Below are 72,089 nucleotides of genomic sequence, written 5' to 3'. Positions count from 1 at the left end.
GTCAAGGAAGTGAGTTTGTGTTTATACAGGACCTCCCGCCCCCACCTACCGTCAACCAATCAAGTCAACGCGGAGCAATACGGAGCCCTCCGCATTATAAACAAATGTGGGAGACACACAGCGATGTGGTACGGAGCAACTGCATCACACTCGCCATACAGAGCCTCCAACCAAATTTACGGATGAAGCATAAATTGGCTTTTAGTCAACTGCACCGCCGTCCACTCTGGCAGGGAACGCGGTTTTATTATTCATATGCTTATGAGCCCTTATGAGCCCATACCGTGCAGGCAGAGAGAATAATATGAGGGAGCTGGGCTGTGAGAAGAGCTGAAGAGACAGACATAGCAGCTATAACAGACAGCCCTTTCCAAAACCAAGGTAGCCTGTTATGTTATGGCACCTTCTCACTGCTGCACTAACTGATTTCGCTCATAAAATGTCGATGTGAAGACCAAAATGAGATGTCACGAAAATGACCCGAAGCCTTGGAAATCTGGTGAAAAACAATTACTGGCATAAATCACTTCAAAATGTATTATACGATTTACCTGTTTGTTACTGCGGAAGGTGTACATGTGGTAGAGGACAGGGATGAACTTCCTGTCATAGGCAGGGCTGAGGATATCACTGTTCACCTTCATGTGCTTGACCATGAGGTCCACCAGGTAGGTACCCAGCTCCACCACCACCGTGTGGGGCCATTGGGTATTGTCCCCCAGCAGGGAGGGACCAGAGCTATGCTCCGCCTCCACCTTCCACCATCGCTCCCTAGGCAATACGTCAAATTCCTGCACCGTACAGTAAGGAAGTCAAACAGTAAGTCAATGATTTAATACGTCTTGTAATTGCAGGCAGACAAAAAAACAAAACAAAGACCAGATGTGGGTGGAAGAGTGACACATAGAAATAGAATGAATAGAATGAGCTTGGAACCTCTACCGCTGGCAATATGACTGGTAAACTCATGGGTACACTCGCAATTGCTGCCTGCCTTGTGATGCAACATTTCTATGGTAATGTAGAATGTTCATTCAAATGATATTAACTGATGTGGCTCATGCAATGGAATGTATTTTTTGTAATGTCAGTTGAGTTGAATCAACAAATCACAACACATATTGATGGGTACACTTCCTGCTTTGCACCTATGGGTACTCTCGCAATCTCCACCAGTCCACCCATTACGCCATCACTGACTCGGGGACGCCTGTTCTATCCATTCTATTTCTGTGAAGTGTCATACCTTAGAGTCTTTGGCTAGTAGCTCAGCATATTCATTATAGATATGGCTGAGCTTGTCCACCATCTGGTTGTGGCTCTTCATGCTGATGCAGAACTTGTTGTGGACCCTGTTTCCCAGCTCCTTGGCCAGGATGTGGAGAGACTCCCCACTGGGCGGCAAGTTAGACAGACTCTGACAATGACAAATATCAACATTATTAGGATCATCTGTATTTTATAGCATTACATATCACGCTACAAAGATGCTAAATAAACCTGACCTTAGAACTCTAGATACATCAGAGGTCTAAAGAAGTGAAGGTCCAACATACTGTTGGGATGCAGTGGGCTTTACCTGAAGGGTCCAAACACAGAACATTGCGGAACACCAAATTAAACTTTAGAACGTTCATATCATTTGTCAACCAGCTCAGACAATTTGATACCACTCAGAAAAATAAGAATTGAACCAACAGCGACACAGTATATGCATTGAGTGTACAAAACATTAGGAACACCTCCCTAATATTGAGTTGAACAAAAGGTGTCGAAAGCGTTCCACAGGGATGCTGGCCCATGTTGACTCCAATGCTTCCCACAGTTGTGACAAGTTAGCTGGATGTCCTTTGAGTGGTGGACCATTCTTGATACACACGGGAAACTGTTGAGCGTAAAAAACCCAGCAGCATTGCAGTTCTTGAAACAAACCGGTGCACCTGGCACCTACTACCATACCCTGTTCAAAGGCTCTTAAATATTTTGTCTTGCCCATTCACCCTCTAAATGGCACACACACACACAATCCATGTCTCAAGGCTTAAAAATCCTTCTTTAACCTGTCTCTTCACCTTCATCTACACTTATTGAAGCGGATTTAACAAGTGACATCAATAAGGGATCACAGCTTTAACCTGGTCAGTCTATGTCATGTTTTGTACACTCAGTGTATATGAACCAAGGTCAGAGATAGTTGAGAGGATTAAGTGGGTTATATAATAATAATAATAATAGCTTTATACCTGGATCATGATGTCTACATAGTCCTTTTGGTCCATCAGACAGAGGTAGGGGTAGAGGCTGAGTCTGACGGCCTTCGGGGTGATGCTGGCCAGGATCATATTGCTCTCCCTCAGGGCCCCAACCAGGGCTTTGTGCCACACCATCCGCTGCTCCGCCAGCAGAGCCCTCTGAAACATTCACATACACCACCATCAGCACAGTAGAACTGCATGGTACTGTGGTTCTGGTGGATGAAAACATGATTAACTATGTTCCATAAGCAAGTTCTGCCTTAGATCCACTTTGGATATGAGTTCAAAGTTGACGTCAAGTTAAAACAAACACCTTATAACTTTCATTTGGACTCGACTAGCTAGCCAATAACCATCTGTGGTATTCAGCATGTGTTCCGATTCAGATATTGCGATCGAACAGAACAGGTCTCCAGCCAGGTTGTGAAACTGGGTCAACCCTCCATCTAGGGGACTGTCATATTGCCTGTCCATGCCAGGAGGAGAGAGCCCAGCTGACAGAGCAGATAGATGGCCTCTAGATGACTCCGCCCCCTCCTCAGGAGAGCCCCATCAAAATACATTATCATTCTGCTGTAGATTATCATTCCGCTGTAAATATCGCAGAACCACCAGGGACCCTCGTCCCCGTGCTCCCAGTCTGCTAATTTCAGGGCCATTAAAAACAAAATAAAGCATAGTATATTTCAGTGTGTCACTATCCCATACAACTATAGTAGTATATTTCAGTGTGTCACTATCCCATACAACTATAGTAATATATTTCAGTGTGTCACTATCCCATACAACTATAGTAGTATATTTCAGTGTGTCACTATCCCATACAACTATAGTAGTATATTTCAGTGTGTCACTATCCCATACAACTATAGTGAACAGTGGCACTCCATCCTTGTGTCAGTGTGTCACTATCCCATACAACTATAGTAGTATATTTCAGTGTGTCACTATCCCATACAACTATAGTAGTATATTTCAGTGTGTCACTATCCCATACAACTATAGTAGTATATTTCAGTGTGTCACTATCCCATACAACTATAGTAGTATATTTCAGTGTGTCACTATCCCATACAACTATAGTAGTATATTTCAGTGTGTCACTATCCCATACAACTATAGTAGTATATTTCAGTGTGTCACTATCCCATACAACTATAGTAGTATATTTCAGTGTGTCACTATCCCATACAACTATAGTAGTATATTTCAGTGTGTCACTATCCCATACAACTATAGTAGTATATTTCAGTGTGTCACTATCCCATACAACTATAGTAGTATATTTCAGTGTGTCACTATCCCATACAACTATAGTAGTATATTTCAGTGTGTCACTATCCCATACAACTATAGTAGTATATTTCAGTGTGTCACTATCCCATACAACTATAGTAGTATATTTCAGTGTGTCACTATCCCATACAACTATAGTAGTATATTTCAGTGTGTCACTATCCCATACAACTATAGTAGTATATTTCAGTGTTTGGCCAGACTATACATCTAGGTGGGTGGGGCAGTTTGTTTACCATCTTGGCCATGTGTGGGGTAACAGGCTTCATGGCCTCCACAGAGTGAATGGTGATGGTGCTGGCCTGCTCCATGCTCAGCTGACGGCTGAACCTCTCCCGCAGCTCCTCCAGGCTGAAGGCCAACTTGGGGTACTTAGCATCCGCCCTCTGAAACACACACAGGTCAGGGTTCAGAGAGACCATACACAGACAGGGTTTTCCAGGGAGAGACTATTACATCACAGGAGAGAGACACTGGAAGGGAGCATACATTAGACCTAATGTCTATTATCAGAATCAATATTAGATACATTGAGAATACACACATAGCTATTTTGGAATGCGTGTGTGCACATTCGAGCATGTTTGTCCAGGCTCTCTCTCTGTGTGTGTGTGTGTGTGTGTGTGTGTGTGTGTGTGTACAGTCCTAGCCAAAAAGAAGGTGCGTGTCTGTATTCTGAAAAATATGAGTGTGTTGTGATGGGGAGGGTTCGATCAGGTCAGGGTACATCGCTGAGTGTGTGTTGACAGCGCAGTCAGCTGCCAACACACAAAGCATTACGCAGCCTTAATTACTAGACCAGGGATTATCAACTAGATTCAGCCGAGGGTAGATTTTTTCTTTAGCGGTTGGTCAAGGGGCAGGAACACAATTACAAATAATTTGTAGACTGCAAATTGACCGCAAGAAGCCCAAACATATATAATATTTGACTAAACCATAATCTCAAACTTTTCTTACATTTGTATACGATCACATACACTCTGTGGCCAATTTATTAGGTACACAACCCTGTTCACAAAAATGGTTCGCTCCTACAGACCGTGAGTCACGTTCCCATGGCTTGCTATAAAAAGGAGGCAGACAGGCATCGAGGCATTCGGTAACTGTTTGATTGAACGTTAGAATGGGAAAAACAAGTGACCTGAGCGACTTTGAGCGTGGTATGATCGTCCTGGGATTTTCACGCACGACAGTGTCTAGGGTTCACGGAGAATTGTGCAACCAAAAAAACAAAACATCCAGTCAGTGGCAGTCCTGTAGGTGAAAACAGCTCGTTGATGAGAGGTCGAAGGACAAGAATCGTGCACGATAACAGGCGGGCTACAAACAGGCAAATAACGGCGCAGTACAACAGTGGTGTGCAGAACGGCATCTCGCGTTGCATATAATCGATGCGGTGCCTGTTAATTTATCATTGAATCACAGCCTACTTCACCAAACGGTTATTTAACAAGCGCATTCGCGAAAAAAGCACTGTCGTTGCACCAATGTGTACCTAACCATAAACATCAACGCCTTTCTTAAAATCAATACACAGAAGTATATTTTTTTAAACCTGCATATTTAGTTAAAAGAAATCCAGGTTAGCAGGCAATATTAAACTAGGGAAATTGTGTCTCTTCTCTTGCGTTAATTGCACGCAGAGTCAGGTTATATGCAACAGTTTGGGCCGCCTGGCTCCTTGCAAACTAATTTGCCAGAATTTTACGTAATTATGACATAACATTGAAAGTTGTGCAATGTAACAGGAATATTTAGACTTATGGATGCCACCTGTTAGATAAAATACGGAACGGTTCCGTATTTCACTGAAAGAATAAACGTTTTGTTTTCGAAATTATACTTTCCGGATTTGACCATATTAATGACCTAAGGCTCATATTTCTGTGTGTTATTAGGTTATAATTAAGTCTATGATTTGATATTTGATAGAGCAGTCTGGCTGAGCGGTGGTAGGCAGCAGCAGGCTTGTAAGTATTCATTCAAACAGCACTTTCGTGCGTTTGCCAGCAGCTCTTCAAGCATTGAGCTGTTTATGACTTCAAGCCTATGAACTCCCGAGATTAGGCTGGTGTAACGGATGTGAAATGGCTAGCTAGTTAGCGGGGTGCGCGCTGATAGCGTTTCAAATCGGTGACGTCACTCGCTCTGAGACCTTGAAGTAGTTGTTCCCCTTGCTCTGCAAGGGCCACGGCTTTTGTGGAGCGATGGGTAACAATGCTTCAAGGGTGGCTGTTGTGGATGTGTTCCTGGTTCGAGCGAGGAGAGGGACGGAAGCTATACTGTTACACTGGCAATACTAAAGTGCCTATAAGAACATCCAATAGTCAACGGTATATGAAATACAAATGGCATAGAGAGAAATAGTCCTATAATAACTACAACCTAAAACTTCTTACCTGGGAATATTGAAGACTCATGTTAAAAGGAACCACCAGCTTTCATATGTTCTCATGTTCTGAGCAAGGAACTTAAACGTTAGCTTTTTGACATGGCACATATTGCACTTTTACTTTCTTCTCCAACACTTTGTTTTTGCATTATTTAAACCAAATTGAACATGTTTCATTATTTATTTGAGGCTAAATTGATTTTATTGATGTATTATATTAACTTGAAATAAAAGTGTTCATTCAGTATTGTTGTAATTGTCATTATTACAAATACAAATTGCTCAGAAAACTTGGGGTGACAAATAAAATCACCCGCGGGCCAAATTTGGCCAGTTGGGGAACCCTGCACTAAATGCTTAGTCTGCTGCCAACACACAGAACATCACCCAGGCTTAATCACTAGACATTCAGCTCCACAAGACTATAACGTAAACAGATGGCTCATTATGCTCGGCGTAATAAGGTGTAGTCACATCTGCGTGCTCCATCAATTACTGTGGGCTGGTACCTTGACTGCTCGGCATTTCATTTCCGAGATGAAACTGAAAATCAAATGATATGAATATTCATACTCCTTTGTAAACGCATATGTTTACATCTATAATTGGATGGTAACACATTTAAGGTCAGTGTAGTTCTGTCTGTGTGTGTGTGTGTGTGTCTCTCTGTGTTTGGTGCTTGGAGTGATGGCACGAAATGGACTAAGCCAGGCCCACGCCACCATTCCCCCTTTGCCTGCAGTCACCTGACAGCAATAAAGAGGACACGAGGGCCCAAACTAACACAAACCAAACACAGAGCCTCAATTGACAGCCAGTAGCTATGCAAATTAACATCCATCCCATCACCCTCCCGTGTCCAATTAAAAAAAGAAATATGCTTATACTGCAGCTTTACATGCTGCTGCTTTAAGCTTAACCTGCACCAAAGGTCTGGCTGGCACCCAATTAAAAAGCTCATAGAAAGTGGCGGCACATACATCTCATTATATAAACACACAGCTGGCTAAGTGGTCCAGTGAGAAGGGTACTGAGTAGGCCTACATACTGAGAGGGCCTGTGTACTTTTACATGTTGTCATTTATTATTGAAAGAGGGCGTCCGTGACCTGTGCAAGGACATCTGGGTATTATCAGTTAACACTTCATAGAGGGGTTGATGTACGGTGTCTCTTTATTAACCCGGGAGACACAGGAAGAGACACAGTAAATATGTCCGCAAAGGAGAGGCCGCTTGAACGGCAGCGAAAACAAAGCTAAAGGTTACGCGGGAGATAAGTCACTTGGTCACTGGCTCTAAGGCACTAAAGCATGGCACAATACTAGTCTTATTTAAAGAGCAAGCTTTGCTGCTGAGGAACTACAGTATATACACTGATGTATTTGGACGCATACATTTACATTTTAGTCATTTAGCGGACACTCTTCTGTTATAACATTCTGTTTCAGTGTGTCTATGGCAGTTCATGCTGGGCCATGAGAGAGGACTGAATAATAATTATGTTCATGTGTATTGTTGTTTGCGTGTGTAGAAGTGTGTCAGACGCTTGTTTCTGCCCAGGGGCAGAGATTGTCCAGAGACGGCGCAGAGCCAGCATGGACCGGAATGAGACAACTACCAAGCCTCCCTCCCTTTCCTTCTCGCTCGCTCTTCTAGCTAGGACCCCTGGCAAAGGCAGACCTGTCAGCCAAACCGTAGATCAAGTGCAGTAGGGCAACCAAGATTAATGAGTTGGCTCATAATGATAGAAATGAAATATCCCTCTCACAGGAGAACACAGAATCTCCAAACACTAGATCCAACTGCATTTCTGCACATCTAATTTACAAATAGTACCTAGTATATATATTATTCTAATGTGCAGTTTCGACTTCCCATGAGATGGTGTTATGAAAACTTGGCACCGAGTTAAAAAACAACTCTCCCTCTCTCCCCCCTCCCCATGGTGCAAGCGCAGCTAAAAATACATAATGTATGGCAAAAAGGCTGTAAGTGAATCATGTGAGAAAGCATAGCAGCACCACTTAACCCTAACAGAAATCCCACTATGCCCTCAGACGAACCATCAAACAGGCAAAGCGTCAATACAGGATTAAGATTGAATCCTACACCAGTTCTTACTCTCGTCGGATGTGGCAGGGCTTGAAAACTATTACGGACTACAAAGGGAAACCCAGGCGCGAGCTGCCCAGTGACGCAAGCCTACCAGACGAGCTAAATGCCTTTTAAGCAACAATGAAGCACGCATGAGAGCACCAGCTGTTCAGGACAACAGTGTGATAATGCTTTCGGTAGCCAATGTGAGCAAGACCTTAAAACAGATCAACATTCACAAAGCTGCGGGGCCAGATTACCAGGACGTGTACTCAAAGCAGGGGGGGCAGATTACCAGAACATGTACTCAAAGCATGCACTGACCAACTGGCAAGTGTCTTCACTGACATTTTCAACCTCTCCCTGACCGAGTCTGTAATACCTACATGTTTCAAGCAGACCACCATAGTCCCTATGCACAATGATTACCACCCCGTAGTTCTCACGTCAGTAGCCATGAAGTGCTTTGAAAGGCTGGTCATGGCTCACAACAGCATCATCCCGGATACCCTAGACCCACTCCAATTCACATACCGCCCCAACAGATCCACAGATGACACAATCTCAATCACACTCCACACTGCCCTTTCCCACCTGGACAAAAGGAATGCCTATGTGAGAATGCTGTTCATTGACTACAGCTCTGCGTTCAACACCATAGTGCCCACAAAGCTCAACACTAAGCTAAGGACTCTGGGACTAAATACCTCCCTCTGCAACTGGATCCTGGACTTCCTGATGGGCCGCCCCCAGGTGGTAAGGGTAGGCAACAACATCCAGGACCTATATACTAGGAGGTGTCAGAGGAAAGCCCCAAAAAATTGTTAAGAAGACTCCAGTCACCCAAGTCATAGACTGTTCACTCTGCTACCGCACGCCAAGCTGTAGCGCCGCACCAAGTCTAGGACCAAAAGGCTCCTTAAGAGCTTCTACCCACTAGCCATAAGACTGCTGAACAATTAATCAAATAGCCACCCCCCCCCCCATTTGTTTTTAACACTTCTGCTACTTGCTGTTTATTATCTATGCATAGTCACTTTACCCCTACCTACACGTACAAATTACCTCACCTAACCTGTAACCCAGAACATTGACTCAGTACCGGTACCCCCTGTACATAGCCTCGTTTATTTGGTAAATATTTTAACCAACAATGCAGTTTGAGAAAGTGTTAAGGGCTTGTAAGTAAGCATTTCACAGTAAGGTCTACACGTTGTATTCGGCGCATGTGACAAATAAAGTTTGATTTGGTTTGAATTGCTCCTGTAAGTCGCTGTGTAAATGCATTTTATTTATTTAACCCTTATTATCAGGTAAGTTGACTGAGAACACATTCTCATTTACAGCAACAACCTGGGGAATAGTTACAGGGGAGAGGGGATGAATGAGCCAATTGGAAGCTGGGGATGATTAGGTGGCCATGATGGTATGAGGACCAGATTGGGATTTTAGCCAGGACACCAGGGTTAACACCCCTACTCTTATGATAAGTGCCATGGGATCTTTAGTGACCACAGAGATTCAGGACACCCGTTTATCGTCCCATTCGAAAGACAGCAACTTACGCAGGGTAATGTTCCCAGTCCTGCCATGGGGCACTGGGATATTATTTTTTTAGACCAGAGGAAAGAGTGCTTCCTACTGGCCCTCCAACACCACTTCCAGCAGCATCTGATCTCCCATCCAGGGACCAATGCTGCTTAGCTTCAGAGGCAAGCGAGCAGTGGGATGCAGGGTGGTATGCTGCTGAATACTGCACCATGATTACATAGAGATTGTTATAGGACAAACACATGACACAGTCCAACCACTGCTTTCAGAGAGCCCTCCAGGCCTGGGGTGAATTTATTACACTGATTGTTGCGAAACGTTTAGTCTGTTGCAAAACCGTTTACTCCAAAAGGAAACGTTTTGCAACAAAAACTAGTTTATGTTGCTCAAATTCAGGTAGGTCCCTCCACATTTCGTTCAATTTGCTCTGTTTGGTTCATAAACGATAAACGGTTTCTGTTGCAAGACGTATACACCCCGAGACTGAGAAAAAGGACGTTGTGTCACACAGCATGGCTGCATGACAGCGAGGGACAGAGAGACACATTTCTGTCTCCAACAATGGAAAGAGTGTTCTATTTCATTCTAGTCCAGTCACTATAGATTTAATAATTATTATATTTTACTCTATTCATAATAAATAATAATTTATTACATGTTTATAGCACTTTTCATAATAGATATCTCAAAACGCTTCATAAGCAAAAAAACTAACAAAAATGACAGGTCCGGTCAAGCAATAAAAGCCAAGTCTCTGAATTCTGCATCCTCTGCAGATGGGTTGATGTGTCTACTCATATGTTGACATGTGTCCTACCTCTGTGTAGAAGTCTTTGACCAGCGGTGAGGAGTAAGTGTGCAGGACAGCGTTGATGCTGGGTTGAAAGTCTGGTTCCACGGTGTGGATGGCCCTCAGCACCATGTCTCTCTCATCCTGCCTGAACACACAGAGTCTGAACAGCTCTTCCACACACAGGCCATCCTCTTTTATCTGACGCAGGACCCTGAGGACAGACAGGAAACACAATGTCAGAGACAAGATAGCAAACCTCAGTCAGTACGCCCTACAAAGTTGTATTTTGCATATTTCTTTCAAATAGCCATTACAGATGACACAAGTGCCTTGGGGACAGATAAAGGCAAGTGTTGATAATCTTTAGGTAATATTATCTTATTTGCTTGAAGTAAAAAGTTAGGCATGTACTTTCATCAGCATAAACAACATAGAAGTCAACTTTTTGACCGTGGTCTTCATAAGGTGAACGAGACCTAATGTCTGGTCTAGTTTACTGTGGCCCCATGGTGACTTCATTATATTTAAAGCACCTCGGCTCTGATATCATTATGCATGGCTTCATTATGCTGATTGACAATGCCAGCATAACAAACATCATTTTTGCCCCAGAAGCATTGGAAATATCAGGCAGTCCACAAACAGGTCACAGAGCACGTTGTGTCATTTTAATTCAAATGATGGTCATCCGGAGACTCCACACCTGCCATGACTGGACTGTTGAATTCAGGAGATAGCGATGTGCACACAGCCAGTGGAATACAGAATGTAGTGTATGGAGCAACAACTGAAGCTGAAGAGGAATTGAGGAAACTAAGGCCTGGCTAATTCAAAGCGGCCCGTTGGATAACCGATGGAGCCTTTGGGAACTAAACAAGAGACAAAGCTGAAGTGTACTACTAAGCTAAGTCAACCTGAATGTCTGAGAAGAGGCATGTTTTGTGTCAGACAGCATGGCCGCATGGCATGCTGGAAATAGTGTTCTGTTCTGTTTCATTCTAGTCCAGTCTAGTTACTACAGATTCAAGAATTATTCTATTTTACTCTACTCATAGGATAAAAAAAAAAAAAAAAGTGAAGCTTTATTTAACTAGGCAAGTCAGTTAAGAACAAATTCTTATTTACAATGACGGCCTACCCCGGACGACGCTGGGCCAATTGTGCGCCGCCCTATGGGACTCCCAATCACAGCCGGATGTGGGGTTGAGGTCAATTGCGCCTATATGTGACTGTTTCAGAGCACGGTATGAATGCCATCTGTCAATAGGAAGGAAAAGTTATGCTGTGGCATGTGATGTGTAACACCTCGATGTAACCCAGAGACAGAGGGCCCTGGAGGGCTTATGTGTTAGCACTGCCCTCTAGTGGAGTAAAACAGAATACTGCGACACTGTGACAAAGACAAAGGTAGGAGGTATCGGAGGGGGGGAGATTTGTCATCAATGACAGAGTATTCCTTTGCCCTCCAAAGCAAGACAGTAATTAAATAGCATTCACAGTACCAAACGGAATCCTCCATTTTTGTGTCACCCTGATTTCTTTGAATGTTTTGGGTATCGTTAAAATACTTCTGGTTGGGAGCGACACATTGGATTGGCTATTAAAGACTCTCTGTACTGTTTAAAATGTCATTTTCTCAGTGTCTCTTGAACAAAGAGGGGATTAGGCCTTGTTCTGTCAGTGTGGTCTGGAGGAACAACGAGACAGGAGAAAGGGGTGGGGATTACACTGCTATCAGCTCATGCAGCACAGAGAGCTGACAAGGGTACACGAAGAAGACGATGAGTGAGTGAGTGAGTGAGTGAGTGAGTGAGTGAGTGAGTGAGTGAGTGAGTGAGTGAGTGAGTGAGTGAGAGACAAAGCTGAAGATAAACTTTACTTCTGTAGGAATGAGATGTGCTTTAAAAGGATGCTAGCCGCCAGGCACAGTGCCACTGTGGACAATGGAAACCATATCAGGCCAGGAGATACAGTACGGCTAGAGACAGAGAGGGGGAACTGGAGACGAACAGGGGAAGGGGAGGAAGAACAGTGTGCGAGAAAGATGTAATGGCTGGGCTGAAGAGTGAGCACCACCGCAAAACAACAATGTCATTGGTATCACCATACAGTGATCGATGGACCAACCAGCTGGCCCTATCCACCCCTACTGCTCTGCAACCTGCTCTGTCATTGGGCCACGCTACATAGGGTGACATTCTCAGGGGGGACAGCAGAGTAGGGCGGGACAGCCGGAAACAAGAGGGTCAGTGTCATGATAGTCTGAAAGACCACTCGAAATGAAAACATCACTTTCACCACAACCACAGACTGACCAAGGGTCAACTCAGGATTCTCTGAGTTGACCCTTGACCCAGTTCTACATAACAAGGCTAGATACCAAATCGGATAGAACAGTCTGTTATGAATTGCAATACCATTACCAGCCAGTTTTTGCAGATATTTTTTTTTATGAATTAGCCTAACGTTCTAGTCAGCATATTGACACTGACAAATTGAGTTTCACCAAGCAGACTGTTACTTCCTTATCCAATAAGCAAATTACTGACAGCAGGTTGTTAACAACCAAACACATACAGTATCAATCACAATCCATTTGGCCTGACTGAAATCCATTTGGCCCGGTCTCTGTACAGTCAGCCAGCATATTGTCCTGGCCTACAACAGAAAGGGACATTCATTAAGATATAGCGAGATCTCTCTCCCTCTCCCAGGACTATGTCTATATTATTTTGACAGGGAGTCATGCTGAGACCAGGGTCTCTTTCACAGATGAGCCCTGTAAACACATATCAGTTTACACAATGCGTGTCGCCATGCAATAAATCTGTCTGGAGGTAGCATGCAGTCACCGACACCACCACTGGCCTAAACGCAATATCACTACTCATCAATGGAGACTTCTCATTCAGGATGCCTGCCTAGTGCCTCCTCACTTCCAGGAAAGACGCTTCGCTGGCACCCATAACACCTCTCCACACACAGCTGGCCCACGTGCTCAGCACTCAAAAAAAACTGGGTAGAAATATCGATGATCTCATATTTAAACAGTGTTGAAATCCCAGTATCTCTAGACACGCTCGTTAACACTGGATCACAGAGGCGGCTAGAATAAAGAGAAATATGAACAGCAAAGCTAAGAGGAGAGTCTGACATCTAGTGGGAAACTCAGGCTACAAATGCACTGGCCATCTAGTAATAATCATCCAAGACCACAACCAATTCTCTTACACATTTAAAGCCCACTTTCCAATGCAGTTGAGGCATTGTTTTGTTTAACAGTTAAATATTATCATATTTACCTAATGTCAACAAGTTCCAGATGAACCTAGAGTTACAGTTATGAGTTAAGTTCTGTAAATGGCTGTCTGTGGGTTAGCCTACCTGTTAATGACCTTTGGAGAACAGTTAGGGGTTCGGCCCATACACTCCAGTGCTGCACAGTAGGAGGTGAGGTTAGGCTTCAGACCTGCCTCTTCTACCAGAATGAACAGACGTCCAATCTGGTTCAAAGAGCCCTGTAGTTGTCCACATGGAGAATAAGGAGGTAATGCAGAATGTCTACACAAGTCTATAAAATGTTTTAGAATTCTAATACAAGAGTGAGCAGCACTTACCTTCTTGGCCCAGACCCTCATCATGACGTTGTAGTGTCCTATGTTGAGCAGGTTGCGTCGGCTTATCATGCGGTGGTGAGTGAGCAGGAGGCGCTGGGCTCGGTCGATGTCGCCACAGAACACACAGGCCTCCAGGTAGCAATGCACACTAAGCTGGACGCCCTCGTACATCCTGGCCTCGCTGTTATCCTGCACGAGCTCCGGGCTGGCGGACATAGCCCACTGGTTAAGCTTCGTCTCCAACTTCTCCACCTCAGCCAGCTCCTGGGCCTTGGCCTCCGCCTTCCTCTGCAGCTCAGCCAGCTCCTGGTCCCTGACCTCAGACAACTCAGGAGCCGGCTCCGTCGAGGCTTTCCCCTTTCCTTTGGCTTTTCTAATAGGCACAGTTGTAGCAGCAACCGGTGCATCTGCCATAGTGTGCACTTGGTTTGCAGTTGGCTCTTGGTTTTTCAGAGTCTTGCTCTTTTTAGAGGTTGATGCAGTCTTTTCTCCTGCTTTTGTCGATATGTTTTTTTGTGCGGTTCCTGGTAGCATCAGTTTTCCTTTTCTGCTTTTCACTGGTTTATCTTCTATGCCTAGCTTCAGGTTCAGTTTCTTTGTTTTAGCCTTCTTCTCCAGAATCAGTTTCTCCATCCAGCGGGATTTGGACGCTGAAGCATCTTTGCCCCCTCCCTTACCAGTCTGTCCCCCTCCCTTACTAATATTCTGCCCCACCTTGGGTACCTCAGTCCTCACCCCAGAAACATTTTTGTGACTCTTCCCTGAAGAAGCCTCTCTCCCTGACTTGGGAGTGTTGACAAATTGTATCCTTGCATGTTGGACATCTAAAACGATGTCATATTGGAGTTGCTGGATTCTGGCTTCAAGCACTGGAAAAAGAACGGGAGAGACAAAATACTAGCATTGTGATATAATAGAAAACAAACATGTAAAAGCATTTGAGGGATCACATGCATGATAAAAGGAATTTATTACATACCATCTAACAGCTGAGATTGTTCCCATACTCGTTTTTTCCCATCCTCTTTCTTTGGGATCAGAGCTGATAAATGTCTTCGTTGTGATGTCCATGGTGGATCTGTAAGAAGATTGTTGTGAGAATTACTATATACAGTGTTGCATTACAACCTGTAATTGAAATGGTTTTAAAAGGGATTTCATGTAATGGACATACACAAAATAGTCAAAATCGGTGAAGTGAAATAAATAACTTGTTTAAAAAAATTCTAAAAAATCTAAAATGGAAAAGTGGGGTGTGCATATGTATTCACCCCCTTCGCTCTGAAGTCCCTAAATAAGATCTGGTGCAACCAATTACCTTCAGAAGTCACATAATTAGTTAAATAAAGTCCACCTGTGTGCAATCTAAGTGTCACATGATCTGTCACATGATCTCAGTATACATACACCTGTTCTGAAAGGCCCCAGAGTCTGCAACACCACTAAGCAAGCGGTACCATGAAGACCAAGGAGCTCTCCAAACAGGTCAGGGACAAAGTTGTGGAGAAGAACAGATCAGGGTTGGGTTTTAAAAAAATATCACAAACTTTGAACATTCAACGGAGAATCATTAAATTCATTATACATTTTTTTTAAAGAATATGGCACCACAACAAACCTGCCAAGAGAGGGCCGCCCACCAAAACTCATGGACCAGACAAGGAGCATTAATCAGAGAGGCAACAAAGAGACCAAAGATAGCCCTGAAGGAGCTGCAAAGCTCCACAGCAGAGATTGGAGTATCTGTCCATAGGACTACTTTAAGCGGTACACTTCACAGAGCTGGGCTTTACGGAAGAGTGGCTAGTAAAAAGTCATTGCTTAAAGAACAAAAATAAGCAAACACGTTTGGTGTTTGCCAAAAGACATGTGGGAGACTCCCCAAACATATGGAAGAAGGTACTCTGGTCAGATGAGACTAAAATTTAGCTTTTTTGCCATCAAGGAAAACGCTACGTCTGGTGCAAACCCAAGATTACTCATCACCCCGAGAACACCATCACAACAGTGAAGCATGGTGGTGGCAGCATCATGCTGTGGGGGTGTTTTTTTTCTTCTTTTTTTCGCTCCATCGGCAGGGACTGGGAAACTGGTCAGAAATTAACCTCTATGGGCTAGGTGGGACGCTAGCGTCCCCCCCGTGGTGCACTCCATCAACAGCAGGTGCATTTCAAGAGCGGCAAATTTGAATCCAAATAAATGTCAAAATTCAAATTTTTCAAACATACAACTATTTTACACCCTTTGAAAGATAAACATCTCCTTAATCTAACCACGTTTTACGATTTCAAAAAGGTTTTACGGCGAAAGCATAAATTTAGAGTATGTTAGGACAGTACATTTACAAGAGTTGTGTGTAATGTTTTGTCAATTCAAAGACAGGGTCACCAAAACCATAAAACCAGCTAAAATGATGCACTAACCTTTTACAATCTCCATCAGATGACACTCCTAGGACATTATGTTAGACAATGCATGCATTTTTAGTTCTATCAAGTTCATATTTATATCCAAAAACAGCGTTTTACTATGGCATTGATGTTGAGGAAATCGTTTCCCTCCAATAACCGGCAGTCAAGTCAACACCACAAATTAAATAATTAAAATTAGAAAACATTGGTAAAATATTATATTGTCATTTAAAGAATTATAGATTTACATCTCTTGAACGCAATCAACTTGCCAGATTTAAAAATAACCTTACTGGGAAATCACACTTTGCAATAATCTGAGCACTGCGCCCAGAAAAATACGCGTTGCGATACAGACTAGACGTCATGTTGGGGAGATCTAAAATCGAAAATACTATGTAAATAATCCATTACCTTTGATTCTCTTCATCAGATGTCACTTCCAGGTATCACAGGTCCATAACGAATGTAGTTTTGTTCAAAAAAGCTCATCATTTATGTCCAAAAATCTCCGTCTTGTTAGCACATGATCTAAGCCAGCCGGACTTCTCGTCATGAACGAGGGGAAAAAATATATTTACGTTCGTTGAAACATGTCAAACGTTGTATAGCATAAATCATTAGGGCCTTTTTTAACCAGAACATGAATAATATTCAAGGTGGACGAATGCATACTCTTTTATAACGTATTGGAACGAGGGTACCCAACATGAACTCGCGCGCCAGGTGTCTAATGGGCCATCATCGTTCCATGGCTCTTGTTCGGTCAGATCTCCCTCCAGAAGACTCAAACACTTTGTAAAGGCTGGTGACATCTAGTGGAAGCAATAGGAAGTGCCAAAATATTCCTCAGCCCCTGTGTTTTTCAATGGGATAGGTTTAAAGGTAATACAACACATCAGGTATCCACTTCCTGTCAGAAAATGTCTCAGGGTTTTGCCTGCCAAATGAGTTCTGTTATACTCACAGACACCATTCAAACAGTTTTAGAAACTTTAGAGTGTTTTCTATCCATATATAATAAGTATATGCATATTCTAGTTACTGGGTAGGATTAGTAACCAGATTAAATCGGGTACATTTTTTTTATCCAGCCGTGCAAATACTGCCCCCTAGCCCTAACAGGTTAAGGAATGATGGTGCTAAATACAAGGAAATTGAGGGAAACCTGTTTCACTCTTCCAGAGATTTGAGACTGGGACGGAGGTTCACCTTCCAGCAGGACAATGACCCTAAGCATACTGCTAAAGCAACACTCAACTGGCTTAAGGGAAAATATTTAAATGTCTTGGAATGGCCTAGTCAAAGGCCAGACCTCAATCCAATTGAGAATCTGTGGTATGACTTAAAGATTGCTGTACACCAGCAGAACCCATCCAACTTGAAGGACCTGGGGCAGTTTTTTCTTAAAAGAATAGGCAATAAAAAATAAAATAATCAGCCATATTATGCCATTAATATTACAATGTTTGGAGCTTAGCCGTAGAAATCCATGTAATGAGGCAGCTATGTTTTTGGATTGTAACTTAACTTCTTGGTGACAGTTGGCAGTATTCAGAAATTCAGATGAATAACGTGCCCAAATTAACCTGCCTGCTACTCGGTCGCAGAAGGCAGGATATGCATATTATTAGTAGATTTGGATAGAAAACACTCTGAAGTTTCTAAAACTGTTTGAATGATGTCTGTGAGTATAACAGAAGTCATATGGCAGGCAAAAACCTGATAGAAAAACTACAAGCCACTTCCTGGTTGGATTTTTTTATCTAATCCCTATTCAAACTACAGTGTCTGTGGGGTCATTTTGCACTTCCTAAGGCTTCCACTAGATGTCAACAGTCTTTAGAACCTTGTTTTATGCTTCTACTGTTACTGGGCAGAGAATAGGAGCTGACTCAAGCCTGGGACCAGTGAGTTGTTTACTGCGCAAGCGCGCCCTTCCTTCTTTTACCTCTATAATGAATACCCTATTGTCTGGTTGGAATATTATCGAAGATTTATGTTAAAAAAAAACAAGGATTGATTGTAAACAGTGTTTGACATGTTTCGACGAACGGTAATGGAACTATTTGACTTTTCGTCTCTGGTTTTTCGCTTGCGCGTTATGCCTTTGGATTAGTGATCTGAACGCGCAAACAAAACAGAGGTATTTGGACATAAATATGGAGTTTATCGAACAAAACAAAACATTTCTTGTGGAAGTGGGAGTCCTGGGAGTGCATTCCGACGAAGATCAGCAAAGGTAAGTGAAGATTTATAATACTAATTCTGAGTTTAGTTGACTCCAGAACTTGGCGGGTAACTGTATACCTTGCTTTGATGGCTGAGCTCTGTACTCAGAATATTGAAAAATGTAAATATGAGCTTTATCGAACAAAACATACATGTATTTTGTAACATTGAGTCCTGGGAGTGTCATCTGATGAAGATCATCAAAGGTTAGTGATTCATTTTAGCTGTATTTCTGGTTTTTGTGACGCCTCTCCTTGCTTGGAAAATGGCTGTGTGTTTTTTCTTGTTTAGGCGCTGTCCTAACAATCTAATGTTTTTGCCGTAAAGCCTTTTTGAAATCGGACACTGTGGCTGGATTAAGGAGAAGCTTATCTTTAAAATGGTGTATAATACTTGTATGTTTGAGAAATTTGAATTATGAGATTATTGTTGTTTTGAATTTGCAGCCCTGCTATTTCACTGGCTGTTGATAGTGTGTACTGCGGGTCCCAGAGAGGTTAAGTGAAATAAGCACCAAATTGCACAATTGCAAGTGCAATTTGGCGCTTATTGCACTTAAATTACAATCCAAAAACATAGCTGCCTCATTACATGGATTTCTATGGCTAAGCTCCAAACATTCTAATATTAATGGTACAATATGGGTGATTTAAAAAATAAATAAACTATAGTTGTAGCTGGTGCTATCAAAGTTGGTTATATTACATAATGTGAAATGTAATGTCATGACCTTTCAGAACCACTTGTCATACGTTTAAAATGTATCAGGGTTTCTGATTTAAAACCATTTATACAGGTAATTCTGATACAGTTGAAGTCGGAAGTTTACATACACTTAGGTTGGAGTCATTAAAACTCTTTTTTCAACCACTCCACAAATTTCTTGTTAACAAACTATAGTTTAGGCAAGTCGGTGAGGACATTACTTTGTGCATGACAAGTCATTTTTCCAATAATCGTTTACAGACATTATTTCACTTAACTCACTGCATCACAATTCCAGTGGGTCAGAAGTTTACATACACTAAGTTGACTGTGCCTTTAAACAGCTTGGAAAATTCCAGAAAATGATCATGGCTTTAGAAGCTTCTGATAGGCTAATTGACATCATTTGAGTCAATTGGAGGTGTACCTGTGGATGTATTTCAAGGCCTACCTTCAAACTCAGTGCCTCCTTGCTTGACATCATGGGAAAATGAAAAGAAATCAGCCAAGACCTCAGAAAACAATTGTAGACCTCCACAAGTCTGGTTCATCCTTGGGAGCAATTTCCAAACGCCTGAAGGTACCACGTTCATCTGTACAAACAATAGTACGCAAGTATAAACACCATGGGACCACGCAGCTGTCACACCGCTGAGGAAGGAGATGCGTTCTGTCTCCTAGAGATGAACGTACTTTGGTGCAAAAAGTGCAAATCAATCCCTGAACAGCAGCAAAGGACCTTGTGAAGATGCTGAAGGAAACAGGTACAAAAGTTTCTTTATCCACAGTAAAACGAGTCCTATATCGACATAACCTGAAATGCCGCTCAGCACGAAAGAAGCCACTGCTCCAAAAACGCAATAAAAAAGCCAGGCTACGGTTTGCAACTGCACATGGGGACAAAGATCACACTTTTTGGAGAAATGTCCTCTGGTCTGATGAAACAAAAACATAACTGTTTGGCCATAATGACCATCTTTATGTTTGGAGGAAAAAGGGGGAGGCTTGCAAGCCAAAGAACACCATCCCAACTGTGAAGCACAGGGGTGGCAGCATCATGTTGTGGGGGTGCTTTGCTGCAGGAGGGACTGGTGCACTTCACAAAATAGATGGCATCATGAGGGAGGAAAAATATGTGGATATATTGAAGCAACATCAAGACATCAGTCAGGAAGTTAAAGCTTGGTCTTCCAAATGGACAATGACCCCAAGCATACTTCCAAAGTTGTGGCAAAATGGCTTAAAAAGCCCTGACCTCGATCCTATAGAAAATTTGTGGGCAGAACTGAAAAAGCGTGTGCGAGCAAGGAGGCCTACAAACCTGACTCAGTTACACCAGCTCTGTCAGGGGGAATGGGCCAAATTTCACCTGACTTATTGTGGGAATCTTGTGGAAGGCTACCTGAAATGTTTGACCCAAGTTAAACAATTTAAAAGGCAATGCTACCAAATACTAATTGAGTGTATGTAAACTTCTGACACACTGGGAATGTGATGAAAGAAATAAAAGCTGAATTAAATAAATCTACTATTATTCTGACATTTCATTCTTAAAAAAAAAGTGGTGATCCTAACCGACCTAAGACAGGGAATTTTTACTGGGATTAAACGTTAGGAATTGTGAAAAACGGAGTTAAAATGTATTTGGCTAAGGTGTATGTAAACTTACGACTTCAACTGTATATACCCTTGAGGTCAAAGTTCTGTTAACCTGAACTTACCCGAAACCGTGTCTGATGGATAATTGTGAATAAAAAATGTCCAATGATGAAAGGGTATAAGCGAGCAATAACTTGTTGTATACTGACATTTTCTCATAGGTTAAAATCCCTGTTGGAAAAAATTAATGGATGTAAGAGTGATAACACACAGAAAGCTAACATTGCTGCACTGCTATCACACATTTTCCAACTCTAGGGACATGGACCTTTAAAAAAAAAAGTCTATGAGACATGACGGCCCAAATCTGGGGGATCTGGCTCATGGACAAAATGTGCCATTTCAAAACATTCCAACTCATAGGTAGATGGTTGACTTGTCAATTCATTTGCCATTTAGTATGGATTAGCAAAGTCTTAAAAATAAATGTATATATTGGCATTTATCAGCCAACGACCTCTGATGTCTAAGTAATGTAACGTTACCCAGCTAGCTGCATGGCTACAAAAATCACAACAGGATTGAGGGGGTGGCTGGTCAGTTAATTTATCTAACGATTATCATGCATCATTACAAACATACTGTATACATTGAGACATATCACAAGTGATATTCTGTGCGCTTTCCAGGTCTGACAACACTGTCTGAAATATGAATCCTGCATGCTTGAGCACTCGTCCCGTTGACTTAACAAGTTAGCAAGCGCAAGGGACATCAACATTTACCTGATATTCGTCTTTCAACGTTATTCCGGAGTGTAAGAAAGTAGTGGCAATGGCCAGCATTTGAAACACGACGAACACTTCTTTCCAACAATATTCGACCACTCAGACACTTTGGTAAGGCACACAGTCTCAATAGCGACATGTTTACATAACTGCACAACACTTCTCCACGCTAGGCTGCCATCTTGAAAAAGACAAAGCTAATCGAACACAAAGGAGCAGAGTATAGGCAAGGATAGACGACTACTAATAAATCGAATTGTAGATTTAGAAACAAGACAATTGTTTTTTATGTATTGAAAGGAGCGTAGAATATTATTTGTTAAAGAAATATAATAGTAAACATAAAATTTGTGCAATTTGTACTGAGTGTACAAAACATTAGGAACACCTTCCAAATGTTGCATTGAACACCCTTTGGCCATCAGAACAGCCTCAATTCGTCAGGCCATGGACTCTACAAGGTGTCGAAACAGTTGTATCAAGTTGGCTAGATGTCCTTTGGGTGGTGGGCCATTCTCGATACACATGGGGAACTGCTGAGCTTGAAAACCCGGCAGCGGTGCAGTTCATGACACACCCAAGCCAGTGCGCCTCGCACCTACTACCATACTCAGTTCAAAGTCACTTAAATATATTTTGTCTTGCCCAGTCACCCTCTGAATGATACACATTCCATGTTTCAAGGCTTAAAAATCCTTCTTTAACCTGTCTCCTTCCCTTCATCTATATACTGATTGAAGTGGTTTTAACAGGTGACATCAATAATGGATAAGAGCGGTCACCTTCGTTCACCTGGCCACTCTGCCATGGAAAGAACAGGTGTTTCTAATGTTTTTTATACTCAGAGTATGTAAAAAGTTTGTTTATAGTCTCAGTGCAGTGAAAAATCAAGTCAAATTGGGTTTGTCACATGCGCCGAATACAACAGGTGTAGACATTACCGTGAAATGCTTTCTTACAAGCCTTTAACCAACAATACAGTTCAAGAAATAGAGTTAAGAAAATATTTACTAAATAAACTAAAGTAAAACATGTAATAAAAAGTAACACAATAAAGTAACAATAATGAGGCAATATACAGGTGGTACCAGTACAGAGTCAATATGCAGGAGTACAGGTTAGTCGAGGTCAATTATACATATAGGTAGGGGTAAAGTGACTATGCAATAGATAATAAACAGTAGCAGCGGTGTAAAAACGGGGGGGGGGGTCAATGTAAATAGTCCGGGTGGCCATTTGATTAGTTGTTCAGCAGTCTTATGGCTTGGGGGTAGAAGCTGTTAAAACTTCTACAGCATACTGGTTATTGTTCGGAATTTCGGATGACTGACGTGCCCAAAGAAAACTGCCTGTTACTCAGGCCCAGACGCTAGGATATGCATTGGATAGAAAACACTCTGAAGTTTCTAAAACTGTTACAATGATGTCTGTGAGTATAACAGAACAGATATGGCAGGTGAAAACCCAAGGAAAATCTACCCTGAAATGTTGTTTTTTTTAGGTCACAGGCCATTTCAATGCTAGCCTATGGGATATACAAATAGATAGGACCCAGATTGCAGTTCCTATGGCTTCCACTAGATGTCAACAGTTTTTAGAAAGGGTTTCAGGCTTGTTTTTTGAAAAATGAGCAAGTAGTTGTAGTTTTTCCAAGGTGTCTCTCATTAGAAAAGTAGTGTTGTTGGCGCGTGAATGAGGTGCGCGCTCCTCGTTATTTATCTTCCCTATTGAACATACTACTCTCCATACTAGTCTCTAATCGCATGGTATGCTTTCGCCGCAAAGCCTTTTTGAAATCTGACAACGCGGTTGGATTAACAATAAGTTAAGCTTTTAAATGTTGTATGACACTTGTATATTCATGAATGTTTAATATTTAGAGTTTTATATTTGAATTTCGCGCTCTGCAATTTCACCGGATGTTGTCGTAGGTGTCCCGCTAGCGGTTCATGCGCTCAAACAGGTTTAAGGAGCCTTTTGGACCTAGACTTGGCACTCCGGTACCGCTTGCCGTGTGGTAGCAGAGAGAACAGTCTATGACTTGGGTGACTGGTCTCTGACAATTTTTTGGGCCTTCATTTGACACTGCCTAGTATGTAGGTCCTGGATGGCAGGAAGCTTGTCCCCAGTGATGTACTGGGCAGTACGCACTACCCTCTGTAGCACCTTATTGTCGGATGCCGAGCAGTTGCCATACCAGGCAGTAATGCAACCAGTCAGTATGCTCTCGATGGAGCAACTGTAAAACTTTGAGGATCTGGGGACCCATGCCAAATCTTTTCAGTCTCCTGAGGGGGAAAAATAATTGTCATCCCCTCTTCACAACTGTCTTGGTGTGTTTGGACAATGATAGTGTGGACAGCAAGGAACTTGAATCTCTCAACACGCTCCACTACAGCTCCATCAATGTTAATGGGGGCCTGTTCGGGCCTCCTTTTCCTATAGTCCACGATGAGCTCCTTTGTCTTGCTCACATTGAGGGAGAGGTTGTGTTCCTGGCATCACACTGCCAGGTCTCTGACCTCCTCCCTTTAGGCTGTCTCATTGTTGTTGGTGATCAGGCACACTGTTGTGTTGTCAGAAAACCTAATGATGGTGTTGGAGTCGTGCTTGGCCACTTAGTCGTGGGTGAACAGGGAGTACAGGAGGGGACTAAGCACGCAACCATGACGGACCCCAGTGTTGAGGATCAGTGTGTCAGATGTGTTGTTGCCTACCCTTACCACCTAGGGGCTGCCTGTCAAGAAGTCCAGGATCCAGTTGCAGTGGAAGGTGTTTAGTCCCAGGGTCCTTAGCATAGTGATGAGCTTTGTAGGCACTATGGTGTTGAATGCTGAGCTGTAGTCAATGAACAGAATTCCCACATAGGTGTTCCTTTTGTCCAAGTGGGAAAGGGCAGCGTGGAGTGAGATTGAGATTGCGTCATCAGTGGATCTGTTGGGGCGATATACAAATTGGAGTGGGTCTAGTGTTTCCGGGATGATGGTGGTGATGTGAGTCATGACCAGCCTTTCAAAGCACTTAATGGCTACCGACGTGAATGCTATGCCGTGGTGGGCATAGGAACTATGGGCATAATGGTGGTCTGTTTGAAACATTTAGGTATTACACACTCATTCAGGGAGAGTTTGAAAATGTCAGTGAAGACACTTGCCAGTTGGTCCGCGCATGCCCTGAGTACATGTCCTGGTAATCCATCTGGCCCCGCGGCCTTCTGAATGTTGACCTGTTTAAAGGTCTTGCTCACATCGACTACGGAGAGCGTGATCACACAGTCCTCCAGAACAGCTGGTGCTCTCATGCATGCTTCAGTGTTGCTTGCCTCGAAGCGAGCATTAAAGGCATTTAGCTCATCTGTTAGGCTCGCATCACTGGAGAGCTTGCGGCTGGGTTTCCCTTTGTAGTCCATAATAGTTTGCAATCCCTGCCACATCCGACGAGCGTCAGAGCCAGTGTAGTAGGATTCAAACTTTGTCCTGTATTGATGCTTTGCCTGTTTGATGGTTCATCTGAGAGCATAGCAAGATTTCAAATAAACGTCTAGATTAGTGTCCTGGCCCTTGAAAGCGGCAGCTCTAGCCTTTAGCTCGGTGCGGATGTTGCCTGTAATCCATGGCTTCTGGTTGGGATATTCATGCACGGTCACTGTGGGGACGACGTCGTTGATGCACTTATTGATGAAGCCGGTGCCTGAGGTGGTATACTCCTCAATGCCATTGGATGAATCCCGGAACATATTCCAGTCTGTGCTAGCAAAACAGTCCTGTAACATAGCATCCGCGTCATCTGACCACTTCCGTATTGAGCGTTGTCACTGATACTTCCTGCTTTATTTTTTTCTTATAAGAAGGAATCAGGAGGGTAGAATTATGGTCAGATTTTCCAAATGGAGGGCAAGGGAGAGCTTTGTATGCGTCTCTGTGTATGGAGTAAAGGTGGTCTAGAGTTTTTTTCCCTCTGGTTGCACATGTGACATGCTGGTAGAAATTAGGTAAAACTGATTTAAGTTTGCCTGCATTAAAGTCCCCGGCCACTAGGAGCGCCGCTTCTCAATGAGCATTTTCTTGTTTGCTTATGGCCTTATACAGCTCGTTGGGTGCGGTCTTAGTGCCAGCATCGGTTTGGGGTGGTAAATAGACAGCTACGAATAATATAGATGAAAACTCTCTTGGTAGATAGTATGGTCTACAGCATATCATGAGGTACTCTACCTCAGGCGAGAAATACCTTGGCGCACCAGCTGTTATTGACACGTAGATAGACACCCGCACCCCCCGTCTTCCCAGACGTAGCTGTTCTGTCCTGCTGATGCACAGAAAACCCAGCCAGCTATATATTATCCGTGTCGTCGTTCAGCCACGGCTCGAGGAAACATAAGACATTACAGTTTATGGTGGGATGGAGTTTTGGCCTGCCTGTTGACATCACCAGGCGGTAAATTAGTTGATTCACCAATAAGAAAGAGAATTCCGAACCTCGCTGCTAATAACAGCTAGTTTTCAGTTTTCCCATCCCCACTTAACAAAGAGAAATTGCTCTTTGTTAAGAAGATATTTTGGTTTATTTTTGACCATTTTAATTGAAAACAATTACAGTAAGGTACTTAATTGTTACCCAGAAATGATTTGATATTGAGGTAAAAATGGCTGCATTGGGCATTTAACCTGTATCATTTATTCTCTAGGGAGAATAATAACTTTTATGTTTGGTCAGATTTCTATTTTATCATTATTTAAGAATATCTTATCAAATGTCGAAATTATGAACGCCACTAAAAAAAAATAAGGACAAGGTGTGTGTGACGTGTGTGTGACCTATATCACCTATAGGTGGCAGCCTTACCATAAAATAAGTAGAACAAAGGTCAAACTAGAGGTCATACATAAGTGGTCTTGCTGGTACTCTCATGTCTTGGTTTGAGTGAGAAATTGCCACATAATATAAAGACCCACAACCTTTTGGATGGCTTCCAACCACCACGGGTCAACTTTTAAAACACATTTGAACTGACTCTCCGTGTTGTCAGTGTGTAATTACAATGTAATAAATTAAATACAATTGTATTTGTCATATACTTCCCAAACAACAGGTGTAGACTAACAGTGAAATGCTTACATAAAGGTCCCTTCCCAACAATGCAGAGATAAAGAAAATAGAGAAATAATAGGAAGATAAAACACGTAATAATAAAAGTAATAATAGACACACAATGAGTAACAATAACTTGGCTTTATACAAGGAGTACCATTACTGAGTCAATGTGCAGGGGTACGAGGTAATAACTTGGCTATATACAAGGAGTACCAGTACTGAGTCAATGTGCAGGGGTACGAGGTAATAACTTGGCTATATACAAGGAGTACCAGTACTGAGTCAATGTGCAGGGGTACGAGGTAATAACTTGGCGATATACAAGGAGTACCAGTACTGAGTGTATGTGCAGGGGTACGAGGTAATAACTTGGCTATATACAAGGAGTACCAGTACTGAGTCAATGTGCAGGGGTACGAGGTAATAACTTGGCTATATACAAGGAGTACCAGTACTGAGTCAATGTGCAGGGGTACGAGGTAATAACTTGGCTGTATACAAGGGGCACCAGTACTGAGTCGATGTACAGGGGTACGAGGTAATAACTTGGCTGTATACAAGGGGCACCATTACTGAGTCAATGTGCAGGGGTACGAGGTAATAACTTGGCTATATACAAGGAGTACCAGTACTGAGTCAATGTACAGGGGTACGAGGTAATAACTTGGCTCTATACAAGGGGCACCAGTACTGAGTCGATGTACAGGGGTACGAGGTAATTGAGGTAGATATGTACATATAACTAGGAATAAAGTGACCGATAGTAAACAGTAGCAGCAGAGTATGTGATGAGTCAAAACAGTCAGTGCAAAAGGGTCAATGCAGATAGTCCGGGTAGCTATTTGGTTAACTATTTAATGAACTATTTAGCAGTCTTATGGCTGGGGGGTAAAAACTATTCAGGGTCCTGTTGGTTCCAGACTTGATGCATCAGTACCTCTTCAAGTGCAGTAGCAGAGAGAACAGTCTATGACTTGAGTGGCTGGAGTCTTTAGACATTTTTAGGGTCTTCCTCTTACACAACCTAATAGGGCTACCATGTTGACCTGATACTATGGAAAATAATCATATTATCTCTGCTGCTAAATAACTTCATATTATGAATGATGCGCTTGAACCTTATCTGGCTCATTTGAGCTTCCTAATTGGTTAGGGAACCAATAGGATACATTGTCTGGTCTTTTGAGATTCATATAAACTGTCCAGTCTCTACTATGCACTGCAAAATACACTTGTGAGACTTGTCATTTTTAGAAGCAGAAGGTCTACAAGATATCATCTTTGGAAAATGTAATATTGTTTATTCAATATTATGCTCAGCGTACCATTTTAAACAAATGCACAGTGCTTTCTGGAGTACAATACAATTAAAATGAAACTGAATGCGATCTTTTTTCATAGGCCATTTTCATTGTATCCTAAATTTAAGTAATGCAGAACATACATTCTACATCGTTCTAATAGCATGCATGCTGTTTGACCTAACAAGTGTCAGATTCCACTTGTCACCTCTAAAGCATTCCTAAAGACTTGTACAGCCTTTTGTGTAAGGCGCTGGAAGTTAACATAAGTACTACTTGAGAGGTCAGGCTGGGAAATGAGGTCCAGGCAGTATATATTTTCTCAATGGAGGTGGTGGCTGGGATCACAGTCACATCGTTTGGTGTCTGCTGCTGAGCTGTAGGTGAGGATCAGGAGGTGTTTGTTGCTATGGTTCACGAGCAGGGCCCCTCGACAGGCTCGTTTGATGTGGTCGGCCTCTGTTGGCGGCTGGCTCTTTGCGCTGGTGACAGTCATTGCCGGGTGAGTGACTGTCAATGCCTGAGCCAACAAAAGGGGAGAAGACAGCCATTCATGGCCCTGATAATAGCCAGGCCAGGACAAGGCTGCCATTCTCACACACTTTGATCATATGGATTCGTTGCACACCTCTGTAGGGGCTCCCTTTTTGTTTTACAGATGGACGCTGTTTTGAAAGTTCACCTGGCCAAGAAAACTTGACGGAGGTGCTTTGTGAAAGGCTCGTGTTGGTAAATGCTTTGAGCATATGTGTGTGTGCCTCTCAGATGGAACATGTGACATTCCCCCTGTGGAAAGAAACTAGTGTTTTTCGAGACAGCTGCATGCTTTCGGCTGTCCAACTGCATGACATCCGAGAGGAGTCGTTGTTGGACATGTCAGATATTAGTCATCATGTTGAAATGGTCAAGAAAACATATTTACGAAATGATTGTGTGTGTACTGGACAGTATATGTACAGTATATGCATAGCCACATACAGTAGGAATTATGTTTTTGTCGGTCACATTACATCAGTATTTCTACCTAAACTCTAGTCCTGCATGATTATTTGCCAATACTGCCATAAATAATGTTTTAATGACAGAACTTTATTTGATTTGTTGTTTGCCACACAGATTGAGCAAATATTTAAAGTATGAGCATCAACAGGGAATTTGTTTCATGCTGGTGTCACGTCCTGACCAATGAAAGAGATAATTTGCCATAGTAGTATGGTCAGGGCGTGGCAGGGGGGTTTGTTTTGTATGTATTTTGTGTTTTCTGTTTCGTTCACGTAACCTGACAGAACTGTTGACTGTCGTTTTGTTTGTTTTGTATAAGTGTTCGTTTTCATTAAAATAATATTATGAGCACTCAACACGCTGCGCCTTGGTCCCCCCTCTATACGACGCCTGTTACAGAACTACCCACCACCAACGGACCAAGCAGCGTGCATTCTCGAGGAGGAAGAGCAGGACAAAGCATTATGGTTCAGAGGAGTGGACCTGGGAGGAGATCTTAGATGGGGCAGGACCCTGGACAAGCCCTGGGGAGTATCGCCGTCCGCAGTGGGAGATAGAGGCAGTGAAGGCGGAACGACGATACTGGGAGGGACGGCTAGGCAGGCAAGAAGAGGCCGAGAGGCAGCGGCAAAACATTTTTGGGGGGGGGGCACACGGGTAGATTGGCGAAGGCGAGGTTAAGACCTGAGCCAACTCCCAGTGCTTACCGTGGGGTGTGAGTGACGGTAGAAGCACCGTGTTATGCGGTGGTGCGCACGGTGTCGCCCATGCGCACTCACAGCCCGGTGGCCGGCAGCCAGGGAGAAGTGCACCGGTTCAACGTATCTGGTCTCCAGTGCGTCTCTTCGGCCCAGGTTATCCTGCACCTGCTCTACGCACGGTACCCCCCATTCACCAGCACGGCCCAGTTAGTCCTGTACCAGCGCTCCGCCCTTGCCGGGCTATAATCAACATCGAGCCAGGACGGGTTGTGCCAGCCCTCCAGTGCGCCTCCAAGGCCCAGTGTGCCCTGTGCCTGCTCCGTGCACTCTCCCTCCAGTGCGCCACCATAGCCCAGTATGTCCTGTGCCTGCTTCTCGCACTCTTCCTCCAGTACGCCTCCATAGCCCAGTATGGACGGTGCCTGCTTTGAGCACGCGGTCCTAAGTGCGTCTCCCCATTCTGGTGAGACCGGTTCCAGCTCCGCGTAGGAAGCCTCCAGTGATAATCCATGGCACGAAGCCTCCAGTGATGATCCATGGCCCGGAGCCTGTAGTGCTAATCCATGGCACGAAGCCTCCAGTGATGATCCATGGCCCGGAGCCTGTAGGGATGATCCATGGCACGAAGCCTCCAGTGATGGCCCGGAACCTCTAGTGATGATCCATGGCACGGAGCCTGTAGGGATGATCCATGGCACGAAGCCCCCAGTGATAACCCATGGCCCAGAGCCTCCAGCGAAGGTCCCCAGTCCGGAACCTACAGAGACGCTCTCCAGTCCGGAGCCTCCAGCGACGCTCTCCAGTCCGGAGCCTCCAGCGACGCTCTCCAATCCGGAGCCTCCAGCGACGCACTCCAGTCCGGAGCCTCCAGCGACGCTCCTCAGCCCGGGGCCTCCAGCAACGCCCCTCAGCCCGGGGCCTCCAGCGACGCCCCTCAGCCCGGGGCCTCCAGCGACGCCCCTCAGCCCGGGGCCTCCAGCGACGCCCCTCAGCCCGGGGCCTCCAGCGACGCCTCTCAGCCCGGGGCCTCCAGCTACGGTCTGCAGCCCGGGGCCTCCAGCTACGTTCTGCAGCCCGGGGCCTCCAGCGACGGTCTGCAGGCCTGGCCTCCAGCGACGCTCTCCAGTCCGGAGCCTCCAGCGATGCTCTCCAGACCGGAGCCTCCAGCGGCGGCCTGCAGCCCGGAGCCTGCAGCCCGGAGCCTCCAGCGGCGGCCTGCAGCCCGGATCCTCCAGCGGCGGCCTGCAGCCCGGATCCTCCAGCGGCGGCCTGCAGCCCGGATCCTCCAGCGGTGGCCTGCAGCCCAGATCCTCCAGCGGTGGTCTTCAGCACAGAGCTTCCGGTAAGGATCTACAGCCCGATAATGAGCCACAGGCCAGGGTTACAGAAGCGGAGGGATCTGCGGGCGGAACGAGGGTTACGCCCTAATCCGGAGCCACCTTCATTGCTGGAGGATCGGAGGCAGAGGAGGGGTCTGGGTGTAGCGCATGAGCCGCCATAGACGTTTGTCACCCTTCCTTCCCTCCCTTTGTGTTTGGGGTTGTTTTTGTTGGGTTTTTGTTTGGGTGCAGTCGGGGTCTGCACCTTCGGGGGGGGGGGGAAGATCATTTGCCATAGTAGTATGGTCAGGGCGTGGCAGGGGGGTTTGTTTTGTATGTATTTTGTGTTTTCTGTTTCGTTCACGTAACCTGACAGAACAGTTGACTGTCGTTTTGTTTGTTTTGTATAAGTGTTAGTTTTCATTAAAATAATATTATGAGCACTCAACACGCTGCGCCTTGGTCCCCTCTATACGACGCCTGTTACAGCTGGTATTTACAAGTGCTACTTAATGGAATAATGGCTCTGACTACAGAGCCACATGTACTGTAGCAGTTTGCCTTTGTGATGCTTAGTTATTTCCATCACTGTATTTAATGCTAGACTCAAAACATCCTTTTGGTTCTTGTCCAAACCCTCTGAGGGGTTGTAAAATGCTGAGCCAGCAGAGGTCTTTACAGTAACCATGTCTATATACTGCTATCTCTGTCTCTCACTTTATCAGTGTTCTGATTATCTGCTTCAGAATCACTGACGTGCAAAATCATGGCTACTTAATCACACCTGGCATGTCTCTTTTTTTTTTCCTTAAAAAAGCCGCAGTTTGTGGTATCGCTCGGGATCTGCTCCCGCCATCTGGATCTCTCAGAACAGTAAAGTCCATCAGATAGGTGCCCCACTTATCACCAGGCCACCGACAATAGACAATAGTCATGAAGCAGGATATGCAAATGAACCGTGCTCTGACTAGGCCAGGGCACAGGGATGGTGGTGGTCTGGTTAGTTCCTGAATGAGTCCCGGATGTTTACACAGTCACCCACGGTGTGCAGCACAGAGATATCAAGAACACCTGCATTGGTTCAAACTGGCAGGAAGTCGACAAGTGACGACAGACTAATTGCATAAACACAGAAGTTGTAATAATGTATTGGCATGGCATTGTATTTGAACAGTATTTCCCTTTTGTGAATTTCGTACATTTCCATAAATCTGGTAGGCCTACAAAAAGATGCTAACTAGGGCAATGTGAAGAGACTTATATACTACGAATGTAAATCTGTCTTTTAATATTTGGATAAAAAACAAAAGAGCAGAATGATCATATGCTTAAAAAGCAAGAGGTCAGGGGTGATCAACTGAAAGGAGATCAGAGAGAGAGAGAGGGGGAGAGAGAGGGAGAGAGAGAAAGAGTACAGAAACAGGGAGTGAGTCAGTGGAGTTAGCAAACAATTAATAATAGGATCTATTACTGAGGGATTGTCAGTGCTAAGAGGGAGGTCGAGTTTCAGGCCTTTTTGAAGACTTTGAGGGTACAAACAGGACTCATTACAGAAATATTATCTCCATTCATACACTTACAGAGCCGCTTGGATCCCTGCTGGGAAAGATTAGGTTCCTTTGCTTGTGAACATCCTCTGGTGCCCGGGCTGAAGAGCTTTCTCTGCTCAGGGCGCACCCTGGCCGCGAGACGCAACGTGGGAGCTGACTGAAAGCCTTCTGCAGGGGAAAGGAGAGAGGGGAGGGCTCAAACTACCAAAAAGCCAGCCCTTTCTCATTTGGAGAGAGAGCTGCGTCACACCAGAGGGCCCCCCACCTGTTACTGATCTCTGACTTTAGTGTTTGCCTCGTATTTTAGGATAGGGAATTAATGTGCTTTGTTCTTAATGATCATCACATTGACTAAAGTCTTGAATGGACTTGGATTATGTCATGTAGGCGTACTGTATTTAATGCTATACTGCATGTGTCATTCTAGTATGTCTTGCACTGGTAACTGAGAATAAAGCACAGTGATAAATATACAGGTTTCTGGTTAAATATGATAAAATAATTGAACAATACAACATTCTTTCAAACACCATATCCTCCTGGAAATATCCAGACAGCTCTATTTAGGGTCATTCATATTCTACCTATTCAATAATGTATCCAACTTCAATAGCTAAGGATACTGTCGGTCTATAGTCAAGCCACAGACAGCAATACATGAGCGTGTGTCTCGCTTGGACCCAGGACACCACAAAGCAATCTACTGCCACATCTGACATTCAGATGCGGATATAAACTTTGTTCTTGACCTCCGGGGCAGACTAACTTTTAAGTAAGAAGTTATACAGTACATAGCATGATTGTATGATTTTAATTCTGGGTAATTTTCAGAGAGGAAGGGCAAGTGGAGCTTCCTGGGGGTGCAGGCCGCATGAAAGAGTTCACTCTCCATGAAGGGAAAATAGAGATGACCAAGCAGCTGGCATACGAATGAAGTGGAAATAGAAGAGTTATCATATAAATTAGCTTAAAGATGCATTAGAATCAAATAGAATCCAAAGAAAACCCCTTACCCCAGTTATTTTAGCATTTGTTTTATATAAAGTTATGTCGGCCTACACTCCCACAGCATGATGCAAAGTCTACCAGCCACACCTGAAGGTAGATGTATAAGCTTCACTGATTACAATTAGAGTTGCATATTTGTATTTAGATACACACATTTTTGAGCAGGCATAAGCAAAGCAAGCTGTGATAGAAGGTCTTCTAGCACTTCAGAGGACATTGAAGAAAATTGTTTTCCATTACAGTGCTGATGGAGAAGGCTGGAGCACCCTATAACAATTACACAGGCAAGTCTACGAACACTCAGCTGTCCTGCTAACTGTTTACATTTTTTTGAAGATGGGGAAACAGTTTTATACAATGCTAACAAAAAACACATCCCCAATGTGTGCTGTGCTCTCCCAGCCCAGGCTCCTCCAGCCTGGCAACAGCACAGGCAGGCAACAACAAACAGACAGTCACTCCAATGAACTCCACAGGGTGGAAATAAGGAGAGTTTGAAGGAAAGAAGGAATAAACCTACTGGAAGGCAAGAGACACTGCAGAGTGGTTTAATTGGGGGTGAAATGTCGCTTTTCCTGGGGCCCATGCAGATAAATAGAGAGAGACGTTTTGAGGAGGAACTCCACAGTATCTAATGGCCAGAACAAGCAGGTAGACAGGAATGGCTGCCAGGGTTTAGGGGGGTTGGGAGCTGTGGGGGAGAGAGAGGGCAGCTGGCCTCTGTCTGACTGGTCTTTTATGATGGGAGAGGGGGGATAGAGGGACAGCCAAGCTTCTGGGAGCAGTTAACAAGCGAAGGAGTGTGAAGTCACTGTTGTCCTCTCTGTGCACGCACCCCACAAACACACTTCCACCCCTGGACACCGTGGTCGCCCCGGGGCGGTACACATCATTGAAACCGGGACCCTTTTAAAAGGAAGTAAGTGCTGCACTAACTGGATAGACTCACTTTAGAACATGTGCTGTGGAGTGCTGCGGCTGCTCTCACTGCGGATTCTCCTAGCACCCTCGGCTGGTAGAATCAGATGAAAGTGAATATTTCAGTTGGTTTTACTTTTGTGTTAAAAAGGTCAACACATTACAGTTTTGTCCTCATTTCGTTATGAATGATTAGCATGCAGTGAACTTGAGCCACCCTTCAAATACCATCAGGAATACACTGAAGGAGTGAGGACAGGACAGAATATGGACAGTTTTGACAAATATTGAATGGAATACATTAGGTATCAGCAGTGCCGGCCCCAGGTATAAGCAGTAGCTTAGAGCCCCCGACCCTGTCCTCTCCTTCAGCTACACTGATTGAAGTGGATTTAACAGGTGACATCAGTAAGGGATCATAGCTTTCACCTGGATTCACCTGGTCAGTCCGTCATGTAAAGAGTTCCTAATGTTGTGTACACTCAGTGTACAGTCATGGCCAAAAGTTTTGAGAATGACACAAATATACATTTTCACAAAGTTTGCTGCTTCAGTGTCTTTAGATATTTTTGTCAGATGTTACTATGGAATACTGAAGTATAATTACAAGCATTTTATAAGTGTCAAAGGCTTTTATTGACAATTACATGAAGTTGATGCAAAGAGTCAATATTTGCAGTGTTGACCCTTCTTTTTCAAGACCTCTGCAATCCGCCCTGGCATGTTGTCAATTTACTTCTGGGCCACATCCTGACTGATGGCAGCCCATTCTTGCATAATAAATGCTTGGAGTTTGTCAGAATTTGTGGGTTTTTGTTTGTTCACCCGCCTCTTGAGGATTGACCACAAGTTCTCAATGGGATTAAGGTCTGGGGAGTTTCCTGGTCATGGACCCAAAATATTGATGTTTTGTTCCCTGAGCCACTTAGTTATCACTTTTGCCTTATGGCAAGGTCCTCCATCATGCTGGAAAAGGCATTGTTCGTCACCAAACTGTTCCTGGATGGTTGGGAGAAGTTGCTCTCAGAGGATGTGTTGGTACCATTCTTTAATCATGGCTGTGTTCTTAGGCAAAATTGTGAGTGAGCCCACTCCCTTGGCTGAGAAGCAACCCCACACATGAATGGTCTCAGGATGCTTTACTGTTGGCATGACACAGGACTGATGGTAGCGCTCACCTTGTATTCTCCGGACAAGCTTTTTTCCAGATGCCCCAAACAATCGGAAAGGGGATTCATCAGAGAAAATGACTTTACCCCAGTCCTCAGAAGTCCAATCCCTGTACCTTTTGCAGAATATCAGTCTGTCCCTGATGTTTTTCCTGGAGAGAAGTGGCTTCTTTGCTGCCCTTCTTGACACCAGGCCATCCTCCAAAAGTCTTCGCCTCACTGTGCGTGCAGATGCACTCACACCTGCCTGCTGCCATTCCTGAGCAAGCTCTGTACTGGTGGTGCCCCGATCCCGCAGCTGAATCAACTTTAGGAGACGGTCCTGGCGCTTGCTGGACTTTCTTGGGCACCCTGAAGCCTTCTTCACAACAATTAAACCGCTCTCCTTGAAGTTCTTGATGACCCGATAAATGGTTGATTTAGGTGAAATCTTACTGGCAGCAATATCCTTGCCTGTGAAGCCCTTTTTGTGCAAAGCAATGATGACGGCATGTGTTTCCTTGCAGGTCACCATGGATGACAGAGGAAGAACAATGATTCCAAGCACCACCCTCCTTTTGAAGCTTCCAGTCTGTTATTCGAACTCAATCAGCATGACAGAGTGATCTCCAGCCTTGTCCTCATCAACACTCACACCTGTGTTAACGAGAGAATCACTGACATGATGTCAGCTGGTCCTTTTGTGGCAGGCCTGAAAAGCAGTGGACATTTTTGGGGGGGATTCAGTTCATTTGCATGGCAAAGAGGGACTTTGCAATTCATCTGATCACTCTTCATAACATTCTGGAGTATATGCAAATTGCCATCATACAAACTGAGGCAGCGGACTTTGTGAAAATTAATATTTGTGTCATTCTCAAAAACCTTTGGCCACGACTGTATATACAGGTATATTTATATTTTTTTAGGAAGTCAACTTACTGTTGACAGTTTTTCTCTTGTTATTTCAGTCACTGACAGTCACTCGATTAGCCATGTCAGCTAACTATTTTTAGATTGGTAAGTTAGTCTAGCCAGCTATCTAAACTTGTAGTAATCATGGCCGTATACCAACGTGCTCACAGGGCACGGACCCAGGGGCTCTGACCTCAAGGGGGCCCCCACTCACCGACTGCCTCTCTCACTCACCGACTGCCTCCCACTCAGATATCATTAAAATGGCATAAGTCATGGCAAAATGTGTAGAATTGCAGGAAATTAGCTTTAAATCTGCAGAATGTTGTTTCCACCCAATGGCAAAATGTGTCGAATTGCAGGAAATAAGCTGTTAAACTGCAATTTGTATCTCTCTGTCCCATGGCAAAAGAAGTAGAATTGCATGAAATGTGTTATAAAATTGCAAGATAATATTTTCTCTACTCCCCAATGCAAAATGTGTAGAATTGCAGGAAATTAACTTTAAAACCAAAATTGTTTGCCTGTGAGGTGGGGGCTCCCCACAACCAAATCTTGCTTAGGGTCCCCAAAAGGCTAGAGCCGGCCCTAAGGTGACATATTAATTTATTTGAACGCAATGACTCAGTCCTGATTTACAGCCTGATTGTGACAACAGACAGACAGAGTGTGAAGTTGTTAAAAAGGTGTTCACCATTACCACCCTGGTCTCACAAATCAGAGGTGAACATCAGAAACCACCTCAAAGAAATATTAACACAGGTGATCAGAAGACTCCTCTGCCGTTGTTTCCGACAAACTAAAGCCCTCTTTAATCTGTCCCATGTGTCTACAAACAGTCCAGTCACAGGTGTCACAAAAGGCCCCCTTCCATGTCAATTTACCTTCTCACTGCTGACCTAGGATAATTATTCAAGTGCTGGTACAACAAAGGAGTTTGACTTAACACTTTCCAGTTGACTCTTTCCATGGAGCAAAAAAACCTACAGGTGGCCGGCTAATGGCTTTCTAGGAACCACTATTAAGAGATATAGGCTACATTAAGAAATGATAAAAGAGAGATTGTGCAAAGCCTCCTCGTTTATTTCAAATAGTTATCAATGATTGTGGCCCCACCCCTCTCCTTTCAACTCCCCAGATGCAAGCCCTGCCCAGGATAAAATGCAGGACAAGCCCAAGCCTCCCACTCCACACAGGAGAAGGGACGGACTGCACAGGAGAGAGTGGAGACATTTATTTACTGCTTCACTGCTTCATAGAGGCAGACAGACCAGACACACACTCACTGACTGCCTCTCTCGCTCACTGACTGCCTCTCTCACTGACTGCCTCTCTCACTTACCGACTGCCTCTCTCACTCACCGACTGCCTCTCTCACTCACCGACTGCCTCTCTCACTCACCGACTGCCTCTCTCACTCACTGACTGCCTCTCTCACTCAGTAGCTGTTGCCTCTTTCTCTCTTCCTCATACACACAGTCTCTCACTCTCCCTTCCCCTCACTCTCTCTCACTCTACCTTCCCCTCACTCTGCCTCTCTCACTCACATATACACAGACATACACACACACTCTCTCCCTCTGTCTCCCTCTCTGTTTCTCTCTCTCTCCTCTCTCTCTACACACACACACTCTCTCTGTGACTCGCTCTCCCTATTGCACTTTTACACACACTTACACACAGTCACTCACTCTCCCTCACTCAAGTCATTCTCAGCCAGATAAGCACTGTATTCCAGTCCAGCTGGAGAGAGGAGCATCGCAAGGTGCACACATCGCAGGACAGGACACTGATTGACTCTGCAGCTGGAAAGAAGGACACAAGCCAAGAGGAACAGAACAAGGAAAACAACAGAAAGTAACAGATTACTTTTGGCAATGGAATTACAAAATAAATCATAGTAGGGGACAGAGTGAGTAAATAGAGGCTGAGAGAGAAATAGGAGATTATCATCAGACAGACAAGTAAAGAGACAAAGTAATCTGTGACAGAGGGCTGGTTAGAAGCCCAGGTTCCTCTCTGCTCTGCTGACTGGTCCTCAGTGACAGGGTCTGCTGCCTGCTTGATCACCACCCCTTTCCACCTTCAGAGAGAGAGAGAGACCACTCGACTGGACCACACAGCCTGGGTCTCCAGCCAGCCAGCCAGCATGCCTACTGCCTGTGCAAGGTGCACCTTGGGAGTCTGACCCACCATGTGCAGATGGATGCCACCCGTCGCCGGACTCGGTCCTGACCTCGCTGCCATTGGCACTGCCCACGCCGGGCTTCCGCCCCTGCCCAGCGCTGCCTCCCTCAGCCTGCTGTGCCTCACCCTGCTCCTGGTGGCTGGCACGGCTCTGGGGGGCTGCCCACCTGGGGTAGGGCATGAGCCCCTCCAAGTACTGGCGAGGGGCATTAACTGCTCATGGACACTGGAGCGGCACACACGCAGTTACAATCACCTAGAGGGCGATGTCCGACTAAGGCGGCTCTACTCCGCCAACAAGTTCTTTCTCTGTATCGACAAAACGGGCAAGGTGGACGGCACCAGACGGAAAAACTACGCTGAAAGTGAGTAAGCTGGCACTATCTCCCCTCTCTATCTCTCCTATGTGATGGAGGAGTGGCGGGATGCCTGTGACACTATATTATATTTTATGGTGGTGTGAACTCTCTTATCTTGCTACTTTTATAGTGGTTCATAGGGGTTTCACTGGTTTATATCAGCCTGTCACTCCTATTTATGTTGTGTTTGGAGCAGGAGGCGTTGCTAGGTAAACTGGGAATACCCAGTGTGGATTAACACACCTCATGGGAAACCCGGCACTGTGTTTACAGCAAGGCAGACTTGAAGAAAGACATAAAGCATCAGTTGGTCATGCAAACTGGGCTTGGGTAAAAAGCTTCAATATCACAGGGGATTAACTTGTCAAAACTGTGTTGAAAGTCCTCTGGTTCAAGGGGCAGCAATTTTCTATTTCTCACAGTTTTCTCACCGATTTTGTTGAGCGCTCGTTAGTGGAATTGTCAGGATAATTTGGAGCCTCTGTGATATAAACTGTTAAGTACAGACCCAGAATCAACCGCTAACAAAGATCACGTGTGTGTGAAAACTTCAGACTAGACCAGAGAGCTGGCTTCATTTCCACGTACAGCAGGTGCATTGGGCTCGCCAGCACTGTATAATGTACGGTAGACACTCAGAGAATTTCTACATACCCATGCAAAGTGTAAAGTCTTCTTACACACACACCTATCAATCAATGATTTTCCAAAAAATGCCTTGAACAGATCAGCTCTTTCAACAGCTGCTATTATCTCATCTCAGTATGTTAAGATTCCCCAGATTAGAATGCACTGTATCTGATGTTAGTAATAAGGACACTTGAGAGGAGGGCAGTGCACTGGGCATAGGTGTCACTCACTCCACAATCTCCATCAATAGTGTCTTTCAGACTGTTGACCAGGACAGACGAGTTGTCTCTGGTCATGAACTGGCCTCCCAGTGGCCACTGGACAGCCTTGAGAGGTTTATGCCTTTAACGGTTATATTTATGTATTTAGTCGTTAATGCCTTTTTACACAAGTGGCTGAATCAGGGTTTTTCCATGCTACCAGCAAGGACTGCCCAGTCAGTCTGCCACTGTGTACAGCTTTTTAACAGTCGGTGACATTTGTTAACCTGCCGGGGCTACTAGACTTCTCGTCTGGCAGACAGTTTTATACCTCACACACACACACGACATCCATTCACATTGACTTGAATTATCACAATTCAAAATTGTGCTGGTGTTTGTTTTCCCTCAAATGGGGATTCTAATTTTCATGTAGGTAGTTTAGATGTCAGACATAATCATAAAACGTTACTCTCTCAGGTCGTACTTATTTTTGACACTTTAAAATCAGATTGGAGCAGGAGCGGAAATCAGGAATTTGCATCGCAATGGAAGTTCTTAAGAGGACTGCAGCTACATGAAGCTTTTTCATGCTGGAAAACAGCAAAAGTGATGCATCTGGATTGGGAGATTTGTGTCTTTCCGTGGTCTTGTCAGAAGTGCTTAGTCAGTTGTACAGAGTGGTTCCCCATGAAAATGTGCAGCCCCCAAATGCAATGCTCTCATACTCTTTAACCACCATCCTCTCATTTCCTGCCCTGGAAAGAACGGTTCTCTATGAACACTACAGCACAGTGAGGGTGTGTACCTGCCTGCACCCCTAAAGCTGCACCCTGCCAAACCAGTGGTCATTCGGCCTTGAAATGAGTGAAATGGACCTTATGGTCGTGATGTGGTCATACCTCACAATGAGACGATATGGCCTGGTCTATTCTGAGGTCCAGTTTGGGTTCTGTGTTACCACAGGTCATTGCACCTAGAGAATTCCTTGATATTGATATGGTCACTATGCTTTAGATTAGAGAGGGACGACTGGGCGGAAGCTCTGCATTTTTAATGAGCTTCCACTGACACAGATACAAGACTGCAGCCTCAGTACGACTGTCTCAGTGAAATAGACTACACATATCTTTAAGTGGCTTGGCTGGCACAGTAGATGTTTGTGTTGAGTTTTAAGTGGCTTGGCTGGCACAGTAGACGTTTGTGTTGAGTTTTAAGTGGCTTGGCTGGCACAGTATATGTTTGTGTTGAGTTTTAAGTGGCTTGGCTGGCACAGTAGATGTTTGTGTTGAGTTTTAACCGACTTGGCTGGCACAGTAGATGTTTGTGTTGAGATTTAAGTGGCTTGGCTGGCACAGTAGATGTTTGTGTTGAGTTTTAAGTGGCTTGGCTGGCACAGTAGATGTTTGTGTTGAGTTTTAAGTGGCTTGGCTGGTACAGTAGATGTTTGTGTTGAGTTTTAAGTGACTTGGCTGGCACAGTAGATGTTTGTGTTGAGTTTTAAGTGGCTTGGCTGGCACAGTAGATGTTTGTGTTGAGTTTTAAGTGGCTTGGCTGGCACAGTAGATGTTTGTGTTGAGTTTTAAGTGGCTTGGCTGGCACAGTAGATGTTTGTGTTGAGTTTTAAGTGGATTGGCTGGCACAGTAGATGTTTGTGTTGGGTTGACAAAAATGTCTCAAGTGTCTAATAAAACATAAAGAAACAGCAACTACTTTATTATCCAAACATAGATGTAATGTAACCAAATTCTGTGAACACATCACACATGAGCACACGCACACGCACACACAAAAACACTCACACACACACACACAATCTTGTACAGCTAACCTTGTGGGGACACAATTCAGTCCCATTCAAAATCCTATTTTCCCTAACTTTAAACCTAACCCTAACCCGTACTCTTACCCTAACCCTAATCTTAACCCTAACCGTAACCCAAAAACCTAACCTTAACACTATGTTTGTTTGTTTAGTATTCTTGAAGAAGAATAGCTAAACATGTACACACACACACACACACTCACACACACACACACACACACACACACACACACACACACACACACACACACACACACACACACACACACACACACACACACACACACACACACACACACACACACACCCGCAGCAGACCCCTTGCTCCTTCCCACATGTTTTAATGTTGCTGGTGTGAATGGGGAAGCACAGCTCAGCAGAGCCCTGAATGCTGTCCAGTGCGAGGACCCTCCTTGTTCTCAGTGTTGTGGTCTGTCAACACGGCTACATTGCCCCGACTGCCCTGCTACACCCTCGCCTCACTCAGTTTTTCCAGCCCCTGCTCCCAACCTCTCAGGTGTAAAAACAGTTGGAATTAGTCAACGGGCCCTCTGCTAATTGAGGTTGGAAAATATTGTATCAATCCCAGTGGACCAGAGTATGGAACAGCTGAAGGAAGAGGCTGGGCGAGAGAGAGCGAGAGAGCGAGAGAGAGAGAGAGAGAGAGAGAGAGAGAGAGAGAGAGAGAGAGAGAGAGAGCTGAAGGTAAGGTAATGTTACGTCTGGTTCTGATTAGGCATTAGTGGAAGGAAAGGCACATCTTTCTCAGTTTAGAGAGAGAGAGACAGAGAAAGTGGGGTTAAAGAGAGCAGGGAGCACAGTCTGAGTGCAAAGGGTGAGCAAGGGAGTGATACTCCAAAATCAAAATGGTTGGGATATAATTTCCAATAATTCAACTGTGTATTATACCAGGATAGATGCTGTGATTTGTGTTCACATATTTATGTCGAGATACAATATGATACCGACCCTCTACAGTGACGTTCTTGAAGTCCCGCAGTGGAATATTACACTGAATGACTGAATGATCTGTGGTATATATTGAAATGTAACACTTGTACTGGTCTGGACATGATTTGTGGGCCAGATATCAATTGCATATTTTTTTTTTTATAATTTCAAAGGTGCAGTTCTGTCTGATACAGTAGCATCATGTTCTGTCCTGATGCTTTTGAGCACACAGGTCATGTATCAATTCCTGAAACTTGTTATTGTCACAGCCAGACCTAATCCCCACAGGCCACAGCACAGTATTTATAAAACAAATGATCTAGATACCCATCAGCCATGATAAAGTGCCTGCCAAACCGAGCCAATGGTGGAAAGCTTGCAAAAACCTCACTGGCAAAGTAGGCCTTCATATGATTACAAACTACCATGTCACCAAGGCACTAAAGTTGCGTGTTGAAATAATAATAAAAGGAGAGAGATTTATTTTTGACTGATTGGGGTTCAACATGTTTTTCTTTTTAGCAAATGCTAGAGGTACAATGATCGAAGGGCCAAACAAATCAAAGTGTTTACAAAAGCTCTAAAAGTCATTACTCATCATATCCTGTCCCAGGTCATCGGTCAAATCTTACTAATTAAGCAGAGCACAACAGCTGTCGAGGCTGGACCATCTTCCACACGATAAACCACAGCAGCCAATCACTGAATAGGGAGAACGCTGTTAAGGACCAATAAAATCCCAACACAATGTTTGATATCCCTCGGACTAAGGCTGGCCAACCTTGTTTTCTTACTTTTTCCTTTTTTCTCAGGTCAGTTCCCTATGAAATATAGTTGGCAAGTATGCCAATGTATGAGCCATTTTCACATCTCACTTGAAAAGGACCCACTGTTGAAATGAAGGGTGTGGCTAAAGGCATCGAACCGTTGAGCGACCTCCAGGCATTGACACCGCGTTCAACCTGAGGAAATAAGGCCCTGCGACAAGTATAATCAGAGAAGTCACTTACATTAAAAGATGCCCGCTTCACTATTTGCCAATTTGCTGTTTTATCTTTCTTCATCTGTGCCATTTTATATATATATATATATATATATATATATATATATATATATATATATATATATATACACACAGTGCATTCAGAGAATCTTTTTCCACATTTTGTTATGTTGCAGCCTTATTCGAAAATGTATTAAATTACATTTTTTACTCATCAATCTACACACAATACCCCATAATGACAAAGCAAAAACAGGTTTTCAGAAATGTTAGCAAATGTATTAAACATAAAAAACAGGAATACCTTATTTACTTAAGTATTCAGACCTTTTGCTATGAGACTCAAAATTGAGCTCAGGTGCATTCTGTTGCCAGGTCGCAATTGTAAATGAGAACTTGTTCTCAACTTGCCTACCTGGTTAAATAAAGGTGAAATAAAATAAATAAAAATAAAATAAAATAAAAAAATAAGCGTCGTTGTAGGGAGCGGACCAAACTGCAGCAGATATAGTGAACATCTTCTTTTTATTAGAAGCAAAACCAAAAATACACTTACACAAAACAAATGACGAAAAACAGTCCCGTAAGGCTATACAGGGAAACAACCACCCACAAACACAAGAGAAAATTAACCCACTTAAATATGGCCTCCAATTAGAGGCAACGACAACCAGCTGTCTCTAATTGGAGGTCGTTCCAAAACCCCAACATAGAAATAGAAAACCCAGATAAACACATAGAAATAGAAAATATAGAACATACACCAAAAACCCGAAACACACAAAATAAACACCCTCTGCCACGCCTTGACCACATTACACCCCCCCTCCCCAATCCTCCAACTACGGAGGTGGCTCAGGCCCCGGCTTTAGTCCCCATCCTAACCTGCCCACCCCTCTTGAAGGCTCATGGCTGTAGACCACTGCTAAAGGCTCTGGGCTAAGGTGCGTCGCTGGAGACCCCGGGCTGAGGCGCGTCGCTGGAGACGTCGGGCTGAGGCGCGTCGCTGGAGACCTCGGGCTGAGGAGCGTCTCTGGAGACTCAGGGATGAGGAGCGTCTCTGGAGACTCAGGGATGAGGAGCGTCTCTGCAGGCTCCTGACTGTGGGCCGTCTCTGCAGGCTCCGGACTGTGGGCCGTCTCTGCAGGCTCCGGACTGTGGGCCGTCTCTGCAGGCTCCGGACTGTGGGCCGTCTCTGCAGGCTCCGGACTGTGGGCCGTCTCTGCAGGCTCCGGACTGTGGGCCGTCTCTGCGCCGTCTCTGCAGGCTCCGGACTGTGGGCCGTCTCTGCAGGCTCCGGACTGTGGGCCGTCTCTGCCGGCTCCGGACTGTGGGCCGTCTCTGCCGGCTCCGGACTGTGGGCCGTCTCTGCACTGGACGGGGAACTGTCGCCGGAAGCTCTAGATGGGGCACTGTCGCCGGAAGCTCTGGACGGGGCACTGTCGCCGGAAGCTCTGGACGGGGCACTGTCGCCGGAAGCTCTGGACGGGGCACTGTCGCCGGAAGCTCTGGACGGGGAACTGTCGCCGGAAGCTCTGGACGGGGAACTGTCGCCGGAAGCTCTGGACGGGGAACTGTCGCCGGAAGCTCTGGACGGGGAACTGTCGCCGGAAGCTCTGGACGGGGAACTGTCGCCGGAAGCTCTGGACGGGGAACTGTCATCGGAAGCTCTGGACGGGGAACTGTCGTCGGAAGCTCTGGACGGGAAACTGCGCACTGAAGGCCTGATGCGTGGGGCTGGCTTTGGAGGCGCCAGACTAGTGACACGCACCACAGGGCTAGTGCGAGGAGCAGGAACTGGACGTACTGGACTGGGTAGGCGCACTAAAGGCCTGGTGCATGGGGCTGGCTTTGGAGTAGCCAGAACAGTAACACGCACCACAGGGCTAGTGCGAGGAGCAGGAACTGGATACACAGGGCCTTAACTACGCACTGGAGGTCTGGAGCGCACAGCCTCCACAACCCGGCCTGGCTGGATTGTTACTGTAGCCCGGCACGGGCGGAGTGCTGGCACAGGGCGAACTGGGCTGTGCTGAGGCATGATGGCTGCCGTGCGTAGAGCAGGCGCAGGGTAGCCTGGGCCTAGGAGACGCACTGGTGGCCAGATGTATTGAGCAGGCATATTTCTCCCTGGCTGGATGCCCACTCTAGCACGGCACTTGCGGGGGGCTGGTATCGCTGGTACCGGACTGTGCGTGCGGATGGGCGAGACTGTGCGCACTTCCGCATAGCACGGAGCTCTCACCGCCAAACGCTCCCCATAATAAGCACGAGGAGTTGGTTCAGGCCTATTGCCTGACTTACTCCAACTCCTCGTGTGCCCCCCCCCCCCCATTTTTTGGGGGGCTGCCTCCTCACCTCCTGAAATGGAGGATATAGTGCCTCGTACCTCCGTCGCTCAGCCTTTGCTGCCTCCAGCTCCTCCTTTGGGCGCTTGTACTCCCCAGCCTGGTGCCATGGTCCTTTCCCATCTAATACCTCCTCCCATGTCCACGACTCCAAATAACTTTCCTGCTGCTCCTTCCTCTGCTGCTTGGTCCTACTTTTGTGGGTGGTTCTGTCATAAGCGCCGTTGTAGGGAGCGGACCAAACTGCAGCAGATATAGTGAACATCTTCTTTTTATTAGAAGGAAAATCAAAATACACTTACACAAAACAAACGACGAAAAACAGTCCCGTAAGGTGCTCAGACTATACAGGGAAACAACCACCCACAAACACAAGAGAAAATTAACCCACTTAACTATGGCCTCCAATTAGAGGCAATGACAACCAGCTGCCTGTAATTGGAGGTCGTTCCAAAATCCCAACATAGAAATAGAAAACCCAGATAAACACATAGAAATAGAAAATATAGAACATACACCGAAACACACAAAACAAACACCCTCTGTCACGCCCTGACCACATTACAATAACAAACAACCCCTTTTACTGGTCAGGACGTGACACCTGTTTCCAATGATCATCCTTGAGATGTTTCTACAACTTGATTGGAGTCCACCTGTGGTAAATTCAATTGATTGGACATGATTTGGAAAGGCACACACCTGTCTTTATAAGGTCCCACAGTTGACAATGACCAAGAACCCAATGGTCACAAGATTCTCAGGTCTGATGAAACCAAGATTGAACTCGTTGGCCTGAATGCCAAGCGTCACATCTGGAGGAAACTAGGCACCACTCATCACCTGGTCAATACCATCCCTATGTTGAAGCATGGTGGTAGCAGCATCGTGCTGTGGGGATGTTTTTCAGTGGCAGGGACTGGGAGACTAGTCAGGATTGAGGGAAATAATAAACGGAGCAAAGTACAGAGAGATCCTTGATGAAAACGTGCTTCAGAGTGCTCAGGACCTGAGACTGGGGGCGAAGACTCACATTCCAACAGGACAACGACCCTAAGCACACAGCCAAGACAACATAGGAGTGGCTTCAGGACAAGTCTCTCCATGTACTTGAGTGGCCCAGCCAGAGCCTAGACTTGAACCCGATCGAACATCTCTGGAGAGACCTGAAAATAGCTGTGCAGCGACGCTCCCCATCCAATCTGACAGAGTTTGAGAGGATCTACAGAGAAGAATGGGAGAAACTCCCCAAATACAGGTGTGCCATGCTTGTAGCATAATACCCAAGAAGACTCGAGGCTGTAATCGCTCTGAAAGGTGCTTCAACAATTACTGATTAAAGGACCTGAACACTTATGTAGATGTGATACTTGATCGTTTTTTTTCTATGCATTTGCAAAAAAATCTAAAAACCTGTTTTTGCTTTGTCATTATGGGGTATTATGTGTAAATAGATTTGCTTAAAAATATATATATATTTTAGAATAAGGCTGTAACATAACAAAATGTGGAAACAGTCAAAGGGTCTTGAGAGAGAGAGAGAGGGCAGTAAAACTGACCTATCATTGGTGTAAACATGAAGGTAATGTGGACACCTGAGTTTTTCATTGTGATTATTTTTCCTTATTGACGATGTTCCTGATAATGAGCCAAGGCAGGAATCCCAACCATTGACTGAATGACTTGTTTATTTCCCTATTTCCCAAATGTATTGTATAACATGTTTGTATTTCCTTTCTTCGGCCTTAAACATTCACTTGGTAGACACTACACTATGCTCTGGGTATTTAGTTAGCCCTTCTGAAGGCGTGAGAAAGTTCTATTCTGTCTAAAATATTCTGTCTAACTCCTCCTCATGACTCATCATTAACGCTTAGAGAAGTCAGACGGACTTAGATGTGTGACTGGATCAAAAGCATGGAGAAAAAGCTAAAGAGGGAAGCACCTGGCTAAAGTAAGGACAGGCTGTTTTGAATAGGGAGTTCACACACGTTAATGAGGGTGTGAGAGGGCCGGGGTGTGCTCTGCTTAGTATTGTGGTGGACATTTAAAAGGTAGGAGAGCTGGAGTCTTTCCCACTGCTCATTAGACCTTGTGCAAGGTTTCCTCCAAAGAGTCTAAGGGGCTTCGTAGAGAATCATGGTGCCAACAGGAGGGGAAAATCCCACGAATCCTGCCGCTTTAATCCTTCCGAATAAGGACAGCGGCCCTGGTCCGAGTGGGAAACTATAAAAATCGATCTCTTGCCAGCGGTTCCTGGTATTGGGAGGCAAAAAGCAACAAAAACACTGCACACACACACACACACACACACACACACACACACACACACACACACACACCACACACACACACACACACACACACACACACACACACACACACACACACACCACCCCCCCCTGGGAATGTTGCGGGAAACGTGTGGCAGTGGCACTAATTAGTCTAACCTCACTGGCTGCTAACACCGGAGTTTGATATCATGAATGGCAAGGCTTTTTGGGCAATTAGCAGCTAACAACCGCGGTCTGGCCTCAGCTCTTTTCTGTTACGTACTGAGTTCATCACTGGGTTTATTGAGTCTGACTTTGGCTCCAAGAGCAAACTCCTTTTTACATCCTACCTTTTGTACATCCTGTGGATTTGAAAGAGTACAAAAAGGAGACGATCTCATTGCCAATAAGGAACCCTCTTCTAAAGACTTGAGTAAACGATGTTAAGAGGGTGTCCATTTGCATGGCTGTTTTAATGACGAGGGGAATAAGAGCTTCACACATTATAGACCTTGGAGAGAGTTCATTGCGGAGAACTGAAACAATTACAGAGTTTGACAGCCTATAAATGAAAGATACAGCGAGACAAGTCATCAAGTGTTCTTGATGCCAGAAAAACCCTGTTCCCCTTGACGATATTCAGCTCCCCTTGACCTTATTCAGCTCTGTCTGATGTTAATCAGCTCCCCCGATGTTATTCAGCTCAGTCTGACCTTATTCAGCTCCGTCTGACATTATTCAGCTCCGTCTGACATTATTCAGCTCCGTCTGACGTTATTCAGCTCCGTCTGAGGTTATTCAGCTCCGTCTGACGTTATTCAGCTCAGTCTGACGTTATTCAGCTCAGTCTGACGTTATTCAGCTCCGTCTGACGTTATTCAGCTCAGTCTGACGTTATTCAGCTCAGTCTGACGTTATTCAGCTCCGTCTGACGTTATTCAGCTCAGTCTGACGTTATTCAGCTCCGTCTGACGTTATTCAGCTCAGTCTGACGTTATTCAGCTCCGTCTGACGTTATTCAGCTCAGTCTGACGTTATTCAGCTCCGTCTGACGTTATTCAGCTCAGTCTGACGTTATTCAGCTCCGTCTGACGTTATTCAGCTCCGTCTGACGTTATTCAGCTCAGTCTGACGTTATTCAGCTCCGTCTGACGTTATTCAGCTCAGTCTGACGTTATTCAGCTCCGTCTGACGTTATTCAGCTCAGTCTGACGTTATTCAGCTCCGTCTGACGTTATTCAGCTCCGTCTGACGTTATTCAGCTCCGTCTGACGTTATTCAGCTCAGTCTGACGTTATTCAGCTCCGTCTGACGTTATTCAGCTCCGTCTGACGTTATTCAGCTCCGTCTGACGTTATTCAGCTCCGTCTGACGTTATTCAGCTCAGTCTGACGTTATTCAGCTCAGTCTGACGTTATTCAGCTCAGTCTGACGTTATTCAGCTCCGTCTGACGTTATTCAGATCCGTCTGACGTTATTCAGCTCCGTCTGACGTTATTCAGCTCAGTCTGACGTTATTCAGCTCCGTCTGACGTTATTCAGCTCAGTCTGACGTTATTCAGCTCCGTCTGACGTTATTCAGCTCAGTCTGACGTTATTCAGCTCAGTCTGACGTTATTCAGCTCCGTCTGACGTTATTCAGCTCCGTCTGACGTTATTCAGCTCCGTCTGACGTTATTCAGCTCAGTCTGACGTTATTCAGCTCCGTCTGACGTTATTCAGCTCCGTCTGACGTTATTCAGCTCAGTCTGACGTTATTCAGCTCCGTCTGACGTTATTCAGCTCCGTCTGACGTTATTCAGCTCCGTCTGACGTTATTCAGCTCAGTCTGACGTTATTCAGCTCCGTCTGACGTTATTCAGCTCCGTCTGACGTTATTCAGCTGTCTGACGTTATTCAGCTCAGTCTGACGTTATTCAGCTCCGTCTGACGTTATTCAGCTCCGTCTGACGTTATTCAGCTCCGTCTGACGTTATTCAGCTCAGTCTGACGTTATTCAGCTCCGTCTGACGTTATTCAGCTCAGTCTGACGTTATTCAGCTCCGTCTGACGTTATTCAGCTCAGTCTGACGTTATTCAGCTCAGTCTGACGTTATTCAGCTCAGTCTGACGTTATTCAGCTCCGTCTGACGTTATTCAGCTCAGTCTGACGTTATTCAGCTCCGTCTGACGTTATTCAGCTCAGTCTGACGTTATTCAGCTCCGTCTGACGTTATTCAGCTCCGTCTGACGTTATTCAGCTCAGTCTGACGTTATTAAGATCGGTCTGATGTTTATTCAGCTCTTGTCTGATGTTATTCAGCTCTGTCTGCTGGCTACCTTGACTAATATACTCTAGCTAATAGAGTTCAAACCATGCTCCCTAAATGATTTTCCCTGCTTATACATCATTTTAATGACCTACAATACATTACAGTGGGCATTGCAGTGTTTTACACGGACTGTTACTTTTCAGAGGGGAGTAGAGCTCAGCGTTTTCCTCAATGAGAGGTCATTAGCACTGTTATTATTAGAGGGGTTTTTGTGAAAGGCGTAAAGTAAGTATTCATTAGATCAGCTGGGAACCGCCAGTCAGCCAGTCTTATTCAGGCAGCAGCACCATACAGTATGTTTTGAATCATCATCTGCCAAAGGAAATATTGTCACCAGCACTCAGGCTGCTCCATAACACGGAGAGGGAGACATGGACTCAACCCCAGCGCTGCGAGGCTCTGTGAGGCGCTGCGAGGCTCTGTGAGGCGCTGCGAGGCTCTGTGAGGCGCTGCGAGGCTCTGTGAGGCGCTGCGAGGCTCTGCGAGGCTCTGCGAGGCTCTACGAGGTGGAAGACGAGGGCAGGCCAACTGTCAGAGTTTTAATGGTTTTATTTTGACCTTTTCGAATAAAGAGTCTCACATCATCGTCTTGGAAAGAGCTGTTGGCCCTGGAAGAGAAGAGGAGATAGCAAAAATAATATTTTAAGGAAAAAAGAGGCACAACCTGGCATCATTGAAATCAGGTAATGCCTGACTGGAGAGTTTAAAAGTGTACAAATTTGACCTGCAATCACAGGGTCCTGGATGTGAGTAACAAATGGTAAAAGGAAGAAAGCAATATCATTTAAGAATGCGTAGTCGGCACACCTGCCGATTGTTGGCTAACTTGCCCACCCATTAGACAGATATTCCTGGATTGCATCATTAAAGGAAGCAACAAGCAACCATAAAATAGGGCAAGGTTTGGATGCCACGCGCCCCTACACTCACGTAAATCTGATCCTTCGCCTCCCCACCCTTTCCTACTTACAGCAGTCTGGGGCCCGGCCTGAGAGACCCACCCGCCTTGCCTCATCTGTCTGTGGAGGGAGGAGAGGCGTTGTGTGGAAAGCTCTCTGGACCCAAGTCCCTCACATCAACAACCTGCGTGCATGGCTGGGAGTAAATATTAACCTGCTGTCAGGCAACTGAAAGAGAGATTCATTGACTGCTACTATGTGTGTAATAGAGTGTATATCTGGCTAATGACAACACCTCCACAGGGAAGTCACATTGTGTCACGGTGAAATATACTGGAAATGACAGATTTACATGGACATAGTGGTCTATTTTTACTAATAGGCCTTATCTTTACACCATGTCGCTATGACTCATTATTATACAGTGGTGCTGGGGTTGTTGGTATGAATCAATGGTAATAATCCCAAGCTCCTCCTGTGTGAGACAGCGGATGTGATTTCACAGATTACAGGAGTGAACCCTGACCCCTCTGTAGTCCTAGGCCACACCCAGAATATTGATACAATATTCAAGATAGGAGGAATACCTTGACATAGTTTCGTATGCCCACACAAAGTCGAGCAGGTTTAAAGTTTCTGTCTGATGTACTATAACCTTCATAGCCATTTCTGGAAGGGGATAATGAATGCAAATGTAAAAGTGTAAAAACAGCAACTCCCCAGGTTTGGCATACCATCAGGTTTAGACGATGCACCTCACCTCCCTGTAGAAATGCATTACACACGCATCCCCTGTACCTGTTTTGTATCTGAGGGAGCATTTAGCTAAGTGAAAATGAGCAGGATGTGAGTAGCGTGTAAAAGTTCTTTGTGAACTTGCACGTGTGTGTTTTATAGAATGGATTGCAGTGTTTATTCTTGTGCCATTGTAGGAGCATGATGTGGACTCTACACTGAGAAAGATGTGCCTTTCCTTCCACTAATGCTAATCAGAACCAGACTTTACCTCAGTAGATTCAGACTCTCTCTCTCTCTCTCTCTCTCTCTCTCTCTCTCTCTCTCTCTCTCTCTCTCTCTCTCTCTCTCACTCACTCACTCACTCACTCACTCACTCACTCTCTCTCTCTCTCTCTCTGTTTGTATGTATGTAGGAGCTCATGCTCTTCATTAAAGCACATTGGGTGGTAACAAAGCATTGGAGTGTCAGTGGGCTTTCTCCACAGACGGCTGCAGTAAGGAAGTACACTCAATCAGTAGGATTTCAATCTAAAACAAACCAGCACCTCATTGAGCAGTTACAGTAATGATTCCTGCCTATAGCTTATTCTGACGGAATATTATGAATGAGGCAGAGGGAGTGTACTGTAACATTACTTTCATATGGGACGGTGCATTCATATATCAGATAACTAAGCATTTATTCATAAATGACTATGACTCATGAAGAATTGGAGTTGGTTAACAATGTGGCACAGAGAACAGGTGATGAAACCCCCCCGAAGCCTGCAGCCATCCGTAGCAAGGCATCCCCAGACAGAATATTTAGATGTGTTTAAAATTGCAGGCTTTCGCCACATCTTTGCCAGTGACAGTTGCAGCAGCTGCAACATGAGCTGGTTGACGTGTGTGTGTGTGTGTGTGTGTGTGTGTGTGTGTGTGTGTGTGTGTGTGTGTGTGTGTGTGTGTGTGTGTGTGTGTGTGTGTGTGTGTGTGTGTGTGTGTGTGTGTGTGTGTGTGTGTGTGTGTGTGTGTGTGTGTGTGTGTGTGTGTGTGTGTGGTGGCTGGGATGAGCCGACAGGGTCTAGATGCCAGCCCCATTCCCCCTCCTCTCTCTCTCCTCCCCTGCAGTGGATAGGATTGGGGTCAGGGCCCTTTGGCCAGTGGAGCTAGTGACAGTTCTGACAGGGCCCTGATTTCCCTCTTGTGCCGCCTGTCACCTCCCTGTCTGCCCGTCTCATTTTAATAATGTAAATACGGGGCAAACTGAGGCCAGGGAGACGACTCTGTATAATATTCATCCAGTGGAACTTTCTACTTCTCTGAACTTAACTTGATGAGCCACCCAACCTCATCCCCTGCCACTCAAAGAGACACTCACCTCGTCTCATCCTGGTTGTCATGGCAACACAGTCCCTATTTTGTCCAGAGTCCTGGATAAGTTGGAAACAGGGAGGTTCAGAAGAAACCCAAATAAGCCAGAGGTCATCACTGGACCGGTTAGGGTTAATTAAGGCTAAAGGGAACTAAGTGGAGTTCAAATGAGTTAATGAAATAGCATGTATTCTGATAGCATGATAATTGGGTTTGTAAACACGAGCGTCAAGTTCTCGCTGTACCTAAGTTATGAAACCCCACTGTTTAACCTGACATTATCTGTTTAAGTTTAGATGCGCCTGCTCCTGAATCAGTGTTGCACGTTTTGCAGCCAAAGATGAAGGTAGGAAATGGTAAACAAGCCCTTGTTTTCCTCTGGTTCTGTTTCCAGTCAGAGGGGGCTGCCTGTGTCTGGACAGCAAACCAGCTGCAGATGCAACTCCAACTGTAATTTAGTGGCCCCCTTTTGATAGTAAAGTGCAGGAAACTGCAGAAGCCGTGAGTCACAAAGCGCGGGGCGAATCTGCTCGTAACTATCTGTGAAGCCTTTGACAGCCTCTCGCTCGTTACGGATGTGATGCATGATTTCAAGGCATTGCGCTCCTTCTCTCTCCCTGATTAAAGAAAACCCCCTCCGTACCACACAGACGCAGACAGATGACCACACTGTGGCTCAGTTAACCCCTTTCACCCCTCCAATCCCTCAGTCGCCCCACGACCCGCACCACTGCACCCCGGGGCTGCCACCCATGCCTCTTGGTTTCATCAGTACAGGGGGATTGTTGTCTGATTGTTCATGCTGGAGGGATTTAATGGGGTCACAGCATAGTCTTAGCAGACCTGAGGAACTCACTGTTTATAATACCACTTGTTGCATGTTGGCATTCCAAGTATGAGCACGTCTTCCATATGGCTGTGTTTACAGATGAAATGATTAGCTATCTGTGTGGCAGGGCGGGAGGTCTCCCATACAAACCTCTTTTACTGCATACCCTATCTTGAATGACTCATGTTTGTAATAGTTTACAACAAGTTATTTGATGTTCAGTATCTGCATAGGTAGGCCCAGTACATCAGCGGCAACCCAACTTAATGGTAATGTGCACTGTTAGTCTGTTTTCTTCAGTGTTGTTTTTGAGATTTACTGTTGTAGAATTTTACTATGTGTCTTTGGGTTGGGCCATTCTAGTTATGGGTCAGGATTCTGAGGGATTTGCCCTGTCTTACTGTGGATGAATCAGACAGACTGAGGATCTCTGCTTGGAGGGGATGGGGTAATTGGTCACATTTGACCCTGGTCTACCAGACTGTGAGAACGTGTGTTTTATCTGCAAGAGGTAATTGGTTAATTCAACACTTCCGCAGCTCTGCTAGATAGTCGTTCACCGAGTGGGGCTGGGGTGGAGAGAGAGAGAGAGAGAGAGAGAGAGAGAGAGAGAGAGAGAGAGAGAGAGAGAGAGAGAGAGAGAGAGGCGGTGGACAAGGGACAAACTGTGTATGTGATGTCCAGGGACAAACTGTGTATGTGATGTCCAGGGACAATGGCAGGCTATGGAAGTCTCCATGGCCATCTATACATGGTTATCAGCTGTATCTGTCTCACACAATGTCCAATAGATTGATGTAGACTGATAAAACAATGGACTGATAAACTATAATGGTGTGTGGCCGTCCCAAGTATTCAAATGTAGGTCTTTGATGGAAATGCAAAATCTAAGTGCAATTTTAAGAAAATATTTAGCCGAGGGGAAGGATTGTCTGGCAATGATTCAGTCCAAGTTCATATAGTACAACACTAGCTGCCAGGTTTCTGCAATTGTAAAACTGTGGGTTCTTGAAAAGTATTATATAAGTCCCATTTATTATTATTATTATTATTATTATTATTATTATTATTATTATTATTATTATTATGTACCATATCATAACTTCTAACTAGTACGATAGAGTCTGATATCCCCACATAGAGGGAAACAGAATGACTTAACCTAAATCCATTTGTCACCAACAACATTTGTCCTCCAAAATCTTGGGCAGTTTGAAAAAAAAACGTTAATTTCATACTGCTTAGTCTTTTGTGTTCATTTGTGCTTCTTTACTTTAGAGAAGTATCGCAATGCAAATTACAATGTGAATGAGCATCGTTGGTAAGTTAAAAATTCTCCATCGGGGAAGCCATGCCCACACGAAAAGAAAAACTCCCCAATCTGAAAACAAAACGCCGGACTGTAAAAAAGCTAAAGTTACCAGAGTGAGACAATGTCTCGACGGTCCCATCAAGAGGACCATTCATAAACGCAGGGCTCCCAGTTTAGGAGAGCCAGCGAGTGAGCCAGATAGAGTGGGGCCCATGCTGGCCTTGTCTTTTTGTCCCCAGCTGACCCTTGCTCTCCTGCTTGGCCTCTGTGCTCCTCACCTGGCCTGTCCCAGCACCGCCGAAACAGGATACCTGTCATTTGCTTTAATGGCCTTTGAAGGACCTGGCTAATCCCCCGAGCACTTCTCCCAGCAGCAGCAGTATAAAGGGGAAACTGGGCCGAGTGCTGTGCGGGTCATGAAACTGTACCAGAGAGGGATTGTGTGCTAGAGAATGTCACCCATCACATCCGCGGCCGAGGGAGTGTGAGAGTCAGTTTTCACCTGAGCACTAACCCGTTCACACACACACACACACACACACACACACACACACACACACACGTTATGTTCTTCTATCCTCACTGGGACTTAAAATTAATATCCATTCAAAATCCTATTTTCCCTAACCCCTAAACCTAAACATAACCCTAACCCTTATCCTTACCACAACCCTAACCTTAATCCTAACCTTAAACCGTAACCCTAAATCTAATTCTTAACCATAACTCTAAACCTAACTCCTAAGCTTAAAATAGCCTTTGTCCTCAACGGGATGTGAGAAATGTCCCCCAAAAGGGAGAATTTTCCTTGTTTTACTATCCTTGTGGGGACTTTTGGGGATTTTAGGTCCCCACAAGGATACAAGAACAAACCAACCCACACACACACACACAGTAGAAGCCCGTTCTGGTCTGCACTCAGAGGGTTAGAGTAAAATAGAGCCGGAATAGGGATGAATTCATGTTTCCGTACTAGTAGCATGTCATACAAGTAGTATTTAATTTGACATTGAATGCTCATTCGTCAACTGCTGGCATTATACTGCATGACTTGTGCCGTGGGCTTGTAAAACTATACTGGGTATGACATTGTCAAAGGGGTGTTTGTTTATAAGATAAAACAACTCAACCATACCGTAGAACTGTAAAGCACCCTGCAAAAAGAGCCAGGATCATAGGTTAGATGCATTCAGATCAGAGAATCACAGTTGCACTTCATTATCATCTGGGGATGTTGTGTAAACTATTTTGAGTAAGCATTGCATTATTTGTTTATCTCGATACTGTCATGTGGAATGTTCTATGATTTGCACATGCCATTGAAATACGTAGTTTTGTCTGTGCGAATTTTTTTTTTTTATTAACCGTGTCCCGCTGGCCAATCTTTTGAAAACGATTGATATCTGTAGGACCATAAATAGAGAAAAACGTTTCAACAATAAAATGACATAAGTCTACCCACAGCCCCATATCACTGCACATTCCCCATCACTTCCCATACAACTGGTCTATGCGAAGCTGTCCAGTGTGTATGGGACATCCGTGCAAGCCTATCCCAACACATACAGATAGCTCAGCAGTGAGTGAGTGTGGACTGATAGATTAAAAGACAGTAGGCAAATAATGTTATCAGGCCCATCGGCGCTCTCATCCCCCAAGAGGAATGTGGGAACAACAGTGGAGATCTGGGTAGGGAAGGAGCAAGCTCTGACAGCTCTTTTCTTCTTGTTCTCCTGTTCTCCATTCTGTCAATTGTCCGTTGTTGTTCCGTGTTCTTGGCCATATAGGAAGGAAACACACAGACACCGTCACACCCGGACAGGCCTTCCTCTCACTCTGTTTCAATTTCCTCCAGGTACCTCATTGACTACACAACATATCGCATACGTCATGTAAATAGAATGGCTATTTCTATACATGATCTAGTCACATTATTGTTCACGCATGCATGTCATCAGCAGGCAGGGTAGTGTCCACTGTACTGTACACATGAAGTCATCAGCAGGCAGGGTAGTGTCCACTGTACTGTACACATGAAGTCATCAGCAGGGAGGGTATTGTATAGATCCTCACATTGTACAGAGACACCGTACAAGACACATGTAAGTCCTCAGACAGACACAGGGTTTTGGCATGTGTGTATAGTAGTGGTGTGTGTAGTAGTGGTGTGTAGTAGTGGTAGTGGTGTGTGTAGTAGTGGTGTGTGTGGTAGTGGTGTGTGTAATAGTGGTGTGTGTAGTAGTGTTGTGTGTAGTAGTGGTGTGTGGTAGGGGTGTGTAGTAGTGGTGTGTGTAGTAGTGGTGTGTGGTAGGGGTGTGTAGTAGTGATGTGTGGTAGGGGTGTGTGTAGTAGTGGTGTGTGGTAGGGGTGTGTGTAGTAGTGGTGTGTGGTTGTGGTGTGTGTAGTAGTGGTGTGTGATAGAGGTGTTTGTGGTAGTGGTGTGTGTAGTAGTGGTATGTTTAGTAGTGATGTGTGGTAGTGGTGTGTAGTAGTGGTGTGTGGTAGTGGTGTGTAGTAGTGGTGTGTGTAGTAGTGGTATGTGGTAGGGGTGTGTGTAGTAGTGGTGTGTAGTAGTGGTGTGTGTAGTAGTGATGTGTGGTAGTGGTGTGTGTAGTAGTGGTGTGTAGTAGTGGTGTGTGTAGTAGTGGTGTGTGGTAGGGGTGTGTGTAGTAGTGGTGTGTAGTAGTGGTGTGTGTAGTAGTGGTGTGTGGTAGGGGTGTGTGTAGTAGTGGTATGTGTGGTAGTGGTGTGTGTAGTAGTGGTGTGTGATAGAGGTGTTTGTGGTAGTGGTGTGTGTAGTAGTGGTATGTTTAGTAGTGATGTGTGGTAGTGGTGTGTAGTAGTGGTGTGTGGTAGTGGTGTGTAGTAGTGGTGTGTGTAGTAGTGGTGTGTGGTAGGGGTGTGTGTAGTAGTGGTGTGTGTAGTAGTGATGTGTGGTAGTGGTGTGTGTAGTAGTGGTGTGTAGTAGTGGTGTGTGTAGTAGTGGTGTGTGGTAGGGGTGTGTGTAGTAGTGGTGTGTAGTAGTGGTGTGTGTAGTAGTGGTGTGTGGTAGGGGTGTGTGTAGTAGTGGTATGTGTGGTAGTGGTGTGTGTAGTAGTGGTGTGTGGTAGGGGTGTGTGTAGTAGTGGGGTGTGTAGTAGTGATGTGTGGTTGTGGTAAGTGTAGCAGTGATGTGTGGTAGTGGTGTGTGTAGTAGTGGTGTGTAGTAGTGGTGTGTGGTAGGGGTGTGTGTAGTAGTGGTATGTGTAGTAGTGGTGTGTAGTAGTGGTGTGTGGTAGGGGTGTGTGTAGTAGTGATGTGTAGTAGTGGTGTGTGGTTGTGGTGTGTGTAGTAGTGGTGTGTGGTAGTGATGTGTAGTAGTGGTGTGTGTAGTAGTGGTGTGTGGTAGGGGTGTGTGTAGTAGTGGTGTGTGGTAGTGGTGTGTGTAGTAGTGGTGTGTAGTAGTGGTGTGTGGTAGTGGTGTGTAGTAGTGGTGTGTGGTAGGGGTGTGTGTAGTAGTGATTTGTGGTAGTGGTGTGTGGTCGGGGTGTGTGTAGTAGTGGTGTGTGTAGTAGTGGTGTGTGGTAGGGGTGTGTGTAGTAGTGGAGTGTGGTAGGGGTGTGTGTAGTAGTGGTGTGTGTAGTAGTGGTGTGTGGTACGGGTGTGTGTAGTAGTGGTGTGTGGTAGGGGTGTGTGGTAGTGGTGTGTGGTTGTGGTGTGTGTAGTAGTGGTGTGTGGTTGTGGTGTGTGGTTGTGGTGTGTGGTTGTGGTGTGTGTAGTAGTGGTGTGTGGTAGGGGTGTGTGGTAGGGGTGTGTGTAGTAGTGGTGTGTGTAGTAGTGGTGTGTGGTTGTGATGTGTGTAGTAGTGGTGTGTGGTAGGGGTGTGTGGTAGGGGTGTGTGTAGTAGTGGTGTGTGGTTGTCGTGTGTGTAGTAGTGGTGTGTGGTTGTGGTGTGTGTAGTAGTGGTGTGTGGTTGTGGTGTGTGTAGTAGTGGTGTGTGGTAGGGGTGTGTGTAGTAGTGGTGTGTGGTTGTGGTGTGTGTAGTAGTGGTGTGTGGTTGTGGTGTGTGTAGTAGGACATGCACCAGACTGTACAAACTTCAAACTGTACTGTCTTATCCTCGCTTCATTAACCGTGTCAGGGTGACTGGTTATTAAAAGTACATCTGTATAACAAAAACAACATCCATTACTATAAGGAATGATCACAACCGCCCAAAAATGAGAGTAAAAATAGCCTTGAGTATCTTTTTTACTTGTTAGAACCTCTGGTAGCCAAGAGTCCAAGACAGTCTTACCTCATTTCAAGAGAGAGGCTAAAAGGCTGGATACTTTTTACTTCGGCTACTTTGGATGCATTTAATGTCTCCAACATGCTGTAGACCTGAGAGAGATGTTCAGGTAATGTTATTGCGGAGACTCAGATTTCATCAAGTTGGTGTGGGGTTTACATTTTTTTCTGTTTCAGTAGCTTTCATCTCATCTAAGTCTGAGTCTCACGTATGTCTGGGTCTGGAAATGAATGATTTAAAATTACATTTTTTAAATCTATTTTTTTAGACAAACAGTCAGCATATAGAGGCAACACATTGTTGAATGTGTATACTGCATTACAGTATATATGTACTATCATAGTGTGTGTATTTGTGTGTATTGCACTCTGTGCATTGTGTGTGTGTGTGTGTGTGTGTGTGTGTGTGTGTGTGTGTGTGTGTGTGTGTGTGTGTGTGTGTGTGTGTGTGTGTGTGTGTGTGTGTGTGTGTGTGTGTGTGTGTGTGTATGTATGTGTATGTGTGTATGTATGTGTATGTGTATGTGTGTGTGCCTCTGTGTGTGTCTGTGTGAGGGAGCCACTTAGCTGCACTCTGCCCCGAGGAGACATGTCTCATAGCCATTTGGGTGGGATGAATAAATCATCTTTGCCTTGTGAGACTTAATTAGGCATGATGCATGTCCGGAGACACAGGCTGCTGCCCTGATGCTGAGCCTTGAGCTCCACAGCGGCAGCTCAACAGTTCTGGGGCACTGCTCTGGGGTGGCAGAGATTGAACATTTTATTCTGCTTTCCAGCCCCAGTCAGTCCTGTAAACTGGTGAGGGCATCACACCATATGTTCAGTATATCAGAATAAACTGGCATAACCTTTTGACAGCCACATTAGTTATGAAGCGTGCAGTTCTAAAAAGAAAACATGTAAAAACCAAAGGTCACAAATCCCTCATCATACACTCTGGCTCGCTTTCCATCTGAAGCAAGTTTGACTATAGTGTCTTTAAATGAAACTGAATGTAGAACATATTGTAGCATCCAAACCAACATCCCTGAAGATAAATGACATGAATAAACCATTCAATGAAAAGTGAATGTGATGTGAAGATAGTCAAAAGCATGTTTGTTTCACCTCTAAGGGTTAAACATGTTTTTTAGTTTCTCCTAGAATTGGATTTAGTTATGGTGCATTGATTTGCATGTACATCTACAGGGCTAGATATCCAATTCTCCCTTCTCTCTTCCTTCTGATGAGCAAACCATTTGAGCTCTCCAGGATTGGAAATAGTGCTTAGGGAATTCTCCCCCAATTGGCTAATCAAGGCCTCTCTCTCATGTCTCTAAATTTGTTTCAAAGGGTGCGATATTTCAGCAGGGGTAATCTCTCTTCCAGCTGTAATTCTTAATCACCCAACCAGCCGCTCGGTCAGTCATGATATGGGTCTTTATGGAGCTCTATGGGGCTCTCTCTGCCTGCCCTTCCCTGTAGCTCTTCCCTGCCTGGGCTTTGTCATCTGGTTTCAGCAGGTAGATGCTGAGATTGAGCCTGATCAATGCTGCTCCTTTCTGTCCATTACCTTCTCCTCAGACACGGGTTAATGGGAAAGACATGTGGCACATGCACCATGCAGAACCATGACCCAAACAAGCCCTGCTGCCTGCTCCCTCCCTGCACTAACATAAACCTGCCCATCTTTGCTTTCATGTCATCATGTAACACTGCCAATCACGCACATGGACCACATACAACCTACCTAAATCCACCCCTCTCTGTTTTCCCAGAGTTCAAAGCTGTTTGAAAGATGAAGTGGTTAATGATTCAGTTTGGATGTCACAATCAAAGTGTACCATTATAATGTGGAAATATATAATTGCGACAAGTGCAACTTGGCTTCACCAAATGTACCAAGTGTTGTGTAGTAATATACAGACAGTGTAATATTGAACGCTGTTCGATAATATATTTCTGCTGTCTTTTTCCTTAGTGGGTGTGAGTTCGTGTACCCTGACTGAATTACAAGCTCGTATGTGAAGGTTAGCGAGTCTCCCTCCTCGCCTCCCAGCAGACGTCTGTGTATCCTGTAAGCGATCCTTTTCCGTCCCAACACTGTCAGACTGGAAGTTAATGGAAGATTTGGTTTCATACAGCCACTCATTAAAAAAAACGGTCATCAATGAGGCAGTATCACATGCCATGATAGAATTATCAGGCTTCCAGTAAATTCTGCTATTATAATCGAAATATACTGGGTCCCTGACAAGAAATTCACCATCTATTATTCAGCTATCACTAAAACGAATGGGCCGCCCAATGTAGCGGTAAAATTGTCAAGACTGTGGCCATCCAATGGGTATTCTCCATACTATACATGTCATTTATAAAATGCCCATTATATTAAGCACTTCTCTGTTACCAATTCTATTATATAGATAACGTCTAGAAATCATATTTTCAAAGCCAAAGCCTAGCCAAGCTACTCTTTCAGTCGGAATGGAATTAATGGAATTAAACAAAAGCCTTGACATTAAGGGGGGGGGGGGGTCTATTCGGTGGTATTTCGACCAGGCGATAAATTCTACAATTAATGATACAAAACATATGTTTATGATCCACTCTTCTTCAAATATATTTTGCAGATCTTACATTACAGATCCCTGTCCACAGAACTTGGAAGCCCATCGTTTGGCTAACCGCTGTTACCTCTTACCTCTGTTACCTCTATGCCTTCAGGGCTGTGTTGAGAGAGAGCGATGAACCTGCCAGTGACATGCTTCTGTCCTTGGACTTGATCTGTCACCACAACCTCAGGGTGCCCATAACCACATGGCAATGTGGTTCAGCATTATCATATCAGGTTGTCAGCTTGGACAGGGACTGAAACCAATTAGATGATGATGTTTGTATTTTTAATGGGCCACTAACTGATGGCCAGGTCAGCTGTTTTTGTTAGGGTTGTGGGAGGGGAGGGTGGGGGTATTTTCTTCACTCATGAAAAAAAAAAAACGTGATAAAAGCATATACATTTTATTGAAAGACATCCTTATCAAGTGTTTGTCATGAAACTAATACTGCTCCTCTGATGCCCTACAGTATCTAATCTACAGGTCAAGGAGAAAGTTGTGTGTAAACTGAGTTCTAGATGAGACTATCCATTAAACGTGCAGGTGAAAGTAGTCCTTTATGTGAGGCCGAGCAGGACAGACTGAGACCCTCCCCAGCCTTTCAAACACAGACAAGCGACAAGGTAGAAGCCAGTGGTGTGAAGTTAAGCTCCCCTTTCTCCTCTGTTCACCCCCATTGCCTTTCGAGCTCCACACAAAAGAAGGGGGTCTCAAGATGTCTAAAAAGCACTATATACTCATAAAAAGTGACGAAAAAAGGCCAAGAGGGGTCGATTGTCCTTTTCTCCTTTCTACCCAGCAGAGTTTGGCTGTATGATAAGACTGATATGGCTCACATAGCTTCAACAAGACACGTATAGCTGAAGCTAATATGAATGATTTTCCTTATCCTCCTTTTGATGTTATAATTGTTCATAATGTAAAAATAGTACATCTGTAGTATAGATCTACAGATTCCCATATTCTGCGAATTCATTCAAAACGTGTGACCTACATTGAGATTAGAGTAAAAACAGTATGCTTAATAACAGAGTGATGCTACATAAAAAGTTAATTGCCAGGGTTCATTTGAAACGATTTCGATCCAATCACCTATCAAGTTCTTGTTGCCATGATCCTATTTCAAGGTGTTTAAAGTACTATTGAGTGATGCTGGCTTTGTCCCCTCCTTCCTTAACCATGCACACACCAACACACACACGCACACACACTCACACAGGCATTTGCTTGGACCCAGTCCCCAGCCCTCAGCCCTCAGCCCTCTGAGGGGGTCAGCTCAGATCAAAGGTGCTGGTCACAGCCATTAGGCCCAGCAGTGAAGACACAGCATGAAAAGCTTGTGTTTTGAAAAGGAGGGCAGAGAAAAAAACAACAGGGACCTCTCCATTTTAAAGGCAAACTGTGAAATAATTGAAAAGGTATGTCAATCAAGAGCAAGCGCCCAGCGGGAGCGCCCCGATTCCCAGGCTCTCTCCTGGTCGAGCACCGGGCCATGGAGGGCTGCTGAAGGGGGCAATCCAAGAAATCTTTCACTCGATTCTCCTCCTCCCTTATCCCCTGCTTTTTAATTGTGATGGGACGGAACGTCCCCACCCGTCCCCCCCCCCAAGTCCAACGAAAAGCTCAGTCATTAATAAGATCTTGTCTTTCCTCCACCTCTCAGGTAAGTAACAAAGAGTTATTGGGGGACGGAGGGGCAAGTTGGAGTCCACATAGTTTTATGATCCCTCCTCCCCCTTTTTATTACCAGCCCCTACACCCAGTACCCACTCCCTCCTCCTCCCATAGCATGAGTTTGACAAAAGGAACCCCGTGAGAGTCTCTCGCTTTCCTTTCTGCGTTTTTATTTCAAGGTCAGAAAAGGCTGAATGATCTGACGAGGGGCTCACTTCCAAAAAAGGGGGAACGAAAGAAAAGAGAAAGAGTAAAAGACGACTGGGCTTTGAAAATCCCATAGAAGATAGAAAACGGTCAGTCCACACTTGACTAGTCCTGTATAGGGATTTGTTTGTAATAGCAGCTTCAGCTTATTAACAGCTCTGGCCAAAACATGTCAACAGATCCTGCCAAGGGTAAGAAAGAAGATAATGCTACCTGTCTCGTCAACAGAGCAGATGAAACATGCACAGCAGAGAGTGGGTTATAATAACCAGCATGATTACAGATAGATACCCTTTCTTTCATCATTAGTTCCTTTATTGCATGTGTACATGCAATAATTCTTTAACATGCAAAAATGAGTTAATATTGCATTGAAAAAAGCACAAACACTCATTGCATAAATATGACACAACATGTTGTCACACATGACATGTGGGTCTAACGTGAGTTCTCATGGTCATTAGCCTTAACATAATGAGGTCTATTTGAAGACTGATATCCAAACGATCGTCCGTACAAAACTATTCTCACACGTGAGAGATCCACGTTCCTGCATTCGATACCTCAGGGAAGAAAAGTCATTGTAACCACGCCATCCACTCCTTACTTTTAGTACATAGTGCAATCTACGTATCAGAGTGAGGATCATGGTAGCACCTACCGTGCCTGGAGCTCAGAGCAGCAAATCATGCCAATTAGAGGCAGCAGCACTTTCAGGCACCAGCGGTTTTCATTGGACTAGACAAGTCCCCATAAACCCACAGTGAGCTCCAATCACCAGCCTGCCTGGGCCTAATGGCTTATGAGTCGCTTGCACGCTCCCTGCCACCATAACACCCAGTGTTTGTAAACACAGCTCGTAAAGGGGACATTGCCATCAAAGTGCTAACGTGCCTTTGAAGGATCAGAGGGATGGGGATGGGGGTGCAGCTGGATGGATTGGTACCTGCCTGGCCTGGCTGGCTGACTGGCCCTGGGCTGACTGGCTGACTGGCCCTGGGCTGACTGGCTGACTGGCCCTGGGCTGGCTGGCTGACTGGCCCTGGGCTGACTGGCTGACTGGCCCTGGGCTGACTGGCTGACTGGCCCTGGGCTGGCTGGCTGACTGGCCCTGGGCTGACTGGCTGGCTGGCCCTGGGCTGGCTGGCTGGCTGGCCCTGGGCTGACTGGCTGACTGGCCCTGGGCTGGCTGGCTGACTGGCCCTGGGCTGACTGGCTGGCCCTGGGCTGGCTGGCTGGCTGACTGGCCCTGGGCTGACTGGCCTTGGGCTGGCTGGCTGACTGGCCCTGGGCTGGCTGGTTGACTGGCCCTGGGCTGACTGGCTGACTGGCCCTGGGCTGACTGGCTGACTGGCCCTGGGCTGGCTGGCAGGCTGACTGGCCCTGGGCTGACTGGCTGGCTGTCCCACTGCAGCTGTGTGGAGAAAGGGGCTCCATGTACACACATGTCAGAGAAGAAAGACACTCAACAGGTCCTCTGTGTATTTACCCTCTCTGTCTCTCTGTCTCTCTGTGTATTTACCCTCTCTGTCTCTCTGCGTATTTACCCTCTCTGTCTCTCTGTCTCTCTGTGTATTTACCCTCTCTGTCTCTCTGTCTCTCTGTGTATTTACCCTCTCTGTCTCTCTGTCTCTCTGTGTATTTACCCTCTCTGTCTCTCTGTCTCTCTGTCTCTCTGCGTATTTACCCTCTCTGTCTCTCTGCATATTTACCCTCTCTGTCTTTCTGTCTCTCTGTCTATTTACCCTCTCTGTCTCTCTGTCTCTCTGTCTATTTACCCTCTCTGCCTCTCTGTCTCTCTGTCTATTTACCCTCTCTGCCTCTCTGCCTCGCTGTGTGTCTGATGTGGATGACCTCAACTGGTAAGCATTGATAGTGGTGGTAGCAGCTGTGAGTCTGTGTATCGCGCCATGGTTCAGGAAGGAAGGAAAGAGAAACGGAAAATGTCTTTGGCTGTCTTATCTAGTGGTTGATTTGACAATGTCACTTGTTGATAAGGATTTCACCTGAATAAAAACTTCCCCTGATCTTACCGGTGTTTGGAGGATATATTGGCACGGGTGTTTCAAACATCATTATCCTTTTCATAAAATAGGTTACCAACATATTCAAATAATGATTGATATATAATTAAGCAATAAGGCCTGGGGGGTGTGGTATATGGCTAATATACCACAGCTAAGGGCTGTTATTATGCGGAGTGCCTGGATACAGCCCTTAGCCGTGGTATATTGGCCATATATCACAAACACCCGAGGTGCGTTATAGTATTATAAACTGATTACCAATGTAATTAGAGCAGTAAAAATACATTTTTGTTATAACCGTGGTATTCGGTCTGATATACCACAGCTTTTAGCCAATCAGCATTCAGGGCTCGAACCACCCAGTTTATAATACTATTTTTTTATCCCCAAACATATTAAGCCAACCCTTGCTCCCAATTACAGCTTTTTCCTAATTTCTTTCCAAACAAAGTCTGGATTTACATAAATAAATAGAGGAAAGATGGCAGTAGCGGGAGAGTAACACCTGCTCGGACCCTGGTGAGCGAGTTTATTTTTCATCGCTGGATGGGTTTAACCAGTGTCCCTGCTCGGAAACCCACTAGCTGCCCCCTTCAGCACATGTGGTTCTGCATGAGCAGCGCTGCACCGCTGGTCTGGGCGCTTCGTGAGTTTACTGCTCCTACTTCATTTCCTACTGGTGTGAGGTCCACATCTCCTTCAGCACCTTGATGTGTTACTGTGTTTACAGGTCCTGTCCAAATGCAACAGCCTATTTGTTAGCCTCGTTTCCCTTTTCAGCAACATTCAGGGGTGTCCATTAGAGGAGAAAAAAACAGCATGTTTCTCAAGATGTTTTCTCCTCCAAAAACAGGTTTCCATGGCTTGCGATGTCTGTTGGGAGGGATGTGTGCTTAGATCTGATAGCAGGCCACATCAGGGTGCCTTTGAAGGTGAGACAGGAGGAGTTCTCCAAGGGAGCAGCGTATCCAACAATTAGGTTCTTTTCAGGCTCCTGTGGTAAGACCCACAGGTCATCTCCAAAACATTTCCGTCTATCACCATGACAATGGCTAAGGGCTTTTTGTGTAGACTAAAACCAGATCATGACCAAGCCACATGGGATTTGTTTGCAATCAGTGCCCAGAAGAAACAATTAGCCTGCAGCACTGCCAGGTCTTTTATGGAGAAAGTGGGTAAGAGGTTGGTGTAAGTGGCCATCAGACGCTGCTTTGTGTGGTAAACTTCACCGGGCATCATCTGGGTGGAGTGTCAGTGTCTGGTCTGGGATGATGGCACTCCCTCCCTGTGCAGACAGGACCCAGCCCATAATGCTCTTTGTGCTGAATGCTATAGTCAGTCTACTGAGAGGGTGTAGATACAGTGAGCTCTGGAAAATTTTGTCTGGCTCAGAATGCATTAAAAGACTGGGTGTTCTCATTTCATTGCATAAATCATACCTTACTTCCAGACACAGAATAATTTAGTTGTATTTTTTTAACTTGAAAACAGTGTTGTCTTACAAGTAAATAGAGTTTTCCTCTTGAATATTGTTCATGATATGTTTTTGAAGTGGCTGATTTCAATCATATCATTGTATTTCTGAAGGATGACACAGCCGATTTTCAAATGTATTTATGTCTCTGCAGTCTAGTAGTTCTCAGTGAGATGATTGTTAATAAGGAACTGAGGTGTAGATGTCTCTTCCCGTAGGGAATCATTTAAATGGGCTATTATGCATATCCAGTTTTTTTCTCTTTTGTCTTGGGAAACCCTCTCCCCAGAGCATATGCCCGTCTGGTTCCCTAATCGATAATGATAGAGTAGCTTATGATGGAAAACTCCCCTGTTCTAACAGAGACTTCTGTTCCTTCTTTTTCAGTTCTAATGGAAATCCGATCTGTCAGTGTGGGAGTCGTCGCCATCAAATCGGTCAGCACCGGGCTGTACTTAGCAATGTCCAAAAAAGGCACACTCTTTGGATCGGTAGGTACACCTTGCAACATTGTTACATGAGACATCATGGGCAGCCAGGTTCCAGCTAGGGGACACTGATGTTTCCTCCATCACAGGTCATTCCATTCAAATGAGTTTTTGAGGTCCACACTAGGAAAATCAATAGCAGGCCAGAGTTTCAAGTATCAAGTTCTAATAGTGGCAATATCAATCATGACAATATACCTGGGCCCAGCTTGATAATAGCTGCAGGTGATGCTCGCATGCAAGTCTTGAAGAGAGGCTTGTTCCACTGTCAAAATACTGCAGATAGCCAAGAAAAGTCAAAATACTGCAGATAGCCAAGAAAAGTCAAAATACTGCAGATAGCCAAGAAAAGTCAGAATACTGCAGATAGCCAAGAAAAGTCATAATACTGCAGATAGCCAAGAAAAGTCAAAATACTGCAGATAGCCAAGAAAAGTCAGAATACTGCAGATAGCCAAGAAAAGTCAGAATACTGCAGAGAGACAAGAAAAGTCATAATACTGCAGATAGCCAAGAAAAGTCAGAATACTGCAGATAGCCAAGAAAAGTCAGAATACTGCAGATAGCCAAGAAAAGTCATAATACTGCAGAGAGCCAAGAAAAGTCAGAATACTGCACAGAGCCAAGAAAAGGAGGCTGAACTAAGATGTCAGAAGAGGCAGATGTGAAGGTCTTGCGTGCCATCTGCCACTTGTTGTGCTCATACACAGCTCTCTCGTTCTTTCTCTCCCTCTCTTTCTCTCTCTATTTCTCTCTCTGTCATGTAATGAGGCTGCCTATGGCATGGTATCTAAGTGTTTTACAGCTCAGAGAGAGAGAGAGAGAAATCTGGAGCTGGCAATCAGTCAGCAATGTGAAGCTGTGATGAGTTGCAGACCATTATTTCACCCTGCCACCAGCATAAACAGGACATAGATGAACTCACTCAGCTTCCTAGAGCCTCCCACTGAAACCTCCCTTAATGACCATTAAGAAGGAGAATCAAGCTAGGCTGATGCTATCTCCATAAGGGTCCTGTGATCTCAGCCTGATAGTGGCATGTAGAGGGGATTGCTCCAGAATCTGTTTTGATGGTCATATCTTTAGGTCATACCTACGTACAGATAGGAAGTTCCTGTGCCTGTATATTGACACAAATCCCTGTTTCGGTTCTTAGCCTCAGAAATGGATCAAGGAAGAGATAACAATCTGATAGATGACTGTCAAAACATTTTACATTGCAGATTAACACTTTTTCATGTAGGTTAGTTTCAGTATCAAAAATACATGTTTTTATATTGTTATATCTTCTTGGCCATGATCCAACCATAACGGATTGTCACGCCCTGACCTTAGAGAGTCGTTTTATTTCTCTATTTTGTTAGGTCAGGGTGTGGGGTGGGCATTCTATGTGATGTATTTCTTTGTTTTGGCTGAGTATGGTTCCTAATCAGAGGCAGCTGTCTATCGTTGTCTCTGATTGGGAATCATACTTAGGCAGCCTTTTCCCACCTGTGTTTGTAGGTAGTTGTTTTCTGTTTAGTGATTCTGTACCTGACGGAACTGTTTGGCTTTTAGTTTTTTTGTTTCTTTTGTTCATATGTTTCATAGTAAATAAAATATGAACACTTACCACGCTGCACTTTGGTCCACTCCTTCAACTTCAGACGACAGCCATTACACGAACACCTAATTATAAAATGCTTTGTCATTCAATGTGGATGGTTGTTGTTTTGTTATGGAATATCATAGAAACAACGCACAACAAATAACTCCATAACAACACAGAAATAAATGGAAAACATGAATGCAATAACAGACATGGACCTTTGTCCCTATCTCAGAGGTGTGTCCATGCTACTGCTGTTAGTTACTTCTTCTGGTCATAATAAACACCTGTTGTACTCTCTCTCTCTCCCTCTCTCTCCCTCTCTTTCCCTCCCCCCCTCCCCTGCAGGTGAAGTACAACCCTAACTGTAAGTTCAAGGAGCGCATCGAGGAGAACGGCTACAACACGTATGCCTCCCTGCGCTGGAAACATGGCGGCAGGCAGATGTTCGTATCTCTGAACGGCAGGGGGAAACCCCGGCGAGGTCACAAAGCCCGGAGGAGACACCCCTCCACCCACTTCCTCCCCATGCTGCCCTCATAGATGAACAACTGGACTCATGCTCTGCTCTGCAGCCAGTCCCTCCTACTAGTGTTGTGGTTACCAAGATAATTAGGAATAATATGATTATTTGATTATTATTATATCCATCCCCTCTCCCATATATGTACATTTGTTGGGGTTTTATAAACTATTTTGTTTGTCCAGATCGATGTGGGGGGCATAATACAGTAAGTTTAAGTTATTCATCAACCCCCCCCCCCCCCCCCCCCCCCCCCCAAGCACAAGGTCCAGAAGTAAAGCTGCTAATATTGTGTAAATACAGTATGTCTATTATTATTATGATTGATTATCAAGCTGAGAGGATAATATTGATGACACTTCTGTGTCAAGGAGTTATTTTGACACCACCGTCCGCTGAGAAAGTGTGTAATTGAAACATATCCTCCCTCTAAAGGGTACGAGTATTGTCTATATATTGCCCCCATCCCTTATTTTCTGCGACTCTACAGGAGACAATGCTTTCCCTTGAGTGACCTTACAATATTCTGTTAAACCAATGGACTGCCGATGTAAAAGAGCTGACAAAGAGTAAACAGGACTTTGATTTAGGTTGTCAAAAATATCCATCTGAGCAAGAGAGATGATTCTCTAAAGATACTGAAAGGCCTATACAATCAACGCCGCAAAGGACTCTGCATTTGAGTGGACTTCATACAGAGGGGACAGAATTCCATGTTTATGGAAACGTTTGGACTGATGTACATTGATACCCATGGATATCTGCTGTAAGACATCTGGTAGTTTCAAGTTGTATTAGTCGTATGTACGGGATACGCATGGTATACATCGTCCAATGAAATGCTTACTTGCAGGTTCCTTCTCGACAATGCAACAACAATAAGAAATAATAAAAGATAAGAATAGGAACATAAAGTAAATAGTAGAATAGAATAGACATAGACTAGAAGGCTATCGGGTCTTCTGGGTTTCTGAAATGAACTTGTGAGCTCTGCAGAAGTGTGCTTTAGCCTCCTTTTTTCATCCTAGACCACTAGCTCAGGGGTCAATCTTTCAAAGTGGGAGTCACGACGTTGTCTCTGATATGTTAGTTCCAGAATTCAGTAGTTAAATGCATACGGTACTCCCTTTGAAACACGTAGTGCATTTGAGGTTGTATCACGGGATGTTGGTGGCACCTTAATTGGGGAGGAGGGGCACGTGGTAATGACTGGAGTGGAATAGGGGGTTTCCATGTGTTTGATGCCATTCCATTTTCTCCACTCCAGACATTATTATGAGCCGTCCTCCCCTCAGCAGCCTCCACTGGGTTGTATGTGATAGGACAACCCA

At 44.8% G+C, this 72,089-nt stretch overlaps 2 protein-coding genes across 3 annotated transcripts in view; one reads left to right on the top strand and one right to left on the bottom strand.

Moving 5' to 3' along the window:
- The window catches only part of LOC106584450 (DNA-directed RNA polymerase, mitochondrial), a 47,983-nt gene extending 26,049 nt beyond the window's left edge, over positions 1 to 21,934 (bottom strand). For both annotated transcript variants that reach the window (XM_045706004.2, XM_014169805.3), the window contains exons 1-9: positions 21,734 to 21,934; positions 14,981 to 15,079; positions 14,002 to 14,870; positions 13,769 to 13,902; positions 10,409 to 10,595; positions 3,788 to 3,937; positions 2,244 to 2,411; positions 1,247 to 1,417; positions 552 to 791 (exon numbers count right to left, since the gene is read on the bottom strand). In XM_045706004.2, coding sequence (XP_045561960.1) covers positions 552 to 791; positions 1,247 to 1,417; positions 2,244 to 2,411; positions 3,788 to 3,937; positions 10,409 to 10,595; positions 13,769 to 13,902; positions 14,002 to 14,870; positions 14,981 to 15,079; positions 21,734 to 21,875 — 2,160 coding nt within the window. In that variant the 5' untranslated portion in view covers positions 21,876 to 21,934. The remainder of the gene's footprint in view (positions 1 to 551; positions 792 to 1,246; positions 1,418 to 2,243; positions 2,412 to 3,787; positions 3,938 to 10,408; positions 10,596 to 13,768; positions 13,903 to 14,001; positions 14,871 to 14,980; positions 15,080 to 21,733) is intronic.
- Positions 21,935 to 37,890: 15,956 nt separating this feature from the next.
- LOC106584266 (fibroblast growth factor 22) lies at positions 37,891 to 70,992 on the top strand. The gene is made up of 3 exons (XM_014169314.3): positions 37,891 to 39,241; positions 68,547 to 68,650; positions 70,584 to 70,992. The coding sequence occupies exons 1-3, from the start codon at positions 38,884 to 38,886 to the stop codon at positions 70,776 to 70,778; spliced, it is 657 nt and encodes a 218-aa protein (XP_014024789.1). The 5' UTR covers positions 37,891 to 38,883; the 3' UTR covers positions 70,779 to 70,992.
- The last annotated feature ends 1,097 nt before the right edge of the window (positions 70,993 to 72,089 follow it).

The sequence above is a fragment of the Salmo salar genome, chromosome 23, assembly GCF_965601325.2.
Source record: "Salmo salar chromosome 23, fSalSal1, whole genome shotgun sequence".
Lineage (NCBI taxonomy): Eukaryota > Metazoa > Chordata > Actinopteri > Salmoniformes > Salmonidae > Salmo > Salmo salar.
The sequence above is the reverse complement of the archived record's forward strand: the minus strand, read 5'-3'. Positions and strand labels throughout refer to the sequence as shown.

What these genes read in the sequence shown, in the direction of transcription:
- LOC106584266 (XM_014169314.3), top strand. Translation starts at nt 38,884, where the DNA reads ATGTGCAGATGGATGCCACCCGTCGCCGGACTCGGTCCTGACCTCGCT. An exon ending in ACGGAAAAACTACGCTGAAA is followed by an intron (nt 39,242 to 68,546) that starts GTGAGTAAGCTG and finishes CTTCTTTTTCAG; the next exon opens with TTCTAATGGAAATCCGATCT. An exon ending in AAGGCACACTCTTTGGATCG is followed by an intron (nt 68,651 to 70,583) that starts GTAGGTACACCT and finishes CCTCCCCTGCAG; the next exon opens with GTGAAGTACAACCCTAACTG.